A 72,089-nucleotide genomic window follows, 5' to 3' on the forward strand; every position below is an offset into this window, starting at 1 on the left:
TCGGATTCTGTTCAAAACAAAGTCCAAAAGTATCTAATTTAGGAAGGCCAGGTGATTTCGCTTGTATTGCTACTCCTTTCTTCTTTCCTAGAGTCATTCTAGGAAAGTGTCCTTGTTTTCGGAGTATACCATTAACTATCAGATTTGAATGGAGGTCATGGCAAAGAGAGGTCCTTTCATCTTCCTCGATTAAGGAGACCTCTCACTAGTGGAAAAATTGTCATTCGTAACGGGCTATTTGTGACGGGCAAAGCTATGCCCGTTACAATAAACATATTCGTAACGGTCAAAAGAATAATCCGTTACAAATGTATATTATTTGTAAAGGGCACTATATTACCCATTACGGAAACTATGTTATTTGTAACGGGCAACATAGTGCCCATTACAAATTACGAATACTATTTATTTGTAACGCACAAGATAATGCACATTACAAATGTTCAAATTTGGTCTAATTCTGAGAAAAGCCCATTCTTATAATTAGGATTTCATCTCTCCTCTAGTCCTTAGCCGTCCTACCCACCCCTCTTTCCTCTCTCCTCTCTCATTTGACTCAATCTCTCTCTTCTCCGCATTCACTCAATCTCTCTCTTCTAGTAACACCCTCGATTTACTAGCTAATAATAAACAATGAATAAAAGAAAAATAAACAACCTTTGAATAAAATTGCCGAAGCATACCCTTAAATCGGAGGTATCACCGCCACACTTAACAACTTGTCAAGTGCTAAGGCTTACAATATCCTAACAATACAACCAAATAAATCTAGGTGAGCTATTTATACAACTTTACAAACTCGTTATAGCATACTAATCGAAACACTTGAGCTCCTTTAGCTACGATCACTTTATCATCCTACTTAAACAACTTGACTGCTCACCATTAAGGAAAAATTCCATAATAGATCGTCGCTGGGCCACCATAATAAGAAAAAGACATGGCCGCAAACACAAGTAGCAAACACAAACAAACAAACACGTCAGCAAAAAGCTGAGTAATCACCACTTATCATAACGCAAAAAAAAAAACAACAGAATAATTAATATAATTAACTCACTTAAACAATGTAGTTCGAAACTACATTACACATTGTACTCTGGAAATAACCTCAAATATAATAATACGATAATCTGCTCAATTAACTTATCTAACCAATAAGTGTGCCATTCTCTTTGTTCTATACCTAGCCTTGGACATGAGTAATTCGAATAACAAACCAACAAGTATAAAAACTTGAATATTCCCAATAACCAAAAAACACCTTAAACCAAATCACATACGGGTCAATTCCCACTGTAGGGGACCATAGAAAAATAAATAAAGATCGTACCTGTTTGGGGGTAAAAATACCCCCTATTTGTGACCAATGCCACCTCAACACGTGTCCGCAAGCTCAGCGCTCAATGAGCCAATCAGAGCATGACATGTGTCACTCAATGATAGAAGGGTGAAAATGGGCTTTAAGCCCAGAACCCTAGAAACCGTATAACGGTGGGAAGCCAATCTACTTAGGTTAAATAACCTAAGAGGCACATATCCCAATGCTCAATAAATACTGATCATTACATCAGTTTCAGGGGATCCAATTCTCTCTCCAAGGGCAATGCCCTCCAAAATTACTCTCCCTTCTCTCTACTTTCTCTCTTTAAAATACATTATTTCGGTCATTGACTTGATCGTCGGAGGCGGACCTCCGGCCCCCCCGAGGTCCGTTGTTTTGCAGGTGATTGGGTCGTTCGAGTGTTGCATTGCGGATCTGTCTCCCGCGGGACGTACACACCCTCCACTCGGGTGCATACAAAAAACCCCCAAACATTTGGCGCCGTCTGTGGGGAGACACATCTGTAATGGCACAACGGCTGTGGATCATCACCGAATCAAGAGGGGAGCCTCCTTTAGAAGGCATCAGGCGTCATAAGGCCGGATTTCAAGTACAACAGGCGTCATGAGGCTGAATGTCGAGAGTTAGGCGGCAAAAAAGGCCTGTCAGACTAAGTCATGCATTTCTTAAGGTTAAAGGGCAATGCCGTTTAATCTAAGTTTTATTAGGGGAGAGACGACTAAATTGGCCAACTCCACTATTTCAATCTGACTCGTTTAATGAGTCGGCCGCATGCTCAGGTCACCCAGCCGGATCATACCGACATTTATGCTCAGTCAGGTGCCACATGCTATCTTTGATTGATAGTTTGATACTATCAACATCACACAAATTGTATTATTACATACGTAATATTACCCAAGAGTAAACTCTGGTAATTAGTGGATGTACATGCGGCAAGTGACATTCACTTCCATACTTCCAAGTTTTGCCGGCTAGCCTGTTCATTAATTCACTAAAGTTCACTAGCTCATTAACTAGTGGAAGGAGAGATTCCATCATTTTTAATTTTTTTAAATTAAGCGGCTGCCTTGCTTGCATTATGACAGCCAACATTTATCCATTTGAGGGAATTGGTGAGCTCCATGATTAGCAATAACTCAAGCGGCATGACAAATTTTTGGCAAACAAGTCAGCCGTAAGAGCAGCCTGGCTCTTAAATTAAGTCCGGCTGCAATGCTGAAATTTTGATTGTTTGATTAGTCAGACGGCATTTAGGAAGTGGATGCCTGATTGATACAAATTTAAAAAGTGCATGATATTCATGATTGATAGTGATTAGGGGATTTTGCTCCCACCAATCGGAATGCGCCACGTGGGCCAATCAGGTCCTGCCAAGTGTCCCCCAATAGGAACTGTCAGGGCTTGCCACGTGGCCCGCGCTCATTCGTCCACCTTGGACCTATTATGTCATGACACGTGGCATACTCCATGCCTAATGGAGAAACCAGGCCACCCAGGCCCAACTTCCGAGGGAAGCCCAATCAGCCCTAGGTTAACCTAAACCTAGGATTGGCACGTTTCCCAAGGTTATAAATACCTCCCTTAATCCTCATTAAGGGGGAACACACATTAACAACACGTTGATTACACACGAATAACAGGCTGATCACGCTAACAAAGCAGATTACCTACATTAAACACTCTCACCTAGAGAGACCCACTCACTTTAATTTCCGCATTAATTACTCCTTAATCAAGTACTAACTTGACCGTTGGAGGCGGAGCTCCCACCACCAGGAGTCTCCGTTGTTTTGCAGGTACAGGCGTCCGGTTCTAGTCTCGGAATTGTAACTCTCCCGCAGGACATCAGAAAACCCCGAAACATTTGGCGCCGTATGTGGGGAGAGTACTTCTGAGATGGCATCCAAGTCTGTACCGACTCCTGAAGAGAGGCGTCCCCTAGACGATCCTCAAGTTCAGTCGGACCACGATACTGAGAGTGAATTTGAAGTTGAAGCTCACACAGCTTCTGACGGGACCCTAAGGGCCCGACGTACCCGTCATACCGAAAGGAGGGAACGGGAACATCTTCAAACTGGAAGTGAGCCAGCAAGCGCACCGCCTGTTCGGCAGCAGCCGACTGATGGATCTGCTCCCATTACAAGGAACGAACTCATGACCTTCATGAGGGACTTCAAGGGAGAAATTCAAGAGTTGATCAAACAGAAGCCGCCTGCTCTGGACAAGGAGCAGTCGGCTAAGAAACCTTCCACTACACTGAAGAGGAAGCCAGTTCAAGGACGAGAGGCGACTCTTCATCCTAAATCTAGGAAGCGGGAGCCACCTGCCCTTGATTTCACAAAATACCGTTTTCCTACTCCAGGAAATAGGAAACCTGTTCGTCATATTCAGGCGGACGGTTCGAAGAAATCATACACAGACGCTCGGCTACTGCTAGAGCAGAAGAGGAGTGACCGATTGTCAGAGTCGGCCTCTACTTCAAACTTCCAAGACAGTCTGCGAAATACCTCAATGAGGCATACGCAGTCGTATCATGAGAGCCAGTCAGGCGGCACCTCCCGTCAGTCCGGCTTTCATAGCGACCAGGCGGTACCAAACTTACCGTTTGTGCCGCAACAACAATATTTTTTACAACCACCTCCGTTTGGTGGACATGCAGCAAAAAACGTCCAACCTGTGGACTGGCAGCTACGGTTGCTTAGACTTGGTGAACAGCCGTCGGCTTTCTCCAAGGAAATTACTGAAGCCGCTCAGCCGGCCAAAGTGAAAAATGTATTAGTAGGCGCCTATGACGACACTACTAACCCAGAAGACCATCTTATGGCCTTCACCAACCTGATGTACCTTCAAGGGTTGGATGATCCCACTTGGTGCAAGTGTTTCCCAGCGACTCTCAAAGGAATTTCACAACAATGGTTCGACAACCTGCCGACTGGTTGTGTAAATAACTTCAGGACGCTTGCTTACTTATTCACCTCCAACTTCGCCATGAACATCCCTGCGAAGAAGACGACCCTTGATTTAGGAACAATTCAGCAGGGCGAGAAGAAGGGTCTTCGTTCTTACATCAGGCGGTTTAACCTGATGAGAATACAGATTCAAGGGTTACCGGATGAAGTAGCCTATACTGACTTTTTCAGAGGTCTCAAGGACGGGTCGACCTTCAAATTTGATTTGGTCCGAAAGAGGGTGGCGACTCTTCAAGAGGCCTTGATTGAAGCGGAAGCCTATATACAGGCGACTGATCTTTGTACGGTAAAACAGTCGGACGGGAAAAGGTTCGACAAAAGAGAAGGACGACAGAAACAGTCGTCCAACAAAGACGAGAAGAAAAAAGAGGTCTGGGCGGCTGATTCCTCTAAACAGCCGGCCCAGAAAAAGAAAAAAGAATTCAAACCATACTCCCCTAAGTATGCGTTTAACAAGGATAACCAGTTTGTCCTAAAAGAAATCAAGGGACGGATCTCAATTGAGAAGCCGGTCCCCATGAAGGGTTCTGCAAACAACCGGAACCAAGATAAATTCTGTGCTTATCATGAAGATGTTGGTCATCACACCAATGATTGCATCAGTCTCATGCGGTATCTGGACCGCCTGGCTGAGCAAGGTGATCTTGTTATTTATGTCAAGAAATCTACGGGGAACACTTCCTCAAAAAAGCAGTCGGCCAAAAAGAATCAACAGGCCGACAGCTCTGATACAGATGATGCAGTCGTCTACACCATTGCAGGCGGCTTCTCAGGAGGCGGCCCTACTATTAGGGGCAACAAAGCCAATATCAGGCGTTTAGATGTAAATCCCGTTCACGAAGAACGACCCTCCAAATATTCATTTCCTGAGATTGTCATCACTGAAGAAGATCTAGGAGGGGTAAGAGGGCCGCATGACGACCCTATCGTTATTGAATGTAAAGTGGCCAACCAGAGAGTTGGCCGAATCCTCATAGATACCGGAAGCTCCTCAGATCTCATCAGTAGCAAATGTTTGTCGAAACTAAAATATCAGACTGATTGCATACATCCGGCCTCCCATCCTTTAGTAGGGTTTGGAGGAGGAGTCGTCCACCCACTGGGACGAGTGGATTTACCCATCCGCCTGGGCGAAAAAGGGGAAGGACGACACATGGTAGTCCGGTTCCTGGTAGTAGAAGAACTCTCGGCCTACAACATGATTCTGGGACGACCAACCCTGAATAATTCCAAGGCTGTTATAATCCCATCTCTTATGTTGCTCAAGTTTGAGAGGGATAATGGAACAGTCGGCTCCCTAAGGGGAGATCAGAGGATGGCCCGAGAGTGCTATCTCTCGGATGTCAAGCCCACTGTTATGGCCACTAGGTCGACTGGTGGGAAAACAGACCTTGACAAAGTCAAGGAGAGTGCGCCTGTTCAAGAAGCAGGCGGCAAGAAGAGAAAGGCATCCCAGACAGGTGCCGCAAGAAAAGACAAAAAATAGCAATCATTGGCAGAGGAGCGGTCGGATGAATTCCGCCCTCAGCCGGCTGGTGAGCATACGAACTTGATCTTAGACGACTCACGTCCTGAGCGAACAATCAAAGTTGGGACGACTGCTCTGAGAGACCTTGGTGACGACTTTCACAAACTATTGAAAGAATACAAGGACATCTTTGCATTCGAAGTCCATGAAATGCCAGGCATTAGTCCTGATCTGGCGGTACATAAACTTGCCGTGGATCCAAAAAAGAAGCCGGTACGGCAGAAGAAACGGAACCATGGCGAAGAAAGAAGACAGGCGGCAGCCGCGGAAGTTAAAAAACTACTTGATGCAGGGTTCATTCGGCAATGTTACTTCCCAGACTGGGTTGCAAATGTGGTGCTTGTTAAAAAGCCGAATGGCACCTGGCGAATGTGTGTAGACTACACAGACTTAAACAAGGCGTGCCCCAAAGACAGTTACCCTCTGCCTAAAATTGATAACCTTGTCGACTCAACAGCCGGCCATGCTTTGATGAGCTTTATGGACGCCTACTCTGGTTTCCATCAAATTTTTTTATGGAAGAAAGATCAGGAGAAGACGGCCTTCGTCACTGATCAGGGGTTATACTGTTACACGGTCATGCCGTTTGGTCTTAAGAATGCCCCGGCTACATTCCAGCGAATGATAAACACTGTGTTCTTTGATCAGATTGGGAGAAACGTCGAGGCATACATTGATGATATGATTGTCAAGACTAAACATCAGAAAGATCATCTGTCGGACCTCCGAGAAACTTTCGCCACACTCAGGCGGCACCATGTCATGCTCAATCCCAAGAAATGTGTCTTTGGAGTTGAGTCTGGGAAATTTCTCGGATTCCTTATCAATCAGAGAGGAATAGAGGCGAACCCTGAGAAGGTGCAGGCGGTCATTGACATGCAGTCGCCTCGTACCATTCGAGAGGTTCAAAAGTTAACAGGTTGTCTTGCGGCCTTGGGAAGATTTCTAAGCCGATCAGGCGACTAATGCCTATACTTTTTCAGGCAATTAAGAAAAAGGCAAGGTTTGAATGGGGGCCGGATGCTGAGGCGGCCTTCCAGAAATTGAAAGTTCACTTGCATTCCTTGCCGAGGCTGGTCAGCCCTTTGCCCAAAGAAGTACTCTACATGTACCTGGCCGTCTCTGATCATGCGTTAAGCGCTGTTCTCCTTGCTGAAAGAGACGACTGTCAGCTCCCGGTCTACTTTGTCAGTCATGTACTGAAAAATGCCGAGTTGAGTCGTCGTGTATACAGACCAACCTATCAAGCGGCCACTGACCATCATGGAGTCGTCAGGCCGAATGATCAAATGGGCCATAGAAATACAGAGCCTCGAAGTTACTTTCGAGCCTAGAAAAGCAGTGAAGGGGAAAGCCTTTGCTGACTTTATTGTTGAGATGACTCGTCCTCCTGACTCTCAAGTTCCAGACCAAGTCTGGAAGGTATATGTGGACGGAAGCTCTACTTCAAATGGTTGTGGAGCAGGCGTCATATGTCAGTCGCCAGAGGGCGACAGGTACGAGTATGCTTTACGCTTCAGTATTCAGGCCTCAAACAATGAAGCAGAATATGAAGCTTTACTAGCCGGAATCCGCATGTGCAAGGCGGCAGGGGCAAGAAAAATAGACGCCTGTTCCGATTCACAATTGATAGTGAGTCAGTACAATGGCGAATACGAAGCAACCCATCCGGCCATGATCAAGTATTTACAGGCGGTCCGACAAGCAGTCGGCTCCCTTGAGGATTTCCATCTGATCCAAGTGCCGAGATCAGAAAACAACCAGGCGGATGCAATGTCAAAATTAGCATCATCCGCCTCCTCTGATACTCCTCGAACTGTTTTTTGGGAAGTAATGGAGAAGAGAAGCATCGAGGAAGACCCTATTGGAATCCTAGACAGAAGCTCAACCTAGATGGATCCAATCAGGGCATATCTGACAAACGGGACACTGCCGGATGATCATCAACAGGCGGCAGCACTGAAAAAACGAGCCACCAGTTTTGAAATAATAAAGGGAGAACTTCACAAAAGGGGGTACCTTCAACCCTTCTTAAAGTGTGTTACTCTAGAAAAGGGACGAGAGATACTAGATGATCTTCACTCTGGTTACTGTGCTTCCCATATAGGCGGTAGGATGCTTGCTCAACGGGCAAGGCGGCAGGGCTACTTTTGGCCTACTTTAGAAGCAGATGCGATGGTGATGGTGAAAAAATGTGACAAGTGCCAAAGGTTTGGCAAACTAATTCACCGTCCCGCTACTGACCTCACTGCCATTCATAGCCCACTACCGTTTGCTAAGTGGGGCATGGATATTCTGGGTCCATATACGCTTGCTACAGGCGGAAGGAGGTACATACTTGTTGCCGTCGACTACTTCACTAAATGGGTAGAGGCAGAGGCTGTAAAGGGAATCAAGACGAAGGATGTAATTTCATTCATTTGGAAAAATGTCATCATTCGGTTCGGGGTTCCTATGTCTATGGTTTTTGATAATGGTCCCCAATTTGAGACGCCTGTTCTCAAAACTTGGTTGGGTGACCAAGGAATTGCACACTACTTTGCATCTGTCGGCCGTCCACAAGCAAACGACCAGGTAGAAGCCTTTAATAAAATCATCTCAGACGGTCTCAAGAAAAAGATTGAACGAGCAGGCGGCCTATGGGCGGATGAATTACCACATGTTCTCTGGGCCATTAGGACGACTGAAAAAGGGGCGACTGGAGAAACTCCATTCCTCCTAACTTATGGTGCGGAAGCTGTTCTTCCAATAGAACACTACGAGCCGACTCTTCGAGTAATGCTATATGACGAAGAGGCAAACTGGGAAGCCATGCGCCTGGCATTAGACTCACTTCCTGAAAGGAGAGGTAATGCTGTCTTGCGCCATGAAATTTACCGCCTGAGAATGACTAGATCATACAACAAAAAAGTACACAGGCGTCCACTCAAGGTGGGGGACTTTGTACTTAGAAAAATGGAAGCAGTTGGTAGGGCTAATGAGTCTGGCAAACTAACTCCCAACTGGGAAGGACCCTACCGAATCTGCGAAGAGGTCAGGGACGGTACCTACCGGCTGGAAACACCAGACGGACAACCGTTGCCTCGAACTTGGAATGTAGATAATCTTAAGAAATATTTCTTTTGAATGATGTAAATAATCAAGGGCTACTTAATAAAAGAGTGCACTTAATATTCAATTTTGTACTAAGAGGGGCATGCCGTCTGTACCTTTACAGTCGGCTACTCTCCATTGAGAATTTCACTCTATCTTCAGAGGGGCATGCCGTCTGTACCTTTACAGTCGGCTACTCTCCATTGAGTATTTTACTCTATCTTCAGAGGGGCATGCCGTCTGTACCTTTACAGTCGGCTACTCTCCATTGAGTATTTTACTCTATCTTCAGAGGGGCATGCCGTCTGTACCTTTACAGTCGGCTACTCTCCATTGAGTATTTTACTCTTATCACCATAGGGGCATGCCGTCTGGACATATAGTCGGCTACTCTCCATAGAAGAGGGCCGACTGGTTCCAAACACACAGCCACCCCCCTTATACTTAGCTAAAAAGATTAGGGCCTGGCCGACCCTGTGCCTAATAGGCGTCTACCCTCCTTTTACTTAGCACCTACGTTCACCAAGAACTAACCAAGGCCACATGCCGAATGATCAGACCAGGCACCGAGCCAACTGATCCAATCTTTAAACTAATACGACCTGTCCCAACATCATAGCTGGCGTCCGGCGGCATCCTTCCGGATGAAATTCGTCGCAGAAAGTAGCTCCCTTTTGGGTGGAACATTGCTCTATAAACTAATTACACGACACCTATACGACTGTCCCCAAGGGCAACCACGTAGCCGTTTTTGAGACAAGGATAACTCTATCACTAACCAAACCAGTGGTAGCAGTTGACATCTGAGTCAGATGACCGCCTGTATTACTTGGGATAAATGCAGGGGGTACCTCTTGAGTTAATAGCCAACAAACATTGGCGAATCAAGGGGTCTAGCCGGCCTCCGCCGCCTGGTACCTCTACTTCTCAAGCAAGAGTGACGGCGACTGAGTAACACCAACGTTAACTCATAGTCACTCCCTCAAACTTGGTATGGAACCTAAAAGGTTTGAGTAGATCGCCTGTTTTTTGGCAAACAGGGGCACTCAGACCCCTATTCCTACTAAGTAACCTCTTGAGTTAATAGCCAACAAACATTGGCGAATCAAAAGGATCAGCCGACCTCCGCCGCCTAGTACCTTTACTACTCAAGCAAGAGTGACGGCGACTGAGTAACACCAACGTTAACTCATAGTCACTCCCTCAAACTTGGTATGGAACCTAAAAGGTTTGAGTAGATCGCCTGTTTTTTGGCAAACAGGGGCACTCAAACCCCTATTCCTACTAGGTAACCTCTTGAGTTAATAGCCAACAAACATTGGCGAATCAAAAGGATCAGCCGGCCTCCGCCGCCTGGTACCTTTATTACTCAAGCAAGATTGACGGCGACTGAGTAACACCAACGTTAACTCATAGTCACTCCCTCAAACTTGGTATGGAACCTAAAAGGTTTGAGTAGATCGCCTGTTTTTTGGCAAACATGGGCACTCAAACCCCTATTCCTACTAGGTAACCTCTTGAGTTAATAGCCAACAAACATTGGCGAATCAAAAGGATCAGCCGGCCTCCGCCGCCTGGTACCTTTACTACTCAAGCAGGAGTGACGGCGACTGAGTAACTCCAAAGTTAACTCATAGTCACTCTCTCAAACTTAATATGGAGCCTAAAAGGTATGAGTCGTCCGCCTGTTTTTAGCAAACAGGGGCTCTCAACCACTACTTCTGCTAGGTTAACAACTTATAGTTAAAAGCCAACAAACATTGGCGAATAAAGGGGAACAACCGGTACCCATCGCTTGATACCTCTACTACTCAGTTACTTGGCAACTAGGTAACAATCATGTTTACTTGGTCAGACCACTTTCCTACTTGGTTAATTTTACAAATGACAGGACCGCCTGCCTAAAGGGGATCCAGTCTTTAAAATGGTTCGAATACCGATTGGATAAATGGCCGACTGATCGTCTAGCCTGGAAACAGACAACCAATCGTCCAGGGGCATAGGTGGCGTGACTAACTATCCGTACCTGTCTGCAACTATCGGCCATACAAAACAGTCGGTATAGTGAACAATTGGATATCAGAATATTCAATACTTAGACAAATTTGAAGCAAAACAAAAAATTCATTAAAAAGAAGCCGGTCATTAAAGACCGGCAAAGTATTCAGAGCCCCGGCCCCCTGGTCGGGTAAATACAAAACAAACGGCACGCAGGCCGTGGAAAGAATACATAAAGCTTAAGAAGGGGGCAGATCTTCAATATTAGCAGCTGCCGCCTGGTCAGCACTCTTCTTGCTGGACTCGGCTTCAGCTGCATTCTTCTTTGATGCATTACCCCCAAGCGGCACAAGCGCCACTACCGGCTCCTCCTCCTCCAACGCTTCCTCCAACGCCTCTTCCTCTGCAGCCGCCAGGATCTCTTGATTATATGTATCAGAACACTGGCGGTACGTTTTTTCCCATGAGGCAAAGTCGGCATTGGGGAAGAGGCGGCCCCAAGTCATGCGCTGGATTTGAGCAGAGTCTTCCATCATCTCCCGGACCAGCTCTTTCTTTTCTTGCTCGGCCTTTTCCGAGAGCTCCTGAGTAAGACTCTTCTCCTGGGTCGCCAGGCGTTCCTTTACGTTGGCCAAGGATTTCTCCAAGGCTTCGTATGAGTACATCTTTAGGCGAAGAGGTTTCAGCTCGGCCTTGAGATTGGTGATGGTCGCCTCCAGCTCGCCATTCCTCTTCTGGGCCGCCTCTAACTGAGCCCGAATAGCGGCGGTAGCCTGCGCCTGATAATAAATAATATCAATGGTCAGAACTTCATTTTGGGCAATTTGAAACATTGCCTTATCACAGTCAGAGGCGGCCATAGCTTTCGCAGCCTTTACCTCTTTGTTCTTCCGGTTAAGCGGCTTGCGAAGGCCTTTCACTCGGAGCAGGGCCTAAGTAAAAAGGAACAGGCGTCAGTTTCCAAACAAAAAGAAAACAGGCGACCTGGAATTCAAATACTCAAAAATATGCTAAGTATACCTCAGCAAGGACCCCTGCAATCCCGTCTAGGTCAAGGGTGCTGACACCCCCGACCGCCTCCCTTTCAGCTGGAGGAACGACCCTGATCATAGACTTGGCCACCTCTACCAAGTCAGGCTCCTGAGGGCCGGCTGCATCAAGCATAAACAAACGGATTAGACCTAGTAAAAAGGGAGCAAGTCTAAAATTTACGAGGACAACTTCATACTTCTAGGCGGCCCAGCTGGAGTTTTAGAAGAAGTGGCCGGCTGTTTCTCAGCCTCCACATGTTTCCTGGCAGAACCAGGAGAGCTCGCAACAGTCGTCCTCCGGGCCTTGGGGTCCGGCTGTTGGGAAGAAGAAGCTCTTGGAGCACCCGTCTAAAACAGAAGAAAAAAGTCAGTATATGCATAAACACAACTCCAAAAAGAGGGTGAGAGGTTCGGAGCTCACCAAGGGTGCCCCCTTCTTGGGGGAGTCGGTTGAAGCTTGTTGCATGATGGAGGCCCGCAACATGGCCGCCGCAGTCTTGGAGGCGGTAATTTTGCTCATAGCGTCCGCTGCAAAAGCAAACAGCAAAGTTAATAGAAGTTATAACAAAAATGCACGGAACAGCAGAGTATTCGACAGGCCGACTACCTCTTGAGCACCGACTGCTGAGGCCACAGGCGGCCAAAAAGTACTCGTCGTAGAGCCATTTGAAGCTCGGGACGCAGTGCAGGGGTACTTTCTCTCGTACCCCTGAAGTAGAGTCGACCCTCGACTCTACTTTAAAGAGTCCTTTATCTAGGATCTCTTTCTTAGCCTTGGGGGGAACAGGCGGCATGCTGCGGCCACCTGCAAGAAGGGGCGGATTCCTGTTCCACCTATTGAAGCGCTTGTTCAGCTCTGTGTCTGAACTCTCAATGATGAGGAAGGTGCTCCGCCAGTCCTTCCATTTGTTTGCTTTACCTCTCGTCATGAGGTAGCCCCTGTAGCTCGTCAATTGATACCAGCCGGTACCGCCTGCCTTAGGGGTACGGCTGAGGTAGTTCATGTGGGCGAAAGCCTCGAAGTTCGGCTCCACCCCGTGCAGTTCGCACCCGGCCACATAGCCGAGTACATTGACCCAGGAGTTCGGGGCTAACTGCCATAACCCCAACTCATACCCATCCAAGATCCGCTGAACAGCCGGATGTAATGGGAAGCGCAGCCCAGCCTTGATGGCCGCCTCGTAGCAGCCAAAGCAGGCGCTATCATAACTGGTACCAGCCGGCCAGACGATTGTGTCTTCTGGATCCGGCACAAACACTAAAAAGTCGGGGCCCATTGTGTGGTTTGCGATAAAGCTCTCCACTTTCTCTTGCATGGCTGTGATCCGGCCCCGAGGTACCGTGCAGTAGTAGGGGGTATTTTGCTCTCGGTAAGAGGCGGATGGCTCCGCCCAATTGCCCCCCTTCTCAACTGCGTGAGAAAGCCTCGCCTCTTGCAGGCGACTGTTTTTCTCTTCTGTGTCCAGAGAAGCACGGCCAGAAGAGCTAGACTCAGAATCGTCCTCTGACGAGTCCGTAGAGGACGACTCCTCCCCTCTCCCGGAGGGGCCCTCCTCCTCTCCTTGAAAAGGAGCAGAATTGTTAACTGTAAAATGGGAAGGGGTCACTATGAATCCTCCCTCAGAATTGCCGGCTTTCAAGCCGCCTTGTTTAACTTCCACATCTGGCGCCTGGTCAGATGTTTCACTAATCGGCACCCTGTGGGAGGAGCCGTCTGAATTTGAGATCCTAGCAGTCTTTTTTGTTCTGGCCATCCTGCTCTGCATAGACACAGATACAGTCGGACTTTTTATAAAGGGCAAAGATGGGTCCGGAAAAGGGCAGGCGGCACTCCTAGTCCTAGATTCAGCCGTCCCCGGTGACCGGCTGATCACTAACCTAGGTCGTGTCGTGTGCTTCCGTGGTGCCATTTCAAAAAAGAATAAAAAGAAAATTAAGAGTAAGAGAACCGACAGTTACCTGAACGAGTGACGGTTGAGGAAGTTCTGAAAATCCTTTGCAGTCGGCTTGTCAGAACAGGCGGTAGGCAGAAAGGGTCCAAAATGTCAGAGCAAGTTCAGGGGTCCGAATGTTCTCAAAAAGTTCTCAAGTGTGAAAATGACCGAATTCAACACTCCCTTATATAGGCGAAGTGAGAAGGCAAAGGGTCACTTTCAGAATTCAAAATTTGGGCGGGAAAATCTCTCGGCCTTTCGCCGACTTACACCTGTAGCAGGCCGTCGCCTGTTACAGTGCGACACCTGTCACAGGTAACACGTGACCGGTCACGTGCCACCTGTGAGGGGCAAATGATTAGGGGATTTTGCTCCCACCAATCGGAATGCGCCACGTGGGCCAATCAGGTCCTGCCAAGTGTCCCCCAGTTGGAACTGTCAGGGCTTGCCACGTGGCCCGCGCTCATTCGTCCACCTTGGACCTATTATGTCATGACACGTGGCATACTCCATGCCTAATGGAGAAACCAGGCCACCCAGGCCCAACTTCCGAGGGAAGCCCAATCAGCCCTAGGTTAACCTAAACCTAGGATTGGCACGTTTCCCAAGGTTATAAATACCTCCCTTAATCCTCATTAAGGGGGAACACACATTAACAACACGTTGATTACACACGAATAACAGGCTGATCACGCTAACAAAGCAGATTACCTACATTAAACACTCTCACCTAGAGAGACCCACTCACTTTAATTTCCGCATTAATTACTCCTTAATCAAGTACTAACTTGACCGTTGGAGGCGGAGCTCCCACCACCAGGAGTCTCCGTTGTTTTGCAGGTACAGGCGTCCGGTTCCAGTCTCGGAATTGTAACTCTCCCGCAGGACATAAGAAAACCCCGAAACAGATAGTTTGATACTATCAACATCATATATATTAACAAATATATATATGTACATGAATATTAACAATTGTTTTATTATATACATAATATTTTACAATTGATTTCAATAGTAAACTATTGTAATTAGTGGGATACATGCATGCGGCAAGTATATTCATACATTTCCACACTCCCAAGTTTTTGACAACTAGCAAGTTTGATTTATTAGATTTCATAAGCTACACTTGAGTCGTTATGCATTAAAATAGCATAGGCGGCAACGTTCTATTATACACTTTCATGAGCAGCTTGTATATTCATCACGTTAAAAGTAAGCTCCATGGTCATACATCATTTAAATTCGCCTATGAGTGTCATGCGGCACATTCATTCAACATTGCTCAATACACCCAGTGCTACATGCTATTAATGCATACGACAAGTCGGCAACTAGGAGACAAATGGCCTCTAGGACCAGCTGTTGAGCTACCTAGACGGCCTAGCTTATTTCTTGTGTTAGCATACACAAGCGGTTCTATAGTCGACTCAGACGGTATTTAATACTATATTACATTGAAGCTCACATGGAAATACTCATATATATAGATATATGAAAAGCCGTATGTAGTATATGAGCATTTATGTGAGATCAAAAGCCAGTCTTTCATCAAAGTGGAGCATCACTATCCCAACCGGCAATAATTCAAGAGAATTCTTGGGGGTACAATCGTACAATGATCAGACGGTATCCATGCCCAGCAGTACACAAGCGGCTCTAATGCCGAGCCGAATGGGTTCATGTGTGGAAGCTGCTATGTGTGTTATTGTTACCAATAGGGTCAGACGGCACTTGATGGCCGGATGATCATGAAGTTGGCGAGTGTCGCATGTGTGGGTAAGTGCAAAAAATGCAAGCGACTCTATAGCCGACTCAAACGGTATTAACTACCGGCACCTAGACCGATCGATCAAGCGACACCATTGAGCTACTCCGCTGTTATTATAATGAGGTTGTCTTTAGTTATTCTTATGAGTAACAATAATATACATACGGGTGGTGTTTTACACAAGTACTACAACCGGCCTGGCAGCCTATGTAATCAACAAGCTGGCATTGAGCTACAAGTGCGTACAGCCGGTCATGCAAGCTTGCAACCCCGCATCTACAAGCGGCCGAGCTATTTTCTTGTGTTAACATACACAAGCGGCCGAATTATTTTCATGTGTTAACATACACAAGCAGCCAAGCCTTTTTCTTGTGTTAGCATACACAAGCGGCACGCACCCGTAGTCAGTCCAACTCAACTGTTATGCAGGCGGCATGGGGCAGCTTTGCCCCAATGTTGTCAGCAGGTGATCACTATCCATGGTGGCAGTAGGGGCATCTCTGCTCACCAATTATTTAGGCAGCTTTGCTCGTCAAATAAGCCGGCTGTAGGGCCAGCTTTGCTCGACAATTAATCCCGGCTGTAGGGGCATCCTTGCTCATCAATTAAGTCCGGCTGCAATGCTACTATATTCATCATTATTATGATATAAAAAAAAGAAATTTTGATCGTTTGATTAGTAAGGCGGGCCATATGATTAAGCTTGATTGTTATACCCAAACGACATAAAGGCAAAGTATTAGCCAGCCGACCTTATCACCGTCTGACATTAAAGCAAAAGGCTTGTCATAAGACAAAGCTCCTTTTGAGAGCATTAGGTGGCAATCTTCTATTATAACAAGCTTTACATATTCATGCATGAGAATAATACCACATGCATTTTGGAAGCTTGCTTGAGCTTTCATGAGACAATTCTACCAGTTTGTATGTTTATATAACTTCGGTGGAAAAAAGGAAGAGCTACTCCGTTATTACCATCATCAAATGTATCAGCCGGGCAGCCGGTCAGCATTATCAATATTGTTAGCCCGCCTGCATTCGATTTTAGGTGGGTAAACGACAAATGGCTGTGAGTATCAATAGGGTCAAGCGAGTAAAATCATCAATGTTGTTAACCCGGCCGCGGCATTGGCTCATTGAGGATGAGCTGACTCCAAACCGGCTGCCACGGATACTTTGTTCATTAATCAAAGCCGGCTCTAGGGGCTGCTGCATTCAGCCTCGAGAACGGCTGCAATGGCCGCTTGGTTCATTCTCGAAGTTGGCCATAAGTGGCTGCAATATTCATCAATTATTCACCAATTAAACTGGCTGCCATGGATGTCTTGTTTGACCTCAAAGCCGGCTTGCTTGATTGTTTTATTAACATAAGCGGCAGCCGTCACCTGATCATGATGGCTCATCATTTGAGAATGAGCACAAGCGGCATAAAAATTATTAGTTGTTGATGTCAGCCGGAACTTGATGATTGTTGTAACATGATGATTATATCATAACATGGTGATTATCAAGGGGCAACCGGTATTTGGTGCCCGGATGACCATGTGATGAAGAATTAACGGGTGTATCACCCCTTAAGCAGCTTTTGTGCGTGAAGCTATTTGGGCTACCATGCAGTGGCGGACCCAGGAATTTCCGACTGGTGAGTCACAATCGATAACCAAATATGTAAAAAAAATTTTTACCAAACAACCAAATTTTTGGGAATGAAAATTTATCCAACAATGCCTCTTACAACTAAGTTGATGAACAAATTTAGCATTATAAATCGAATCCACATTAAAAGAGGCAGTAAAATACCTTGATAGTAAGTAACAGAATAATAGCAAGAATAAGAGATGGTTAGATGGAGAAGAGTACCTGCTAAATGGGGAGGAAATGAAACACATTGGTACTTCCCGGAAGTTCATATGAGTAGGAGTCACAGACCTTGACGGTTACAGTTTCACCGGTGACCAACACTTGGAACTTGTAAAATATGACTTCGATGGTAAAAACAGCAGTCCGGGAATATATTGGTGTCCAACCAGCAAAGCACAAAATATTGTGGCCCAAATGAAGCATTGCATCGAAATTAAAAGTTTCGGCATTCATATTAACATTGTCCTTAAAGCACGAATCCCACCAGACTTTCAACCATATTTTCTTGGTTATATGAAAAGCACAAAGAAGAGATGGAACTTTATGGCAGTGAAAATATATGACCCCATTAACAACAGCAGCAGCATGAGCCCAAAGATGGAAATCAGAGGTGAGACATTCCCATGTCCCAATAGCATCAGCACAAGGATCGGGAGTGAAAGCATAGAGGGAAGGCGACGAAAGGGGACCACCATAGAGGCGCATAAGAATGCGTTTGTTGGAAGGGTCGGGAAGTACAGGAACAGACACACTACAACCAGCAAGGCTTTGAGGGATAGGGAGAGAGCGAATTGACTTACAGTGGCCAAGGGCACCACATTCAAGAACCTGGGGCGCAAGGCAAACAGATCCAAAGTTGTAAATATTGCCAAGAAAGCTAACATAGTTGGGAGAAGTGTTATCCTCAAAGAAGACAGGAGCTGGACACCACACTGGAGCCTCATCAGACATGTCAAGACATGAACCGCCGGAGTAGAATGTGTGGTTGGAAGAGGAAGACTCATTAGATGATTGGACGACAGATAATCGCGCTCCTCCCACTCCCACTAAGTAGATAAATTTATTCAAAGATGACACCATGGCAGATGAAAAGAACTTAGCCATGATAATTGAAGGAAAGCAAGAACGAGTTAATATATTGTGCTTCAGATCCACCGAGTGAAATTCTGCACGAGTGTGATATAATTGAGTACCACCTTGTAGTCTTTCCGAAGGCAAGCGTTCATCGCTCCATGCCAGCATCACAATTCTTTTTTCCTCTCTTTCGGCTTCGGATGTGCTACTCTGCTCTCTCTCTATCCCCATATCCCTACACACAAAAGCGGCTAATCAAACAAACTAGGAACTTCTAATACCATGGATAGAGATTGTTTTCCTCCAATAAATAACTAGGATTTACCCGTAGAAAATCCGATTAAACACCCGGGTGTATATCTCAAGATATAGTAATGTAAAAATAACAAACATGAATGGAATTTGTGTTTATCAGTTGTCTACATTAGCAAAAGTAATTCCAGCGACATGATAATGGTCAGAGCCTAGAATGTTGAAAAAAAAAAGTATAGATTTTCTTATAAACCGCAATAAACTAGAATAAGATTAACATTATAAAAAGCCATTATACCAATCATCATCAACTATTAGACTGCAAAGATAAGATTAAGAATCTGCCATATGTCAAATTAGATCCGTGTGATCATTAATTAGAAAAACAAATGTTAAAGCTTGGAAAATAATTACATCATAAAAGATAGTGTTCGACTACCCCTCAATTTCCCCCATTAAGAAAATTGAGAACCAATTAGCCCAAAGAATAGCTGAATAGATAAATCTATAATTACTCACCCAATCATATATACACAAGGAGAAAATTAAATAAAAACCTAGAAACTTACAAAAGAATCACAGCAAGTGCTATTCAGCAACCCAGCGAAGAGGAAGATGAAGCGAAGAGGAACTGAGGAAGATGCGATTATGCGAAGAGGAAGATGAAGCGAAGAGGAACTGAGGAAGAGGCGAACTGGCGAAGTGGGCTAGGGCTAACTCAGAAGTTAGAAATTTTATTTTTATTTTTTTTTTAAAAAAAAAAACTTAAAATTTTTTTTGGGCCCTGGTGAGTCATTTGACCCACCAGGCACAAGGCCCAGTCCGCCACTGCTACCATGCAAAATTGCAGATCATTATTATGATTTAAAAAAAAAAAACCTGATCATTTAGGTGGAAAAGGCCGCCTAACTACATGATCATTTTGGAGGAAGAAAAAAAAAGAATGCAGCACTTAGTATATAATATACATGTGTATCATATTTAAAGATTACAAGCCACATACGGCACTTTGACAACAATCTGCTGTCATGTGTAGCACTTGTTGTTATATGATGAGAATAAATACAGCTCACTCAATAGATTGCTTGGAGTTTTCTTGAAGCGGACAAACGACATTGAAGCCGGCTGTGCCTAAACGGCTGTGGGGCTGCATTATGCCTCAAAAAGGACCAGCTGCAGTGATTGCTTTGTTCATCAATTAATTCCGGTTGAATAATGGAGGTAACAATATGATTTGATTTGATTCCCTCCAATGATATTAATGCATTAAGATAGTAATAATAGTCTTCATTATTATTGTTATTATTGATTCATTATTTGAATTTCAATATAATCTGACGGACCGTCCAAACTCCAATATTAAACTAAGTTTGAAACTTAGTAGATAAACTAACGTCCAAGTGGCGTGAGGCCAATGGCCAGATAATAAACTAAGTTTGAAACTTAGTAGCTAAACTAACGTCCAAGTGACGTGAGGCCAATGGCCGGATAATAAACTAAGTTTGAAACTTAGTAGCAAATTCAACGTCTAAGTAACATGCGGCCAATGGCCAGATAACTAAACTAGGCACAAAACCGCTTAGTGGCTATACAGCCGGTCTCAACCTAGACCAGAGGCCAATGGACGGATGGTTGCTTTTTTCATAAAATCGCCTGTCCCAACATGGACAATGGCGTCCGGCAACGCTCCTCCGGGTGCGATCGACGCAGAGAGCAGCCTACCTGCTTGCTCTACGTACCTATGCAAACGACAAAGATTGAACGACCAAATTGGTCAACTCATAACCGTCTGACCAGAACAGTCTAAAGAACGACTAAGTTTTTGGAACACCGGATGTCCTAAGACATCAGTCAGTGACCTACCGAAGTACTTACTTAGGCTTTTCATTCCAAAATTGCACAGACTCTCCCATTGGAGAAAAAAGAGTTGTGCAATGGCTATAAAACCGTCTTGAAAAAAACATGAGGCTAATGGCCGGATGGTTATACATTTTTGTAAATTCGTCTGCTCCAATGTGAAATATGGCGTATGGAGACACCCCTCTGGCTGCAATCATCGCAGAAAGCACTCTATCGTTTGCTTTACGTACGCATGTAGGCAGCAAAAATTGAACGACCTCATTGGTCAACTCATAGCCGCCTGACCTGGGTAATCTAAAGAATGACCAAGTCTTCGGGAATCGGATGTCCAAAAGACATCAGCCGGTGACCGACTGAAGTTCTAACCTAGATTACCTTCCGAAACTATACAAGTCCTCCCAATGGGGTAGAAGGACATTGAAAGTATAATTGGATTAAAAACACCCTATGCGGCCATTTTCCTCCAGACCCAGGCGACCATTTGCCTCATGTCCTGAAGAGCCAGGTGGCCATTTGCCTCCTGCCCCCAGGCGGCCATTTGCCTCCTGCCCCCAGGCGGCCATTTGCCTTCTGTCCTATGAAGAGCCAGGCGGCCATTTGCCTCCTGTCCTATGAAGAGTCAGGCGGCCATTTGTCTCCTATCCTATGAAGAGCCAGGCGACCATTTGCCTCCATCCCCCCAGGCGGCCATTTGCCTCCTGCCCCCAGGCGGCCATTTGCATCCTGCCCTATGAAGAGCCAGGCGGCCATTTGCCTCCATTTTCCTCCTGTCCTGAAGAGCTAGGCGGAAATTTGCCTACTGCCCCTAAGCGGCCATTTGCCTCCTGCCCTATGAAGAGTTAGGTGGCCATTTGCCTCCTGGCCTAAAGAGCCAGGCGACCATTTGCCTCCTGTCCTATGAAGAGCTAGGCGGCCATTTGCCTCCTGCCCCAGGCGGCCATTTGCCTCCTATCTTGAAGAGCCAGGCGACCATTTGCCTTTTGCCCCCAGGCGACCATTTGCCTCCTACCCCTAGGCGGCCATTTGCCTCCTACCCCTAGGTGGCCATTTGCCTCCTTCCCTATGAAGAGTCAGGCGACCATTTGCCTCGTGCCCCCAGGCGGCAATTTGCCTCCTGTCCTATGAAGAGTTAGGCGGCCATTTGCCACCTGCCCCTAGGCGGCCATTCGCCACCTGCTTTATAGGATGTCAAACTTCTCAAAAATATTCTAAGTCACCCAAAGGTCATATGACCACCATAGTAGGGCTAAAAGAAATAAAAGTCGTCATCTGTCTAGTTCAGGCGGCAATCATTATTATGATTGATTAACTTAGAAATATCATACCATTTAAGGTATCAAATTTTCCAAGTTAATCAAATCTCTCTTTTATTGAACTAGACATATGCCGCCCATAGAGCTTTTGAAAAAGTGAAAAATAAAGCCTTGATTTCGAAAGGAGTAATTCCTCTTGAAAGAGAAATCACCCCTTCCGAGGGGCTAATGTTTGGGGGTAAAAATACCCCCTATATGTGACCAATGCCACCTCAACACGTGTCCGCAAGCTCAGAGCTCAATGAGCCAATCAGAGCATGACATGTGTCACTCAATGATAAAAGGGTGAACATGAGCTTTAAGCCCACAACCCTAGAAACCGTATAACGGTGGGAAGCCAATCTACTTAGGTTAAATAACCTAAGAGGCACATATCCCAATGCTCAATAAATACTGATCATTACATCAGTTTCAGGGGATCCAATTCTCTCTCCAAGGGCAATGCCCTCCAAAATTACTCTCCCTGCTCTCTACTTTCTCTCTCTAAAATACATTATTTCGGTCACTGACTTGATCGTCGGAGGCGGACCTTCGGCCCCCCGGGGTCCGTTGTTTTGCAGGTGATCGGGCCGTTTGAGTGTTGCATTGCGGATCTATCTCCCGCGGGATGTACACGCCCTCCACTCGGGTACGTACAAATAAACCCCAAAATAGTACCTCATTCGTAACTCATGATCATTATCTCATTACCTACATGCCAAGGACTAAGGTATATAACGCCGAGCCTCAAACCAAGAACAAAATAATAATCTCAACCTTTTGATCTCATACTTGATCAAATAATAATTCACAATTTAATAGTAATAACTCCACAATGGCACAAGTTCCCAAATAATACAATAATTCGATTCAAAAACATCTCAACTCTTAAGGAAAATAATACTAGCACCCAAAAATAATTAACTCACAACCCAAAAATAATACTCTGCATTAACAACCCTAAAACCTCGATAAAACAATACTCCCTATAACTACAACATTAGAACCCAAGAATAAAACATAATCAATAATAAACAAGAAAAGTAATACGGTACTCATATCTAATCAAATCAGTGGCGTACCTAGAAAAATTTGGAAGGGGTGGCCGACCTAATCGATAACCTAAAAAACATACCTCAACAAGTCATAAATGCATATGTAATTGGGTAAAAGAAGTCAACACAAACCATTAAAATAAGAAGGTTTATAAAAATTTGAAGTATTAAAAAAATACTAATCACTTAACACGAGCTCTCCTAGGTTTCATAGAATAAAAGTCATCTATAGCTGACTTTATTTCAAATTTTACAGCAATCTCCTTCTCAATATACACTAGCAAGTAATAAGAAAGAAAGTCATCTTCCATCTTATTTCGAAGGCTAGTTTTCACAATTTTCATTGCCGAGAAAGCTCTTTCTGTTGTTGGTGTGCTAGCCGGAAGGGTCAAAATAAGCCTAATCAATCTATCAACTAATGGATAAGTAACTGATTTCCTACTCTCCACCAAACTTCTACACAAATTAGTAATGGTACTCAAGTCTTTCACGTACGGGTGCTTAGGAACATCACTATAAAATCGTTGAAGTTGATACTTCAAATGTGATTTTTAATACTCTGAAAAATCCCCGGGGTAGTATTTCTCTGCAAGGAGACAAATATTTTCCTTATTAAAGTGTTTATATCCATCAATAGGACTTAAAGATGCACTTAAAGTCAGTAGCTCTGTTATTCGTTCACTAAAGCGACTATTTAGCTCTTGCAATTGTTGATCTACAGCTGTATTAAACACATCCACCCGATAATGATGCTCCACTGTTATGGTGTCTTTGTTGCGTCGAGATCGAATTATATCAGAATAAGGAACCTACATATCCAGTGTTTGAGTATCATGTTTAAGGCAGAATGATTGTACTTTTTGTAAAAGGGATTCCCAACTATTATCTAAAATTTTGAATCAAGGATTTTATACCAACAACTAAATACATAGCATTTAAAATGTCTTGTGATTTATGATGGAAAGCTCGACAAAGACCATCTATATATCCCATAAGATCTTCTATAAGGTGTAAAATAAATACAAAATCAAATGATACCAAAAGCAGAATTAGCATCCCCACGTTGAGAATATGATACCTGACGATCAATGGCTATTTTTTCAAGGACTAAGCGAGTAGAATTGTACAATTTTAATAGACTATAAATCGACTTATAATGAGAGCTCCATCTAGTATCCCCAGGACATTGCAACGTGCTAATTTGATTCAATCCTTTCCTTATTTCAACCTCCTCAATCTCAATTAAATTCTCCAATTCAGCTATTTGGCTAGCTTGTAACTCATTATAACGCTTAGAAGAAGAGCTAACAGTGTTAACAATAAAAATTGAATCTTTGAAAAAATCATGAACCTCGGCTACTTCCCTTGCTGCAGCAATAAGAGCTAATTGTAATTGATGTGCTAGACAATGTACATAATAAGCATAGTGACATTATTCCATGAACAAAGCCTTTAAACAATTCCATCCTCCTCTCATATTACTAGCACCATCATAGGCTTGCCCTCTAAGATTTTGAATGCTCAACTCATGGTTAGATAAAACCACAGAAATTTCTTCTTTAAGAGTCTTGGAGGTTGTATCTTTGACATGTACTAGCTCAAAAAACCGCTCTCGTAAATGACCATATCTATCAAAAAACCTTAAAACAATAGCCATTTTTTTCTCTTTTAGATATGTCTCGAGATTCGTCAACAATAATATAAACTTTTGAATCACCAATTTCTTCACGGATTTATTTTTGCACTTTGTTTGCAAATACCTGTAGAATCACTTTCTGAATTGCAGGAGACGTATATTTAGCATTTTGTGGGGCATTGTCCATCACAACATTACATACATCTTTATTATATGATGCTAAAAGTTTTAACATCTCAAGAAAGTTACCTTGATTTTTCGACTTTGCACTTTCATCATGTCCTCTAAATGCACAATTTTGAAATGTAAGCCATCACACTACTTTAATTGAAGTTTTTATTCTTAAACGATTATCTTTAATTAATTGTGGATTAGGCTTTTTGAATGCTTGATTAATGTGACCTTCAGTTTTCTTCAAATTTTACCAACATATTGCTGAATATCCATGAGCTGAATTGGTATCTTTCCCCATATGAGATAACAAAGAAAAATCATTACCCCCAACCTTTTTCCAATTTCTGAATCCTTTTACCGTGAAAACATTTGATTCGGATTTTCCTAATGGGTCCTTTGGAAAAAGGAAACATGGAAAACAATAAGCTGCATCCGTTGTAGGAGAATACTCTAGCCGAGGAAATTTCTTAAACCAATTAGTTTGGAATCGACGTGGGTGATCTGAAGGGTATTGATCTAAGTGAAATTGATAAGGCCCGTAATGTATATATGCATTGACAATATCTTCCTGCTCCTTTGAAAGGTAACTATTAATTGACTTATGCAGAGCCGGATCACGCATCAAAACTGTATTTCCAATATTAAATGTAGGTTGAGCTGCAAATGCATTTGTTGATTGTTCATTATGGGTAAAATTCTCGGGTTTTACATCAACATTCGTTTCAACAGTCACATTAGGGGATGGGTCTTCAATGTTCCATTCGGAAGGAGATTTTGCTTTTGAAAAATAAGAGTCAATTGTTTTTTTTTTTTCATATTTCAACCTAGAAAAAAATAATATTATTTTGATCAATTACACGCTAAATAATTCACAATATCGTTGAGTTACAATAGTAATTTATGATAAAATTATGCGATTATATTCAGCTAATTAAATTACATTATACAAAGTAATACAATTTATAATCTAATTTAACTCACTTAATATGATTATATAACCCAAATACATATTTTAAAAAATAATGAAATTACAACAAAGAAAAAAAAAGTCAGAAAAGACGAACCTGAAATAGGCCACTGGTTGAAGCTTGAAGGTACTCCGTACAATTGTTAATTTAATTTGGTAAAAAGGTAAAAATAAAAAAAATATACTTTAGAAATTTTTAGACTAACCCCTATAAAGCCTATATATATATAGAAGCACAAGTACTTTTAGTTTCCTATATTTTATAGGAAAAAGAATTCAAAGATTCTTTCATATTTCTGTCAGCCGCCTAACTGCATGCATGAGCTTTTTTTCTTCTTTCTTTTTATTTTTTTATTAATTTTATAATTTGGGCTTCAGTACTACTTTTTTGGGCCAAGGGGTTGGCCATGGCCCACCCAGGCCTCCCCCTTATTCCGCCCCTGAATCAAATCATATAATACCAATAATCAATCATATACATATACGAACTTGATCACACGAATTACAATTATAAAATTTACACACTATAATAATATAGAGTGCAAATAATAAATCATATCACACATAATAATATGAAATATCAAACATGTCCAAAGTTTCGTGTGATTACCTTGTAGATCAAACTACTTGATCGCACAACCAAACTTCGTGAACTAAATTAACAGTATTAGGAAATTAACGGTATGTTTGGATAGAAGGAAATGGAGGGAAAGGAAGGGAAGAGAAATGGAGAGATGTAGTATCTTTCATTTGGATAGCAAATGAGGAAGAAAGAGAATTGGAGGGGAGAGAAATGGAAGGATTAAATTGTAGAAAATTAATCCCTCCAACAATGGAGAGATTTGGAAGGAAAACTCACCATTTTTCCCTCCCCTCCCTTTCCTTCCCCTCCTCTTCTCCTCCCTCCCCTTCTTTTCCTTCCCATTTCTTTATCCAAACAAACTGTAAGTGTTTGGAAGAATATGGGAAAATAAAAGGAATCAAAAAGCATAATTGTAAGTCATACATGAATAAGGCTAAAGATTTGGGTTTCATATATGAACTTGTAGACACCTAAAAATGTCTCCCCAAAACCAAACCCGATGATAAATAGCCTTTCACCACCACTATTGGCCGGGTTTAGTATTTAATCCCGAGAGTGCTTAAAAAATTGTATTTTATTAAATTCTTATTTTTGAAAGGTCTATGGATCAGTCTTGGTGTTTGGTAAAAGCATAGTTTTAATTTTAGCCCAAACTTGTTAATTAATTTTAAGCCCAAACCTTTTTATTTTATTATTTATTATTTTTGGCCCAAATATTTTATTTATTTTTATTTTATTATTTTCTTATTTTAGCCCGAATAATAAAAGTCAGAAAAAAGCCCGAAATTATCAATCGGCACTTAAAAAGCCGAAAGAAATTAGGGTTAAAAATGAATTTAGACGGAAATATGGTCTGGAGCTGACCGTGTCACGGTACAGCCTGACCGTGTCACGGGAACCCTTCCCGTCTGACGGTGGGACTTCCCGTGTCACGGGAGGTCTGCCGTGACACGGGACGTTCCGTGTCCTTTCCGCGTAAACCCTTAACGCGTTTTTCATTCCGTTTTCAGAAAATTTCCCGCGTCACTCCAAAACTGACCTTGTCACGGGAAAGTGTACCGTCTAACGGTACAGTCAGACCGTGTCACGGTACAGTCTGACCGTATCACGGGATATTTTCTTAGGGTTTTTATCATTTTAGGGTTTCGTGTGCTCCCTTAGCACATTTCCCTATAAATACCCCCTCATTTCTGATGTACGGGGCAACGAGAATTCGATTATTCTTATTTTTCTCTCTTCTATGCTATTAACCTAAACACTAGCCTACCCTTTTCACTTCAAAATTCCTTCTTCAAGCACTCAAAGGAGTCCATATTTTATTCGAGGTTCTGTCCTTAAGCCAAGGCGTGAAAGGTAGAATCGTTTGAGGGTTTGGCCCCAAAATCAACCTTATTTTATTTAATTTAATTTAATTATTGTTTTATCATTTCCTTGAAGTTACTAACTCGTTTATTATTTTTAGTTGCAAACAAACAGATTCAAAGTAAGGATCATGCTCTTTTTATTATTATTATTATTTTTCTAACGATTTTATATTGTTGGAATTATGATTAGATTGGTTTTTATATTAATATTGATTCTATTATTTTTTATTGATCACCATATTGCATGTTAAAGGAAATATGTAATTGAAAATCACGCCTAATAAGATAATTTGGACAACCGGTTTAGGATCCTTTTTAGTTAAATAATAGTTTGGAGCGAATTGAATTATTGTTTATATGCCTTTGAGATCACATGAATGCTTTTCACTATAAGAATCGAGTAGAGGCCAATACGGGCGAATGTGACTCCATGACTCACTTCGTACCATCATCCCCGATCCTCCTTTCGTGGTTCCGAACCATATGGAGTTAGTAATCTCATGGATTATGAATGGGGTGTAACCTTCACGGGTCAATCGTTGTTGCCTTCGTTGTCCCTTTATCGTGGTTGCCTTTTTATGATCCGTGAACGGTTTACAAGTTCCTTAAAAACTTGTTGGCGGCTCCCTACTTTATTTGTCCCTAATCGTAATGTCAATTCCCACTTCCTATGAGTGCCAAGCATATTCACAACATGCTTTTAACGTAGGCGCACTTCGAACGACGCCTACAATTTGGCGACTCCACTGGGGAGGATTCTTAATTATTTATCGATTTGAGTGATCGGTATTTAATTAAGATCGGTATTTTTTGCGCGCAAAAGCAAATAGGACACCATTCAGATTTTCTGACTGCCGTGTCACGGCAGAGTCTGCCGTGTCACGGCAGAGTCTGCCGTGTCACGGCAGAGTATACTGTCTGACGGTACCCTGTACCGTGACACGGGAATTTCTGCTGTGTCACGACAGTCCTAAAGTCTGTCCGGTGGCCTATTTTCTTTTCTCACAGTCGACTTCCTTCGATTTTTCTGAAAAAACGTATGTGTTCTACATGCGTCTTAGCCCCGGGGGATTTAAGCTCTATAAACCCAAAAACGCTCATGGCAATAAGGGTTCATCCGAGTCATTAAATCCACCCAAGCCATGGAGTCGAGTTCGATTTCATCACAAACTCGCGGAGCCGCCCGTTGGCATACACCCTCAAGGGAGGCTGCCTTGCAAACGCGTCCAAACTCTTAACCATGGTACCCTTTTGACACCCAAAGCTTGACCAATAGTTGAACATAGATCTTGACTTTAGGTTGCGAACTTTTTTTACATCGTCGGGCCTAAATGCTATGTGTTTGTTCGGTGCTAACCCTAATGTGTTTGCTCTTTTTGTTTGACCCATGACCGGGGGTTTTTATTCTCACATAGTAATTAGTACGGACTTAAAATCGATTAAAATCTGAAAAAAATCACAAAACTGACCTGGAACTGCGCACCGTGTCACGACATTTTCTGCCGTGTCACGGTGAACAGTTCCGTGACACGGTAAAGGCTACCGTCTGACTGTAGGCTGAACCGTGTCACGCCAGTCTGCACCGTGACACGGTGCCCAGGAAAGTGTCCCGTCTGTCTTTTTTCTCGAATTTTGTGTCTAGTATTGAGTCGTGTCTAGCTATACGGTCAAAACACGTGTCTGTAACCTCACCTAATCACTCACATGTTATGTCCACACTTTTTTTTAGTCATGCACAACTTTTGACCGTATTTTAGGGAAGTTTCGTTTTTTGTGTCGTTTTTTTTCGGAGTAAGTCGGATGGTATCCTCCCATGTTTTTTTTATTAAGTAGAGCTTCAATAAAAAACAAAAAAAAAATTTCTTTTTTTTTAATCCGGATAGGTTAAGGTCAAGTGTGGTCATTAAAGGTGTGTTTGTTTCGGTGTCACAGCGCTTGGGCAAGAAGCAAGGGTAGATTGTTATGGTTCGAGTCCATACCTCAACAACCCCTTGTATCAAAGAGGTGTACAAGGAAACCACCTCAGTCATCTCCACAAGACCCGTCTCCAGTCTACTTTCAACCAATGGCCACTAAGGAAGACATCGAGAACCTCAACAGGACAATCGAAAGATTGTCTGACATGATGCAGATACTCACTACTAGAGTCAGCACTGTAGAGCAAGACAAGCAAAACAGTGTCACTACTGCTGCGATGGATAAGATCAAGGAACAGATGAGCAAGATTTCCGAAGAGTTCACTTATGTGGAACAACCTATCACCTCCTCGTCGATAAGAGAGAAGCTTCCTGAGAAGTTTTCCACTGATGATATTCCCAAGTTCAAGCCTACTGATAATCCACTTTTCCATTTGAAGGCTTTTTCTGCAACTATGGCTCTTAAGGGAGTAGATGTGACACTCTTCCCTACGGTGTTTCCTCTTTCCTTAGCACATGCCTGTCAACAGTGGTTCTATTCTCTGGAATCCAAGCATGTCGCGATCTGGGAGGATGTTATTGAAAGTTTTATGAATCGGTACAAGTGTAACATCCAGGCCAAGACTTCTGAACGTGAACTCTCCATTCTCAAACAGAAAGAGAATGAAGGCTTCACCACTTACCTAAGCAGGTGGAGAGAAACAGCTGCGCTCTTGGTGGATCCTCCTAAGGAGAAGGAAATGGTCCGCTTGTTCATTGCCAACCTGACTCATAAGTACAAGCAACACCTGAAGTTTCTACCCCTAAGTACCTTTGATGCTGTATACGATATTGGAATCAATATCGAAGACGAACTGATGAAGTCTGTTGGTAGCAACAATAACAACAACACTTGGAAAAACAAGAAGAACGACACTCCTTCTTCTTCGTCTTCTAAGCCCAATAATGCTACCAACAATATTAACATCAATGATGTGCTGGCCCTTAATGCTCCTCCTCAAAGATTCCAAAGGCAAAGGAGGGTTTATACGCCTTTGGGAATGACTTATGATGCTGCTTATGACCGTCTTCATGGTCAGGGACTGATTATGCCAATTGGACCATTTCCAGAACCTCAACCTGAGAATAGGACCGCCAACTATGAACCCAATGCTTATTGCAAGTATCATCAAGGCAAGGGTCATAACACTGAGAAGTGTTGGAGGCTGAAAGACGCAATCCAAGACCTGATAGATGCTAACCAACTTCCCGTCCCTCCAGGGGGCAAGAAGCCTAACATTCAAACAGGTCCTCTTTCTGATGCTTTGGCTATCATGGGAGATGAAGTCTCCTTTGATCCGTCAATACTCATTCAACCTGTGAATGAACCTCTGCCGGAAGTTATATTTATCTCAAGCACTGAAGAAGTGAATGGGATTTGGGATAGTGATGATGAAGATGTCTATCTCAAAGATATAGCCTGTTCATCTCTCGGCACCAGTAACGATGTTTGGGGGGACATTGAGGTCATTGTTCTCACTAGAAGTGGACGGTTGCAACAACCTAACCCACCTCCACCTCCACCACAATCAAATCCGATAGTTGATCCCATCAACCCTGTGAATAGCGATGTGGTCAAACAGCTGCAAAAGACCAAGGTGGAGATGAATGTGTGGAAGCTTTTGGCCACTTCCCACGAGCATCAAAAGGCTGTAATGAATGCTCTGGTGAAGATAGGAGTCGATGACGACATGACTCCCCAAGGACTGGTCAACTTTCTCACTACTGAGCTGCCGAGTACCAGCAATCTGATTTCCTTTTTTGATAAGGATCTACCCCCGGAAGGGGACCAACATAATAAGGCCTTACACCTCACTGTGGTGTGTAGGCAGATGAATGTTCCTATGAGCTTGGTTGATAATGGCTCTGCAATCAATGTGTGCCCACTCCGTACTGCAAAGAAGTTGGGTATAAATAATGAAGAGTTAACTCCCTCCACTCAAGGGATTCGAGCTTACGATAATACTCGCCATCAAGCCGTGGGTACTATCATATTGAATATAACTACTGGGGCCGTTGAGCGTCGCACCGAATTTCAGGTGGTGGACATTAAGGCCTCTTTCAATCTGTTTTTAGGACGCCCTTGGCTTCATGAGCTAAAGGCGATTTCGTCGTCGCTTCATCAGAAAGTGAAAGCCATAGTTGGAGGGGTTCCGATTACCATCGATGCTTCTCCTATGCGCATTCAAGTTATTGATACTCCCATCGTCCATGTTGAACACGACGAGAAAGATGAAGATCTTTGGGGGTTTTCACTAGATGATGTTCTTGCAATCGAAGAAGAGGAAAAGTGTCATCTCGACTTCGATCCTTATTCAAACACCAGTATCAACGCCATTCTGAAGAAGCAAGGTCACTTTCCTGGAATGACCCTTGGGCTCAAGAAGGAAATGGCTAAATCTTAGGGCTATCCTGGTGCAGTCAAGAAGGACATTTTCGGCTTAGGATTCGAGCCGACAAAGGAAGATCTGAAACAGGCTGCATTGAAAATGAAGGCTCGCAACAGTGCTCGAATCACGAAGACAGAAATGGCCATGGATCCATATCCATTCACTCTCAACGGCTAGTACATCAAAGAAGGGGAAGACTTCCCATGCTATGAATTCCCCGAGCCATTTGTCCATGATGGGATCCGTGAACCAGGATTCGAGGTGTTCCTCGATTGTGACTTCATCGATGAAGAACTCTCTACAGTCGAGAAGTCAGCCAGCCTGAACTCTGATGATCTGGGAATTAATCTTCTTTTTGGAATGGAGAAAAATGACTCCAAGTCGGTCTGCAATGATAACTCTGAGCTCATTCAAGCGGTCATAGCGAACAAGGAGTTTGATCCCTCCAAGCTGACAACATTTCAAGGGGATGGCGCAAGACATTAAGGATCACTACGCCGAGTGGAGAGAAGTTGGAAATAACCGCTGGCGAGGGTCCTATGTTTGATGAGTCTGAATCGTCTGGGTCCGAGTCCGAGTCTGAGTCTAAGTCTGTAGATGAGTCCGTAGAGTCTGAGGCTGACCTTCTTTCTGCTATAGAGTTCAACCCTGAGTCTCTTGTTTAGTCCTATCCTTCTAGTCCTAATAAATCTGGTGAGGTTGCAGCCGACCTTGCCTCTCTTGATGTATTAGCCAATAAATTCAATGAAATGAATGCCTTTGATTACGATGCGTGCCATTCCCCTAGCCCTGATCAATACTGCTTTGCTAACGATAAAAATGACAAAGAAATAATAAAAGCAATGGAAGAACACGAAAATAAAACAGCAGTTATTGAAGATACAGAAACAGTTAATATTTCCAATGATACGACTGTTAAAGAAGTAAAAACATTGGTCGAGGCAGCCTCATATGCCAAGCTGACGGCAAAACATGTAGCTCAATTTATTGAGAAAAATATTATATGCCGCTATGGGGTACCACATGAGATGATCAGTGACAATGGAACACATTTCCAAGCCGAATGCGCGGAATTGTTGCAGAAATATCATATCAAACATCATCGATCATCACCTTACAGACCACAAACGAACGGAGCAGTCGAATCGGCCAACAAAAATGTGAAGACCATCACCGAAAAGATGACGGAAGATTATAAGGATTGGCCAAGTAAGCTACATTTCGCCCTTTGGGGTTATCGAACCTCTGTTCGTACATCGACAGGGGCTACCCCTTTTTCTTTAGTTTATGGCGTCGAAGCTGTACAACCAATCGAGCTCGAGATACCTTCTCTCCGAATCGCATTGGAAAGCCAACTAGATGAAGTCGACTGGATTAGAGCAAGATACGACGAACTGGTCTTACTTGATGAAAAACGCTTGGCAGCTTTGCATCATGTCCAAACCTACCAACAGTGTATGGCACGACATTTTAATAAAAAAGTCAAGACCAAGAATATCAAAGAGGGTGACCTAGTGCTTAAGGCACTTCGTAAAAATGTGTTAGATCCAAGAGGAAAGTTCAGACCAAACTAGTCAGGCCCGTATATTGTTAAAGCCATCCTGTCTGGCGGAGCGGCACAATTAGTAGACATGGACGGTAACGGCTTCCATAATTTAACCAACTTGGATCAACTCAAGAAATTCTACGCCTAGTCGCATGGGTTCATGACCCAATAGAGCTACGTCTGGCCTGATTCCTTTTTAAGATACGTAGGCAACCCCTCAAGGGGGCCCGACCACTTTAAAATAAAAAAAATCCTCCCTCTATTGATTTAATATGTGCCCGGTTCAACATTGCGTCACGAAAAAAAATTAAAAAAAAAGGGTAAATATGCCGCGACACGGGAAATATTCCCGTCTAACGGGAGAAAATCCCGTGTCACGGCAAACTCTGAGCGGCAAAAAAGGACAGAGTGCCTCCCGTGACACGGGATTTGTTCCCGTCTGACGAGAAAACTGTTCCGTGCCACGTCATCCTGTCTGTCAAAAAAAAAAAAAAAATTTGTCGTTACGCGGGAATTTGAACCGTGACACGGCAGATTTTCAGTTTCCTGTTTTATTTATTGGCGCATTCGTTGCGAATTTCCTGTTCGAGTTTTGTTTTCGTTCTTCCATTGCGTCTGACTCCTTGACTCGGATAATAAATAAAAGTCATTGTAATTTTTATTTAAGAAATAAATGCGCTATTATTATTAAAATAAATGCGACTACAATATTGGCATCATATGCCTTATTTTAAATAAAAATTATAAATTATAAAATGCAAAGCACTATTGATCTAATCCCTCTTCTCTTTAGGAACATCCTTTCCTTGCTCAATTAGGTCGGCCTTCACCATTAGTGTGTCTTTTGTAGCCCGAACCGTCACACCCCTAGTCGAACTTTCACCCCTTTCACCTTTCTTGAACTTTTTCGGTTGCTTCTCCCTATACACCATCTTTTCTTTACCCTTTCCTTTCACATAAGTCTTCTTTCTTGGCATCTTAGGAGTCTTAAACTAAATTCCTTGTGTTCTCGGACCTAGGCGATCTTTAAGAGGAGCTTTCTTATCTCCAAGACGTTTCTTTACATCAGACTTGCGTGATCTGAATCGTTCACTCCTACTTCTAGGATTCAACCACGCCTTGTATGCACTAGATAATGGAGGAGGAGCTTGGTCACTTGCAGAAACGGTCCACAAAGGTCTTCCAATCCAATAAGCCTCGTACTTGTGAACGTTACTTTCATGCAACGATACTTCACGAGGACTATCGTTATAGCGTGGAATTACTTGTTCCAGTCCATACTACCGCATTAGTCGAGAGGGACAGTAAAAAGTCAGTTTGGAGATACTAGGAACATGGCAATATGGAGTTTCATTCGTGCCAACCATCCTAGTAAGCCTCCACCAAGGCACCACCCAACGAATGGAAAATTCCCTCTTTGCAAAGAAATTTTTCCAATCTTCATACGACATATTCGCAGAGTAATTCTTCTTTCTACGGACTAAGTCGTTGGGGCCATATTTTTCAATATCATCAGGGGCTTCAAATAATTCCAAACGCTCCATCAACCAAATCTGCAAAACAAGAAAAAAAAAAGAATATTAATTAAAAAAAAAACTGCAGATTCCCGTGACACGGCAGTCTTAACCGTGTAACGGCAGACCCCAACCGTGACACGGCGACTGTTTTGTGTCACGGGGGCTATTCGGAGCGTATTTTTACCTGTAGTAGTACCAGAGAGCCCTTCCTGATGGCTTTCCGGTCAACATTTGCCTCGTCAAGACCACAAAATGTTTCTCCAAGGCACGTCGGCATAGGAGATCTTACGGATTCTACATGCTCAAGTACAGACGCTAGACAAGCATGTCCTACCCTACCGTTTGCAAATAGTAGCTTGCTAAACATGCAAAAAATATATGCCCTTCTACGATATACATGATAAGATTCAGAGATAGGGCGATTAAAATATAAGTTAGCAAGTTTTTCTAAGTCTACTTCATTACCACAAACAATTCTATTTAAATCTGCATCTGTTAGATTCAGATGGCGTTCAAAGTCTTGGTAATAATATTCACGTAAGGTAGGCATGGCAATAAGATTTCTAGCAGGAAATCTAAAGATTGCACCAAATTCCTCCGGTAGAGGACAAATTTCATCATAATCAAATTTGAAACAGTGTGTTTCTGGACTCCAATAATCTAATGCTGCTCTAAGAAAATCATGTTCAATGGCTACATGTCGCAGGGCTAGCAAACCCCTGACATGAAATAATTCTAACTCTCTTTTTTAAGCATTGGTCAAAGAATAAGACCAGTCGCGCAACGTATTAAAAAAATTCTGAGACATGATTATTGAAATATGAAATTCTAAATTATTTTGTGTTTCGTAATTATGCATATCATGAATAATCTGGTCTTTTTTTATAGCAAAAGCGCTCGAAACTGCCCAGAATTTATCTTTTCACACGCGTAAAATAAACCGCGGAATAATACGCGTCCCGTGACACGGGAAATTCCACCGTGTCACAGGAATCTTTGCCGTGACACGTCAGGTTTTGCCGTGACACGGTGAACATTGCCGTGACACGTCACCTTGCGCGCTATATTTTTTTCATCTTTTCCGTATCTATCCGGATTTTTTGTATTTTCTTATCTTTAACGTTTATTTTTCAGTCTTTTCTGAGAGTTTTATTTCTAATAAAATTCTCACCTTTTTTTATTTTTATCTTTCTTTTATTTTAAGATTTTATTTCTTTTGTTTTTTTATTTTATTTTTCTTTTGGGGAAGATATTTTTATTATTCATCATTTTATTTTTATTTCTTTTCTTTTCTTTTCTTTTGGGGAAAGTAATTTTATTTTGAGTGTTTTTTATTTCTTTTCTTTTGGGGAAGGTCGGTCCCCTCAATTACTCCACTTATGTTTTTTCGTCGTGTCATTAATAAGTACACAATCACACACAAAGAGTCTCAAACACACACTAACACACACAATAGTAGATATATAAACTGTAAATAATGTACAAAGAGTCGTAATACATAAATGTGTCAAGTGTCATCACAGTATGCACAAAAACCCTCGGTAAAAAATCTCTAGAATCAGAATCAGTCTCATCTTGACCCTGTGCATGTGGACCTCCCTGTGTGTATGGGAATGGCGAACCGAAGAGTCCCTCGACCATCTGAGTACGGGGAGTAGCGTCCCTACTAGTCCCCGTAGGCCCAGTAGTAGCCAAGCTCAAAACAGGACTCGTCCAGCCGTAGAATGGAGTAGACTGGCCCAAAGATACTGGAATCGTCGGCGAAGGCATCGTCCCATACAGCGGAACCGAGATCAAGCCCGACAGTGGTGGAGGAATCCCGGATAATGGGGCCGAGAATGAACCAGGATCCAAAGGAGACCCAAACTCAGGAACTGGAGGCTGTGAAAATGACGGACGCTGAGAAGACTGACCCTGCTGCCACTGAGCCTCTTGGAACGGCTGAGTAGTCTGCGGCTCTCGCTGAGAACGCCGGTGATCCTCAGGAGATCGTCTACCACGACCAAGCTCCTCCTCGTCCGAGCCTCTGGGCCTCGTGCGCGAGCGGGACCTCTGTCGCTCCTGAAAAACACAAAATCAAAAGGTGTCAACGATGCAAAATAAAACAAACGGTAGAAATAAAAAAATAATAAGTGATACCTCAAGGACGTCGCTAGAGCTCCGACAACTCGCACCACGTCGAAGCTTGATGATGAAATACTTCAGCGCGTTCACCAGCTTCATAATTCTCATCACCTCCGGGCGGTTAGGTTGAGGATAAAACAAAGAAAAATCAGAAATAAGCAGCATTAAAAGAGTGGATAATGCGTCGAAGAAAACTCACTGGTTCAAAAACCTCGGGCACTGACTCCTGCGCCTGTCTATAACCCTCCGGCGCGTCAGCAATATGGTCCTCCGTGATACCGATCGGCCCAGGGTAGCGGACAGACTGAGGAGGAATCTGAATCCTCCCCACAGGGTGGATGGTCGTCTGAAAATATGATCGAATAATCAAGTTATTTGACTATTTAAAACAGAGACTAGAAAAGAATATTCTCGAAAGAAATCATACCTCGGGAAGACGGGGTGGAGGAGCCAGAGAGGGAAGCAAATCCCACACATAGGGTCGCTCTCCATGTGAACGAGCTCCTGCCACGGAAGAGTGTAGCGCTCTCCGCTGTTGATCAACCTTCTGATCAAGCAGGAGTCCAGCATCGACTCTGGCGGGGATGAAGGCACCACGAAACGATCGCCGCTATGCTGACGGACGACTCGCTCCCCCAAATACCAGACGAAGCGCCCAGTACCAACCGAAATGGTACGGTACACTGAAAGACGTAGGGCCTCGGGTAGATTAGTCATCCCGACCCAAGGACGATACTGGACATCGATGGGAACCTGGAAACCATAAAAAGTTAGGCGTGAAACGACAGAAACAACATCAGAAGGAAAAAACGCAACAAAGCTAATCCTTACGCCAACGGAAGAGGTGCCTCGGCGTAGTAGCCCACGAAGCGCCGGAACAGACTCCACCCGTGACTCTCCTCGGTCACGCCAGCTGGCTCCGACGGGGAATTCATGGACCACTCCCCGACGCCGGCGAGGAGCCAAGCCTGGGAAGTACTCGTAGAACCATAACTGCAACAAAAATAACATTCAGCACAAGAATTGAACAAGCCGAAATGAAACAAGAAGGGAAAAGATCATCACCTCTACGACTCTCCACATGCCGTAAACGGTGATAGGGGACTCGTCATTCAGCTGACGGCAGCCATGACGTAGAGATAGATGAAGATCCGCGTACCCAAGATTGGCCCAGCTGTAGGATCCTATCTTGGGAATCCTGGCCAAAGAGGGGAGGTAGCAGAGGAGGACGCGTGAACTCCTGTCGGGAGAGAGGGTCATATAAATCAGGATCAAGATGAAGATCCGTACCCGCTGCTCGGCCGTCGTATCCTCCATATCGAAGCCGCAAGAAAGAACTGAAGCCGACTCCGATCGTCCACTCCTAGGACCACCTCGAGACACCGGTCGGGTCCTGATGTGCTGAACGACTGGACCCAACAAATCAGCTACCTCAGCCGATGTCCAAGATAGATCAGACATCTGGCCTACTGCCCGGTCAGTAAAGCGCAGCCCGCTAATCATGCTGAAGTCCAGGGGGTCACCGTCATCTCCCCCCAAGCAAAGTGAAACGTGTTGGTAGTATCCCAGACATACTCCAACAATGCGCGAACGACCGTCGCGCCGCAACCCCGGGGGTTGCGAAACCCTACAACCGCCGCGTAGAAATCAACCAAGACGGACGACTCCCATAGGGCGCTCGTAGCAGGATCCCCCGTAATGACCTGGTAAAGTCGAGGGATCAAATCACCGGCCCCGGAACCATGCTGGCGAAGTGTGCCATCAACTATGTCGGAGAGTGCGCGGTGAGAGATGTGGTTTTCACAGCAGAAAACCAACTGGTCTAGGGTCCACGGAGGTGGAACCCACCTACCCCTACTCGTAGAAGTCCGAGGCTCGGACTCCAAGACGTCGTCGTCCACGCCCTCAGGGACAGCGGGAGTGTCCTCCCGAAAAGCCCGACGCCGGCCGCGGGTAGAAAGGTCGCAATCTCGTCGTCTAGGCATGCTATTATAAAAATCTAAATGTTTAGCATCATTTCCTAAATATTTTTTAAGGTGCATATTTATAATAAAAAAAAAAATATCTAAATACTTAGCATCCTTTCCTAAGCTATTTAGTTGTTTATTGAAATATATGCTAAATTTTATTTAAATGTTTAGCATCATTTCCTAAACATTTAATTCAAGTTGCATATTTAAATGTTTAGCATCATTTCCTAAACAATTAATTCAAGTCGCATATTTACAATAACAATCTGAATACTTAGCATCATTTCCTAAGTTATTTAGTTGTTTATTGAATTATATGCTAAATTTTTACCTCAAGGCTAAAAATTGGCAAAATTATGGTATTTAGTTTCTCCACGACAAACTAATACTACAGTTCTCCTAGCCGCATGATACTATGTTCTCCATGACAATATAGTACATATGCAAAATATGAATCAACACATCATTTCACAAGATTCACCACCATTTTTTCACCATTTCAAAGCATGAACATTATTTCACAAAGTAGCACCCAAAAATGGTGATTTGCTCAATTCTCCATCAAATCATGCAATTTTTGTCTCAAATTTCTCACAAACACACATGTACACATATACAAGTAAAATCATGGCAAGAATTTCAACACAAAGCTTCAAAATCAAAAACCCCCAAAATTGATTTTTTAGGGTTCGTCATGAAATTGTTTATGTGAAGCAAATTCAAAGCAAAAATCAAAGCAAACTTACATGAATGTTTGTATAGGGTCGAAAATTAGGAGAAGATCGAGAAATTACAGCAAAAAGGGTGAAATTCGAACTGCAAAACTCGAAAAAAAATTTCGGCCACCAGCGCAGCTGCCGCGACATGGTCAAGACTAACCGTGACACGGAGAAGCAGTACCGTGTCATGGCGACCTTCAAGGCTGACGGAGCTCCGGCGAACTAGGCGGCAGCTCCGGGACAGAAGCAGAAGCAGCAACGACAGACAGCAGCAGCGCAGAACAGTAGCAGGAAAACCGCAACAAAACAGAAAAAAAGAGAAAAGATTTGCGGACTAACCGTGTCACGGTCGCCGTTACCGTGTCACGGCGAGCTTTGAACGGCCGACGGTTAACCTCAAGCGTGGCGCGGCAGTTTTTGGTAAGAAAGGAGCAAAAATGGTGAAGTTTGAAAGCAAGTATGAAGAAGAAATGTGAAATGTAAAATGTGAAATGGTGAAAGCAAGCATGTAGATTTAAAGACAGAAAAGGACAAAAAATAGAAAAGTGACCGTTGTTGACTAATTCAAACAGCGAAAAGAAAAAAAAAAGAAAAAAAAAATAGGGATCCCGTGACACGGGATACTTGTCCCGTCTGACGGGAAACCTTGACCGTGTCACGGGAACCTGCTGACGTGGCACGTCAAAACTGCATTTGGTCAGGAAAATTCTTGGTTTTTTGACCAGTTTGATTGATTTTCCGAGCTTATTGGGCGATTATTTTTCGCTACAGTTACGCGGAAAATTCCAACTGATGTTTAAGGGGGACTTAAATTACCATTTTACCCCTGGCAAGTGTCAAAGCCTATTTTTCGGCATTTTAAGCATTTAATATGGTCGGATAATCGACTTAAAATTGTGAATCATCTGCGACCCACGTTCGGGGATAATCGAACCACCATACACTTATCAATTTTCAGCAATCGTCGGCTTTCCTCAGGCTTGGAAAGCGTTATCGGTGGATTTTTCTTCAAGTATAGAAAACCGCCAAGCCGGCTTTCCTCAGGTCTGGAAAGCGTTATCGGTGGATTTTTCTTCAAGTATAGAAAACCGCCAAGTCGGCTTTCCTCAGGCTTGGAAAGCGTTATCGGTGGATTTTTCTTCAAGTATAGAAAACCGCCAAGTCGGCTTTCCTCAGGCTTGGAAACCGTTATCTGTGGATTTTTCTTCAAGTATAGAAAACCACAAAATTCCTTTGTCGGCTTTCCTCAAGTATGGAAGACATTAGCGGTGGATTTCTTCAAGTATAGAATGACACCAAATTCGTTCTTCGACTTTTCTCAGGCATGGAAAGTATTATCCGGTAGCTTTCTTCAGGCTTAGAAAGGTACCAAACTCTTCAGTCGGCTTTCCTCAAGCATGGGAAGCGTTTCAACCAATGTCACTCGGTGGATTCCTTCAATCTTAGGAAGCTGCCAAACTCGTTTGTCACCGACACACTGGTGCCAGATACGTATTCTATCCCTTTACTCTTTTATCTGTAGAACTAACATTTTTCTACAGGTATCGGCGTATGTAGAGTGATTTAGGATCGCAGAACGTCTTAAATCATTCTCCGTCCCTATCGACTACTTTGACTATCGTTTTCGAAACTAATGTTTCTACAAACTCAGTCAAAGTAGGGGCTTCTGTAGACACCTAAAAATGTCTCCCCAAAACCAAACCCGATGATAAATAACCTTTCACCGCCACTATTGGTCGGGTTTAGTATTTAATCCCGAGAGTGCTTAAAAAATTGTATTTTATTAAATTCTTATTTTTGAAAGGTCTATGGATCAGTCTTGGTGTTTGGTAAAAGCATAGTTTTAATTTTAGCCCAAACTTGTTAATTAATTTTAAGCCCAAACCTTTTTATTTTATTATTTTATTATTTATTATTTTTGGCCCAAATATTTTATTTATTTTTATTTTATTATTTTCTTATTTTAGCCTGGATAATAAAAGTCAGAAAAAAGCCCGAAATTATCAATCGGCACTTAAAAAGCCGAAAGAAATTAGGGTTAAAAATGAATTTAGACGGAAAAATGGACTGGAGTTGACCGTGTCACGGTACATCCTGACCGTGTCATAGGAACCCTTTCCGTCGGACGCTGGGACTTCCCGTGTCACGGAAGGTCTGCCGTGACACGGGACGTTCCGTGTCCTTTCCGCGTAAACCCTTAACGCGTTTTTCATTTCGTTTTCAGAAAATTTCCCACGTCACTCCAAAACTGACCGTGTCTTGGGAAAGTGTACCGTCTAACGGTACAGTCTGACCGTGTCACGGTACAGTCTGACCGTGTCACGGGATATTTTTTTAGGGTTTTTATCATTTTAGGGTTCCGTGTGCTCCCTCAGCACATTTCCCTATAAATACCCCCTCATTTCTGATGTACGGGGCAACGAGAATTCGATTATTCTTATTTTTCTCTCTTCTATGCTATTAACCTAAACACTAGCCTACCCTTTTCACTTCAAAATTCCTTCTTCAAGCACTCAAAGGAGTCCATATTTTACTCGAGGTTCTGTCCTTAAGCCAAGGCGTGAAAGGTAGAATCGTTTGAGGGTTTGGCCCCAAAATCAACCTTATTTAATTTAATTTAATTTAATTATTGTTTTATCATTTCCTTGAAGTTACTAACTCGTTTATTATTTTTTAGTTGCAAACAAACAGATTCAAAGTAAGGATCATGCTCTTTTTATTATTATTATTATTATTATTTTTCTAACGATTTTATATTGTTGGAATTATGATTAGATTGGTTTTTATATTAATATTGATTCTATTATTTTTTATTGATCACCATATTGCATGTTAAAGGAAATATGTAATTGAAAATCACGCCTAATAAGATAATTTGGACAACCGGTTTAGGATCCTTTTTAATCTTATTGTTTAATCAAGTGATCACCAATTTTTAGAATTATGTGTGCATTAATCTTAAACCAATTTAGTTAAATAATAGTTTGGAGCAAATTGAATTATTGTTTGTATGCCTTTGAGATCACAAGAATGCTTTTCACTATAAGAATCGAGTAGAGGCCAATACGGGCGAATGTGACTCCATGACTCACTTCGTACCATCATCCCCGATCCTCCTTTCGTGGTTCCGAACCATATGGAGTTAGTAATCTCATGGATTATGAATGGGGTGTAACCTTCACGGGTCAATCGTTGTTGCCTTCGTTGTCCCTTTATCGTGGTTGCCTTTTTATGATCCGTGAACGGTTTACAAGTTCCTTAAAAACTTGTTGGCGGCTCCCTACTTTATTTGTCCCTAATCGTAATGTCAATTCCCACTTCCTAGGAGTGCCAAGCATATTCACAACATGCTTTTAACGTAGGCGCACTTCGAACGACGCCTACAGAACTTCACGCTCAGTAAAACGGAACGACAACTTTCTTTCTTTTTTTTAATAAAATAATAATGTAGGGTTAAAGGATATAAACACTATCAAATAAGATAAGAAAATAAAATTTAAAGTATACAACTCTAATTTTATAATTTGTAAAATCATAAAATATACGGGTATTACAATATACCCTCCTTAAAACAAGTTTCGTCCCGAAACTTAAAATAGAAAAAATGTAGAGTATTACACTTCTCCTCACTCAATCTACTCCATTTTTATATTTATACGAACAACCGGAACATCAAAAGCTGGCGATCATCCGTCGGATCTCTGCAAAGCGGTGGATTTTGGGGCATTTCCAAATTTTTCCAGAAATTCAACTCAATTTCTCAATCGCTAGGTAATTACTCCTTGTTTCATTGACTTTAATTGCTTAATTTTTTCGATTATTTTCTTTTTTTTGGGTAAAATTTTCAATTGAGAAAATTTGCAAAGCTGAATTGGTTTATGGTGTAATTTGGAAGAGAAGCGGATGAAATTTTGAGAAATTGATGGCTGAATGTTGCTATTTCAAGATAGGTTATCGTTAATCCTTTCTGAGTTGTTTGTGATTCTTTTTGTTGGTGTTTGATTATATTGTTGGGGAATTGAACTGGGTATTTGTTTAATTATTCTTGTGTTCGTTTGATTTTTTTGTTGGGGGGTTGAATTGGGTTAATCATTCAATTTGATCACAAATTTTCAATTAATTATGCCAAGCCCTAAGAAGAATATGGAAAATAAGGGATTTTTCTGTTCTATGACTTCTTACTTTTCCATGTTCAGTAACGCCATGCATAGATCTGTCAATGAGTATTTCCTCTTTTTCGTTTCTTTTTCAAGCATGTTTTTTTATTTCTATGCTTTTGAATGTTGTTATATATGCGTAATTTTACTCACTTTCTTTATCCTACAGTACCATCCATTTTGATTCATTGGCGCTCGTCAAGTTTTGCATTAATGGTAGTATAATTTGATTTTGATATGCGTTGGTGTAGACATCCAAATGTGTCTCCCCAAAACCAAACCCGGTGATGAGTATCTTTCACGTCGAATCATAATCGAATGAAGTGAAAGTGTGGAAAGTCTAGTGTTGCGGAAAGTTTTAATTCTTTTCTCTTCTCTCTGTTTTTTGAAAACTTATTTTAAGAAAACAGCCAATCCAGTTTGGTTGGTCCATAATATGGGTCTAATAGAGGTGTAGTTGGATGGGGCTTGCAGAGACCTTTCCAACGATATATTATAAGCCCAATTCCAATGAATATTGAGGAAGTTATGGCCAATTTACTAAAATGGGCCCGGTTTGAGCTTTATATACGGCCCAATGATCTAGGGGAGGGCCTAATATGATTTATCATTCCTAATTCAATTAGGAATGGTTTTAGTCTTCTAGAATCTTCTAGAAGAATCTTTTCATTCCTAATTCAATTAGCGTTGGTAAACTGACTTTTGACTTTTCAGAGTTTTAATTAAAATCAAATAGCATTTTCGAGGAAATTATATGATTTTATCCTCCAGTACGGTAAATTTATCTGATTTTTGAAAACGCGTTAAAATCTGGTTTGGCGTCTAACCCCAGGCCTTGGCGACTCTTTTGCTCTATCTTCTTCCCTTTTGGACGCCACCGTACTTTAGTGTATGATCACAGTGGGGTTCAAGCTAGTGAGATTAAAGCTTGAAATATATTCCCTACAGTTTTTGGCGACTCCACTGGGGAGGATTTCTATTTTAATTCCTGAATTTGTTTCGGCAATGATTTAGAATGAGTGGATGAGACTCGAAAAGTTCTAAGTATTTCATGTGCGTAATTTTACTAACATTATTGTCATATGCATAAAAAAGATCTCATTGGAAAGACCATCCGTAATGAGTTAAAAACATAGGATTTTACACGTAGGAAATTTGAGAAATATCTTTCACAACTAGGACTGAAATAACACCGCGCGAAACTGGAAAATTTTATCAAGCACAGAAAGCTGGTGAGGCATGTGGGAAGTAGCGTCAGGGGCCAGAGCTTGGCGCCAATATTTTAGTTGTAGTGCCAGACACCAGTATTGGCGCCAGGCGCTACAGTTAAAATCTGGCGCCAGTCTCTGATTGCTGGCGCTAATTTCCCCCAATACCGAGCCAGAAATATGCGTTCTAATTTTGACCGGTTTTTCGTATTGTTTGCTCGATCCTACTTCCCGATTGAATTTTTTCTCACTTTTCTGAAACCCATATGTGTTCTACATATGGACATAACCCTCTGGGAATTCATGCTCCATCTACCCGATTGAACGCTCCGTGCAACAAAGGGTACATCCGAGATGTTGAATTCACCAAACCGTGGAAGCGAGTTTTTTCTAAAACTCGTGGTGTCCTATCCACTCGCGCCAACCCTTCAAGGTTAGGCTTCCGCGCGGTGCATCTGGAAAATTAACCATGGACCCTCTTTGACTAAACCATATCCCGAACATTAGAGAACTAGAGCCATGGTTAGGTTGCGAACGCATTGCCTACTTGACTAATTGTGCATTATTTGTTGTGCATATATATTCTATGTTTCTCTTAACCGTTTGCTGACTTGTGTTGAGACTAAATAAATTAATGACTTAATGAACTTTGTCTATTTAATTGAATAATTAATTAATTTGAGTCATTAAAGTCTAATATTTCAATCGGAATTGACCTAGTACGACTTTAGGCATACCCCGATTAACTAATAACACCGAAAACAGTCCCAGACCGAAGCTCCAATATTGGCGCCAAGGTCTGAGCTGTAGCGCCACATTATGGAGTGTAGCGCCTGACGACAGTTCTGTCGCTTGGCGCCAAGCTCCACATTGCGACGCCAGTCCTGTTGCTTGGCCGACAGTTCGGATTATTGGTCGAGTCATCACCTAGGGTCTAATTAATCATTCTTCTGTTTAATTCGGTTAATTTTGCTGTCAATAGTATTTAATTGAGTCAATGATCGAGTTTAGGCACTAAGTCCCATGGTCTTACACAAGAGTCCAAGCATGCCACTTACACTCAACGCACACACCAATACACATACTTTGACCATGATTAAGAGAGTCTTGTGTGCGCGTTTTTTTTCGTTATTTTTTTTGGGGGGTAAATAATAATACTTAGTTCCCTAAAAATATGTACATTATTTTTGCCAAAAATATGCACCCTTTTCTCTTTTTTCCTTAAAATAAACCGTAAAGTCAAGATGATTCGAGTCAAGTAATTAAAACGAAAAATGGTTTAATTTACAGTGTGTGGTCAAGAAAGGAAGGACGGTTAATCAAAGATAACCTCTTCGTACAAGTCCAACTTTTCGACAAACGCATAGCTCGCAAGAGAAAAGCTAAGACTATAATGGCAACACAAGAAGAAGTCAATGATCTTAAGAACCAACTAGCTACCGTGACTTAGACACTGAAACTTCTCGCACTTAAGATTGATGATCTCGTGAAACAGCAACAAATGGACCTCATGCAAGAGAGTTTAAGCAAGTTGTCTAGCGACTACAAGTTTCAAGAGCTTACATCACAAGGGGTCTCGGTGGACAAAGAGCTTCTTCCGCAGATGTTCAGCGCCAACGACATCCCAAAATTCAGAGCAATTGACAACCCTTACTTTCATTTAAGAGCATTTGAAACAATAATGAGTATCAAGGGTATCGATAAGAAGGTCTTCCCTTCTCTGTTCTCACTATCTCTCGAGACCGTTTGCCAACAATGGTTCTTTTCTCTCGATAAAGAAAAGACCTCTACCTGGGAGTCTATAGCAAACGCTTTCGTTGATAGGTACAAGTGCAACATTCAAGTCGAGACTGACCATAGAGAACTTGAAATCCTCAAACAGAAAGAGAACGAAGGTTTCACCTCTTTCTTTAACAAATGGAGAGAAACATTGGCTAAAATGATTGAGGTGCCAAGTGAAAAAGAGTCTGTGAGACTGTTCATCAAAAATCTTCAAGAAAAATATTCCAAGCATCTCAAGTATCAAAATAATCTCCATACCTTCAAGGCCGTTTATGACATTGGGATCAATATTGAAGATGACTTGGCTAAGTCAAAAACTGCCAACAATAACTCCAACAGTGGATGGAAAGGAAAGAAGAACGACAATCCTTCTTCTTCCAAAACCGCCCACTCAAATAATGTTAGCACCTTTAATTTAGGAGAAGTTCTTGCCATGAACAACCAAGGACAAAAGAAACCATTTAGGAGGAACTTCACTCCTATTGGCATGAGTTATGACACCGCATTTGATCGATTAAATGCAAAAGGTCTTATAACTCCTATTGGACCATTTGGGAACCCACCAGTTGAGAAGAGGTCGGTTAACTGGAACCCCAATGCACACTGCAAGTATCACCAAGGTAGGGGCCATCTCACTGAAAGTTGTTGGAAGCTTAAGGAAGCTATCCAAGACCTAATCGACAATAACAAACCGTCGTTGCCCCCTGCCAGTAAGAAGCCGAGTATTGACAATGAACCTCTCGCTCATACCCTAGCTATCTCCGATGAAGAAAACGAGGTTGACCCCTCATCTCTCATTAAACCTGTCAAAGAAATCTGTGTCAACGAAAAAGAAGAGGAAATCTTTTTCGATGTCAAGGATAGCCTTCCAGAACTGGCAAATAAGGAAGATATACAATTGCTCACCCTGTTTATGAGTGAGGTATCACAACTACTACACGTAGCTCTCAAATCTATGAACGAACTCCATAAGAAATATGATGAGCTTCCACTTCCGAAAGAAGAACCTAAAAGAGAATTCACACCAGTGAGAACGACTTATGAGGCAAAGCGCTTTCCCTTACAGGTAACTACAAAACCCAAGAAGAGCAATAGAATCTACACTCCAATTGGGATCCCATATGCGCAAATGTTTGAAATGCTCTCTGAGAGTGGCGAGGTCAAACCTCTCAAACCGAGACCATTCGAGTCATTAAAAAGGACGGATAGATATTACTGTCAGTATCATCAATCAGGGGGGCACACTATAGAAAACTGTTTCAAATTCAAGGATTTGGTACAGAAAATGATTGATGAAAAGAAACTGGTCCAAGTTCAACAAGAAGAGGATACAACCATTAATGGAGTCTTGGAAAGTGTTGAAGAAGATGTTTATCTAAAAGACATAGTAGGACCTTCACCTTCTGTGTCATACACCACAGATGACATTTGGGTTGAAGAAGATTCATCGACAGATGTCCTCACAAGATCTGGGAGAATGCAACCTCCCGTTTCAACACAACCTATGCCAACCATAAAGTTCCCATACCTATCATTGAAGACAATGACATTGTTAAACAGTTTAAGAAGACAAAAATTGAGATGAATGTGTGGAAACTTCTGGCAACATCTTGAGAACATAGGTTGGCTGTAATGAATGCCTTGGATAAAATCGGGATAGATTCTGACACTACTCCTGAGGGACTAGCCAACTTCCTCACAAGTGTAGTCCGATTAACTTGATCACCTTTTCTGACAAAGATTTACCCCTAGAAGGTGACAAACATTACAAGGCATTAAACCTCACGGTAGTTTGCAAAAAGATGAATGTTCCTATGACTCTTGTGGACAATGGATCGGCCATCAATGTCTGTCCACTTAGAACTGCGAGGATGCTCGGCATAAGGGACGAATATTTAACTCCGTCCACACAAGGAATAAGAGCCTACGATAATACTCGTCGTCAAGCTCTTGGAAAAATTACCCTAAATGTAACGGCAAGAGCAATAGAACATGCTACTACTTTCCAAGTAGTGGACATCAAAGCTTCATTCAACTTATTGTTGGGACGCCCTTAGCTTCATGATCTAAAGGCCGTCCCTTCATCTCTCCACCAACAAGTAAAAGCTATAGTTGGGGGAATTCCAATCACTATAGATGGTTCGCCCATGAGAATCAAATCCATAGAAAATCCAATCATTAATGTAGAGCACGACGAAGATGATGAAGATTTATGGGGCTTTAACGAAGAAGTCTCCTTAATCCAGGAGGATGAAAGGACCCCTCTTTGCCATGACCCCCATCCCAACATGATTGTCAACGCCATGCTGAAGAAACAAGGACACTTTCCTGGGATGACTTTAGGAAAGAAGAAAGGAATGGCAAAACCGCTGGAGTCACCTGGCCTTCCTAAGTTAGATACTTTCGGACTTGGTTTTGAACCGACTCGGAAGGATCTCAAGCGAGCCCAGGAAAAGTTGAAAGCACGTAGGGACGCTCGCATTCAAAAGAAAGCAATTCCAATGGATCAGTACCCTCTTACGCTTAATGGTCAGTTCATAAACGAAGGAGAGGACTATCCATGCCATGAATTTCCCGAGACATTTGTTGTAAACGGCTTAAGATAACCGAGATTCGAGATTTTCTTGGATTGCTACTTCACTAATGAAATCCCAACTCCCGTCCATAAGGAGAAAGCACCCCCATGCTTTGACTTTAACGTCATGGGATTACTGTTTGGGCGAGAAAAGAATGAGCCAACTTATGAAGAAGATAACTCCTCGCTTATTCAAACTGTCCTAAAAAGTGAAAGCTTCGACCCCTCGAAGCTAATTACTCCAGCTGAAGTATCACTACAAGGGTGGCGCAAGACTATCAAAGTGACTACTCCAAGCGGAAGGAAAATATCAATCACGACAGGACAGGGACTGATGTTTGAGGAGTCGTCTGAGTCAGAGTCTGAGTCGGAGTCTTTCCCTCTAGAGTTTTCTAAGTCTTTAGTAGTAACACCTCCCCTTCTTATTTCTGATCCTAGGATAGTTAGTGATCCAGTCCCTGAGGACATGACACTCTTTGATGTAATGATCTCAGAGTCCAATAATATTTCTCATTCTCCTTACTTCTCGTGTTCCTCCCTAACCAAGATGACGAGCATTGCTTAGCTAACGATGAAAAAGACAAAGAAATTATTAAAGCAATGGAAACACTTGAAAAGAAAACACCGGTAATTGAAGAAGCTGAAACAGCTGACATCTCGAATGATTCAACTCATAAAAGAGAAGTTAAAATCGGATTAACATTGAATAAACAAGAAAGAACCGATTTAATTAACTTACTTAAAGAATTTATCGATGTATTTGCTTGGTCATATGAAGATATGCCAGGCATTAATAGAGGAAATAGCTCAACACACTATACCACTAATTCCAGGAATGAAACCTGTAAAATAAAAGTTGCGTCGAATGAAACCCGACGTAGCACTTAAAATAAAAGAAGAAGTCCAAAAACAAATAACGGCAGGTTTCATCAAGGTATCCAAATACCCCGAATGGGTCGCCAATGTCGTCCCAGTTCCGAAGAAAAACCGAAGGGTAAGGATGTGTGTCGACTATCGAGATCTAAATAAGGCAAGTCCAAAGGACGACTTCCCTTTGCCACACATCGATATTCTGGTAGATAACACGGCAAATCATGAGCTTCTCTCGTTCATGGATGGGTACGCAGGTTACAACCAGATTCTTATGGCAGAAGAAGACATGGAGAAAACAACTTTTATAACACCATGGGGTACTTACTGCTACACGGTAATGCCATTCGGGTTGAAAAACGCGGGTGCTACTTGCCAACGTGTAGCAACTGCCTTACTCCATGACATGATGCATAAAGAAGTCGAGGTATATGTCGACGACATGATTGTAAAATCAAAATACCATCCAGGACATTAACTAGCCTTAAGGAAATTTTTCGAAAGGTTAAGAAAATATAACATGAGGTTGAATCCATCTAAGTGTGCTTTTGGAGTCACCTCAGGCAAGCTCTTGGGATACGTCATAAGCTCTAGAGGAATAGAGGTAGACCCAACCAAGATTAAAGCAATCATGTCAATGCCACTGCCCAAGACTGAGAAACAGATTCGAGGATTTATTAGCCGGTTGTAATACATAAGTAGGTTCATATCAAAACTGACGACGATATGTGAACCAATCTTCAAAAAACTCAAGAAGATTGTACCAGTAATATGGGATGACGAGTGTCAAAAAGCCTTTGAAAAGATCAAAGCCTATCTCGCAAATCCTCGCGTATTAGCACCAGCACTTCCCGGAATACCTCTTAGGTTATATTTGATGGTTACCAAAGAGACAATGGGAGCCATGCTAGCACAAGAAGTAGAAGACAAAGAGAACGCAATCTATTACCTAAGTAAAAAGATGCTCGAATACGAAACACGCTATACACCGCTCGAGAAATTGTGCCTCGCCTTGGTGTGGGCCACAACTAAGTTAAGACATTACATGTTGGTACATACCGTTTTCGTAGTCTCCCGATTAGATCCACTCCAGTATCTGTTTGAGAAATCTACGCACAATGGACGCATATCAAGATGGATAGTCAATCTAGCCCAGTTCAATGTAAGTTTTATGCCACAAAAAGCTATTAAAGGATCCGTGGTGTCAGACTTTCTAGCAGATTTTCCAATAGAAGACTCGACACCAATGCAAGACAATGAATTTCCAGATGAAGACCTAATGGTTACTGAAGACGATACTTGGACCTTGTATTTCGACGGAGCCTCAAACCAAAAGGGATGTGGCGTTGGAGTACTACTAGTATCACCTAAAGAGGAGCATGTTCCAATCTCCATAAAGCTCGATTTCGACGTTACCAACAATGCTGCTGAATATGAAGCATGCGTGGTAGGCCTTGAAACAACTTTGGCATTGGGAGTAAAGAAGTTAAGGATATTCGGAGACTCTTCTTTGATCATCAATCAGATATCTAAGAGGTGGAAAGTAAGGAGCGAAAGCCTAGCACCTTACCAAACCTATCTGGAAACTCTTACCGGTCAGTTAGAGAAGGTAGAATACACATATCTACCTAGAGAAGAAAACCAATTTGCTGATGCCTTGGCAAGATTAGCCTCAATGGTTAGGATTCCCACGGAAATCGAGCAAATGCCTCTAACTATCAAAAAAAGGCACAAACCAGCATACATTCAGACCATAGAAGACGACGAAGTAGTCCAAGGCGAAGAATAAGAAGAAGAACCATGGTACACGGACATACTCAATTATGTCACCAATGGAGAATACCTTCCTCATGCTGACAAAAGAGAAAAGCGAGCATTAAGACTTTTGGCTTCTCAATATGTACTCATAGACAACGAGCTACATAAAAGGGTACCTAAAGGTCGAGCTCTCCTATGCGTAGGAAAAAAGGATGCACAAAGAGCAATGCGAATAGTCCACGAAGGAATCTGTGAGACACATATAAATGGCAAAATGTTAGTTCAGAAAATATTGCGAGAAGGATAATATTGGACTACAGTGAATAGGGATTGCCATCAATACGTAAAAAGATTCTCTAAGTGCCAAATTTATGCCAATTTACAACATGTCCCTCCATCTTTGCCCTACACATACACATCTCCATGGCCATTCTCTACATAGGGAATTGACATCAATTGCAAAATCACTCCCCCAGGAACAGGAGGCCACGAATTTATCCTAGTAGCAATCGATTACTTTACAAAGTGGGTTGAAGCGCAATCGTACGCTAAACTCACTGCAAAACATGTAGCACTCTTTATCGAAAGAAATATTATCTACCGATACGGAGTCCCACATGAAATGATAAGTGACAATGGAACTCATTTTCAAGCCGAATGTGAAGAATCGCTACAAAAATACGGCAGTCAACATCATCATTCTTCCCCTTATAGACCTCAAGCAAACGGAGCAGTCGAGGCAGCTAATAAAAATTTAAAGACGATCATCGAGAAAATGACGGAGAATTATAAAGATTGGCCTGACAAACTTCACTTCGCATTGTGGGGTTACCGCACGTCAATCCGTACATCAATAGGAAATACGCCATTTTCTTTGGTATATGGAATGGATGCCGTACAACCTGTCGAACTAGAAATACCATCTCTACGCATCGCGTTAGAGAGTAAACTCGATGAAGTTGAATGGACTAGGGCAAGATATGACGAATTGATTCTACTCGATGAAAAACGACTAGAAGCTCTACATCACACTCAGTGTTACCAGACTCGTATGGCTAGGCATTTTAATAAGAAGGTCAAGACAAGAAATATCAAAGTAGGAGACTTAGTGTTAAAAACACTAAGGAAAAATGTTTTAGATCCAAGGGGTAAATTTAGACCTAATTGGTCTGGACCCTACATTGTCAAAACAATCCTGTCAGGAGGTGCAGCAAAATTAACTGATATGGATGGCGATGAATTCTCAAACATGACAAATCTTGACCAACTTAAGAAATAATACCCATAATTACTTGAGTAGGATACTCAAGAGAGCTACGTTCGGCCTGATTCCTTAAGAAAGGATACGTAGGCAACCCTTTACGGGTGCGGCCACTTTATTTTTCGACATCTCCGCGTTCCAGAAATAATTAAAAATTCAACAGAAAATCGGTGAATTATTGGCGTCGCAGAAAAGAACCTGGCGCCAGCCATGCAGAAATCATTAGCGCCAGCCGATGAAAGTGGCGCCTGGCGCTAGAATTCAATGGCAGGCGCCAAATGCCAGTAACTGGCGCCAATCTGGAAATAAACTCAGGGTGAATTTCGGTGTTTTTGGGAAAATCTTCGACTTCCGTACTCGAAGAATTTCTGGAAAATTAATTTTTTTCGGTTTTCATTGTTTTAATAAAATAAATTTAAAGTAAACAATTTAATTTTCATTAATAAAATAAAATTACATTATTGATGGAATTTAAATAAAGCTGAAATAAATTAACTTTAAATAAAAATATAATCTAAGTCTAATAAATTTAAAGCTAAGCAATGCTCTTAATCTTTCTTTTCCTTTCTAGCTCTTTTCCAATTTTTGTCTGCTTCCTCCTCCTCATCCATAACTTTAGCTAGTAGGCATCCTTTAGAGGACCTACATTCAATTTTGGAGTAGATGGTCTCCCCTTCAGCTAACACTCCGTGCTTTTTTTCCACCCAAGCCTTTTTATTTGTGGTGTTAGCTTTCCTTTTCCCTTTATCTTTGGTAGCACCTTTCTTCCTAGGCATTGCACGTGTTTTAAACTCAATTCTTGCACCTAAGCGTTCCTTGGCGGGAATCACCCTGTCACCTAGACGATTCTTCACATCGGTTCTACCCTGATCAATCAAAGATTTCTTCAACAACCACTTCTTTACATCATTGGGCAAAGAAGGAGGAACCTTTTGGGTAATCACTTCCCATAAAGGTCTAGCGCTCCAGTAAGCATCGAATCTATCTACTTCTTGAGATACAGGGTACTCATAGGGAGGATGAAGATCCCCGGAAGGAATATTTTGAAGCAAGCGGTATTGTCTTTTTACCCTGCAGGGATAATAATAAGTTACACAAGACAATCTTGGAAGACGGCAGAAAGGTTGCTTGTTAACACCAACCATCCTTTCTATTTTCCACCATGGGACGACCCACTTGATAGCAAAATCACGTGATTCGAAGACTTTTCTCCACCCACGGCGCCCAATTTTAGGAATGTGCTTCTTCCTTCTCACGAAGCAATTGGGAGTATACTTCTCAATATCGTCCGGAGGGCTAATTAATCCTAGCCTCTCCATTAGCCACATCTGTGAAAAATTGCAATGCAAATAAATTATTATTACAATACAAATTTTTTTTTTTTTTATTTCTGTAATGAAAAATATTATTTTTCTACCTGTAATAAAATTGGAGAGCCGCGAAAAGGCGCTTTTGGGTCCCTTTTCAATTCATCCAAACTAATCATAGTCTCTCCAACTATCAATGGCATTGGATTTCTCCCTGATTTAATTTGTTCTAAAACAGTGGTTATAATTGATTGGCCCTCATTATTTTTACCATTACTAAGAAAAAATTGATTAAGCATGCAAAACAGGAACGCCCTTCTTCTATATATATGAAAAGATTCAGAAAGAGGTTTATCAAAATAATGGCGTGCAAATTCTTTTAAATTAACTATGTTGCCATCTACTATTTTTGATAAATCCCTTTCTTTCAAATTAAAGAAGCGCTCAAAATCCTTATAATAATATGCATCTACTCTAGGGATTGCTATAAGATCTATTGCAGGGAAGCCTAAGATAGCACCAAATTCCTCCGGCAAAGGGCTAATCTCATCATACCCTATTCTGAAGCAATGAGTGTTAATACTCCAAAATTCTAGAGCGGTATGTATGAAATCTAAGTCAAGATCTACCCCTTTGATGCCATAAATTCCCCCCAAGTGAAATAAATCTAATTCTTTTCTCTCCCTTGCATTAAGAGATCGACACCATTCATGAGTATATTGGGTGAAGGTTTTGGTGACTAAAGACATGATTATTGTTTTTTCTATATAAGAGAATTATTTTATTCGCTGGAATTATGAGAAGAATCGGCTGGGCAGGGGGCTATTTATGCACAAATTGCGAGAAGTTTTAACCAGAATGAAATACGGAATCAGCGTCAATTGGCGTCAAAACCCCGTGATTGGCGCCAACCGCCAGCGTTTGGCGCCACACGCTAAGTGTAGCGCTTGGCGCCACGCGCCATAGTGTGGCGCCAGCTGACGCCAAGTTTCCAGATCAGCCGCGCATGCTCAACTTGCGTTTTTAATATTAAACTCGAGTCGGTTAATTACTTTATGGCTCCGATTAATTTTCCTAAACATCCTTTTTATCATTTTTCTTAATTAATTAAATATAGCTATTGTTGTCACACTTGTGCAAAATTGTTGTCACACTTCTCTTGCACACACAAGCATACACATAACAATAAATAAATTCATAATAGCATAAATATACAAAATGTGTCTATAAATAATGCTTCTAAGGCAAAGTTCTATAAAAAAGTCAAAATAAAATATACACAGGAACAAACTACGGCGCTGGAGGACGTAGGCCCATCATATCATAAAATTGCGCCGTACGAGGAGTCACCTCTCCACCATCTCCAGCTCCAGCCTCCGTAGGAGGAGGAAGACTCAATATAGGACCACTCCAGCCAAGATCAACCTGAGGCTGAGGCTGCGGAGGCTGCTGCGATGATGAGCCTACCTCGTACATCCCACCACCTCTAAAAGCCGAGGTAGCCTCTCCTACCGGTGCAGCATGAGCACCCTCAGAAGAAGATCCCGAGCCCTCTGCAACGTCAGCTCGAGCAACCTCGGAGCGACCGCCTCTATCCCCTGACGAAGTGCGACGACGTCTCGAGCTGGACCTCGCTGGATCCCTCCGCTCCTCAGGTCTCGCGCGGGTGTGAGAAGCGATAGGCTGGCCCAGCAAAAAGAATTAAATCGGAAACAAGGCAAAATTGAAACAGTAATGCAAGGAAATATATAAAGACTACCTCTCGGGTGACGTCATCCCGACGGCAAGTGGCCACGTTCCTCATCCGGACGAGCTGGCTCCGGAAGGCATCTATACATCGTGCCATCGCCGGAACCACCTCACGTAAAATTGTCAGAAAAATAAGTCAGTAAACATGTGTGATATATGGACAAAAACAAAAATTGTGGGTAATTAGGCTTACCCGAGTCTGGTGGCGAGGAATTGACCGCTCTACGAAGCGCTCACCCTCGGGAGCTGGAGAAATCATCTCCTCAATCGGCCCGTACATCCCCTGATAGTGGATGGACATACGGGGTGGCACGAACTCAGTAGCACCGTCCTGATAAGGCAAAAAGGCCAGTAAAACATTACTTGGGGGCTACTTCGTGGGAAGTAAAGAACTGAAAATCTTACCCTCACATCCTCAGCCGGTACGGGGGCTGGAGCTAACAAAGGTAGTAGCTCCTCAGCATAGCACCGCCCGAGGATCACATAGGGTCGCCAAGGGGTACCAGCTCCCTCAGACATGCTCGACAACCGCGCCTCGTCGAACATATGACGTGGTGGAGCAGCAGGAACGACGAAGGCATCAGAAGAATGCTGTCTAGCGACACTCTCTCCTAAGTACGCGACCGCTCCGTAAGCCCCAAAAAATAGCGACGCTCAGCAGAATACTGTGCGGCTAACCCAAGGACTGTCCAACCGCCCCACGGCCGGTACACCACCTCAGGACCCTACACCGAACATCAATCAGGCAAAGGTATACTTAAAGCATCGCGAAAAAAAAGTAAAATAAATAACAAAAGTCGTACCGGGATGATCCGATTCCAGACATGTGTAGTGGACATGTCCACATGGTGGCTGCCCCAAGAGGCGCTCACTGGAAATCCCCGTGGCGATGGTCTCGCCGGCGCAACAGAAGGAAAATACTTGTAGAACCAAATCTACAAAGAGCTAAAAGTGTGAGTAAATGCTAACTAATATGCAGAGCTAAACCTTATAGTGAGTTATGTTTACCTCTACGACCTTCCAAAAGGCAGACAAAGCAACGTTCGTCCCAAGGGACCGGTGTCGACACGAGTCCCTCAGCGCACGAACAAAGTCAGCATAGGCCAAGATGGCCCAATCATAAGTCCCGATCCGATGGAGATCACGGACAGTAGGGAGGTAGTAAAGCAATTCCCTACTACCCTTGTCAGGGGAGAATATCCCTGACAATAACATCAGCACAAAGATGCGCACCCGCTGCTCTCGGGTGGTCGCATCGTCATCAAGAGCCGCTGCCAGCGTCGAGCGTCGAATTCCTCTAGCACTAAACTGAGTCGTCTCGACCTCAGCTCGGGCCCGAATAGAGATCGCCCCCAACAGCTCCTTGACCTCCGAAGAAAAGACGTCGATTCTGCTGTCAAACGGCAGTGGCACAGAGGTGAACTCCAGTCCTGTGATGAGACTGAAGTCCGTAGGGGTTACCATTATCTCGCCTTAGGGGAAATGGAAGGTGTTGGTGGTGTCCCAGAAGAACTCCACCAAAGCGCGCTCTACATGATCACCCCCGCTGGAGGCGACCATAGCCTCAGAGGTCTCAAACAGAGTAGCTAGCCCGCAAGACTCCCATAGGAGTCTCGTCTCAAAATCCCTGGCGATGTACATCCTGTACAAATCGCCCTAACCATCACAACCAGAGCCGTGATGCTGTGTCCTCCCGAGCACGATACCCTGTCTCACCCTCTCAAAAATGTGGTGGACAGGAGCGAAGAACAGGGTCCGCTCATCCCACTCCGGAAGTCGACCAAGCAAAGTGGAAGGCGTGATGTCATCCTCTATGGGCTCATGCTCCCGTCTAGTGTTTCGGGACCGTGAACCCGAGCCTCGCTGTCTAGCCATGATACATTGTGCAAAATTATCATAAGTTAAGGTTCTATAGTATCTAAGGTTCGCCTAGCCGCATGATACTATGTTCGCAAAAACAGAGTACGTAGTACTAAAACAGAGCATGAATTCAAATTGAGCATAACGGCATTTTTTCAACCAACCAAACAATTTCTTGCAACACTATAGTGATTTTTGTGACAAATTGAACAAGAATTGCTAGCAAAAATATCAAGAACGAGTCACATTGTTCTTCACGACCTTAAGAGGTCCAACAATGGCAAATTGCACATTTCTTCACCAAATTGAGTCAAACAAGTCTCAAATTAATCCCAAGGCAATATACAAACATAATCAAGAAATTTCATGGCATAAAACTTGACAAACAAAGCAAATTGAGCATTATAAGTTTCGAATTTTCATGAAATTCGTGAATGAACATGCCAAGAATTCATAAAAATCGATGTGAGTTTGAAGAAAACTTACATAGATCAGGAAAATAGATGAAAAGAGCTTTGATTTGCAACAAATTTGAGCAAATTCGGTTGAAAAACGAGCAAGAACCGAGCAATTGAAGTTTTCGGACTTTTTTCGAGCAAAATCGCGACGAGCAGCCAGCAAATGAAGAGGAAAGGGGTATTTGAGGAAATCCCCGTGCTGGCGCCAAGCCCTATGCATTGGCGTCACAAATTTGGCTTGGCGTCTGGCGCCAAGATCAGCGCCTGGCGCTAAGGCTAAATAAGTGGCGCTGATGGCTTTTCAGCCGCGCCAGATCACCCAGCCACCTGATGAGGTTGTGCTAGCCTTCTGCAACATATTTTTGGGTTCCTTGGTACACCAGTTAGCCCCTCTAAGCAATTTGACATGATTTAGTAATCGGCTTGATTACCTAAAGTGATCGATCTGATGAAAGATCGTCTCACTTAGCTTAAAGCGCCTAAGCATTTGCTCATTAGCAAAAAGCACCGACATAATGGTTCAAAAGCAAAAGGGCACCGACATACAGGTTCAAAGCAACAGAAGCGCCGACGTACGGCATAGCGGGAGCAAAGTTCAGGCGAACTTTTAAAGATCGACAGGCGTGGATCTTCGGTAATTTCCTTTGGAAAATTATCGCATCAAATGAGGATGACTTCAAGAGAAGATATCTTCGACAACATTCCCTAGCTTGCGGAGAGTTGTCACAAACAACTGGAGGTAATTTCGGGCGAAGTTGTCTTCGATCATATTCCCTCAAGCATGGAAGATGGTCATAATGCGGATAAGGATTATTTCAAGAGAAATAATCTTTGATAATATTCCCTTGGATGTGGAATATTATCAATGCGGATGAGGATTGTTTCAAGTGAAATAATCTTCGATAGTATTCCCTTGGACGTGGAATATTATCATTGCAGGGAAGGATCGTTTCAGGCGAAGCAATCTTCCAAATTTGGAAGCAGTTACGGGCGTAGCGGTTTTCAAGCGGGATGGCATTCTCTAGCTTGCAGGAGGTCATCAAAACAAATCGGTTACTTTCAAAGACGTGTGCTCGACGGTGCAAGATACGCGTTTCTTAACTCTTTTATCTGTTTAACTAATGTTAGTTTTGCAGGTATCGGCGTTACTAGAATCATTTAGAATCGCAGAACGTTCTGGGTCATTCTCCGTCCCTATCGATACTTTGGCTTTTGTTTTCGAAACTCGAGTTTCTCCAAACTTAGTCAAAGTGGGGGCTTATGTAGACACCCAAATGTGTCTCCCCAAAACCAAACCCGGTGATGAGTACCTTTCACGTCAAATCATAATCGAATGAAGTGAAAGTGTGGAAAGTCTAGTGTTGCGGAAAGTTTTAATTCTTTTCTCTTCTCTCTGTTTTTGAAAACTTATTTTAAGAAAACAGCCAATCCATTTTGGTTGGTCCATGATATGGGTCCAATAGTGGTGTAGTTGGATGGGGCTTGCAGAGACCTTTCCAACGATATATTATAAGCCCAATTCCGATGAATATTGAGGAAGTTATGGCCAATTTACTAAACTGGGCCTGGTTTGAGCTTTATATACAGCCCAATGATCTAGGGGATGGCCTAATATGATTTATCATTCCTAATGCAATTAGGAATGGTTTTATTCTTCTATAATCTTCTAGAAGGTTCTTTTAATTCCTAATTCAATTAGCATTGGTAAATTGACTTTTGACTTTTCAGAGTTTTAATTAAAATTAAATAGCATTTTCGAGGAAATTATATGATTTTATCCTCCAGTACGGTAAATTTATCTGATTTTCGAAAATGCGTTAAAATCAGGTTTGGCATCTAACCCCAGGCTTTGGCGCCTGGAACCAGGCCTGGCGCTAGCCATTGGCGCCTGGAACCAGGCCTGGCGCCTGGCGCTAGTGTTGGTGCCTGGCGCCAGTTAGCCAAGGGTGGCGCCAGCTCTGTTTTCTGTGCATTAGACTCTGTTTTGTTTATTTTATCTTTTTGGCTGATTTTCTCTATAAATATCGTATTAAAAACTCCGTTTTCATTCATCATCTACATCCATCATTGACCTACAATCAGTTTTCATTCGCAATCATCAATTCTTATATCATTCACCAATTCTCATCAAGTTTTCTTGGTTATTTCATCTCTTTCTTTCTTTCTTTAAACTTGTTTTTTCATACAAAATTCCGCATTCACAAGATCTAGAAACACCTAGCCATATTCGAAGTTGCCTTCGCTCTAGACGTGAAAGGTTTAATTTCTGAGGGTTTGGTCCCAAATCTCTCTTTCAATTATTTAATTTAATTGTTTGTTTATTATTTTCCTTGAAATTACTAACGTGTGTATTTTGTTATTAGAAAGAGGTACGAAGCATCAAAGTAAGTATTTTAATGATTTTTATTGATATTATGATGTAGAAATCATGTTTTTATTGTTATTATGATATTCCTAGTATCATGTCTAGGGTAATTTTAATATTAAATATGATTGTTACGATGCTTCCTATGTTCTTTCTAATATTTATTGATGTTAATATCATGTTAGGGCTAAAGATTTGATTTTTATTGCTTAGTGACATGCTAGGGTTTGTTATTAATCTTGTTAGTATCATGCTTAGAATCTTGTTATTTCTATTATGCTTTAACATGATTTGTGATTATTTTATAATTGTTTTGATTATGATCATAATTTTATTATTGCTATAATTATGATGATTAATATGATTATTATTATTATTATTATTCATGATATTGATTTATTATTTATTATGTTGCTTGATGATTTATTGTTATTGCTTGATCACACCTGTATGCATGTTTAAAGGGAATTTAATACTTGTACTCATGCTTAATAAGATAATTAATAATCTTGTTAGGGTTAATATGATTATAAATTCAAGTGATCGCCAATAATAGATTTATTTGTGCATTATATTCAACCCACATAGATAAACAGGTTTAGGGTTAATCCTAATGATTGCATGTTAATTAAAAAGAGCACATGAATACGATCAGAATAAAGTAGAGGCCTATTATTAGGGCAGGTTCAATCTTTTTTAGGTTGGATTTGTACCTTCATCCCCGAACACTTATTTGGTTCTAGACCTTATGGAGTTGACGATCTCTTGGATCGTTAAGGGGTGTAACCTTCACCTCGTGAACGTTTTACAAGTTCCTAAAAAACTTGTTGGCGACTCTTTTGCTCTATCTTATTCCCACTAGGGTTCAAGCTAGTGGGATTAAAGCTTAAAATATATTCCCTACAGTTGGTTTTATTGATCTTGGATGTTTGTTATAGGTGTTTCTCGTGATTCTATGCACAAGAGACGTGCCACTGGTGCTAAGAAGAAGGCTTGAAGGTAGAAGCAAAAGTAAATTTCTACTTTTTTTCTCGATTTTTTTTCCATTTTATATATTGGGTCTTGATATGAACTTGGAAATTTTCAAGTTTGAAATTCTGGGCTAAAATATTTTTCTGTGCAATTGATTCTTTTAGATTGTTTGGATTGGTTGATATTTATTGTGAGATATGTTGATGAAATGAAAATTAAGTTGCTGAATTACTTAGGTAGTAGTTAAAACTTGTTTTGATTAATATTAAAGCTTATTTAGTTCCAGGGAACTTATCTGATATAAGCTAGTATAACTGTATAAAGGGGGTTTTTTCCTATAAAGTTGGTATTCTTGCTGTATGTATGATCTTATATGATAGTAATTGGTGGTTCAATTATGCTTGCATTTGTATAATAGATCATCTTCTCATAATATTGAATGCAGCCTAATTTTGTGCATTTAGTTGTTCTGTAACATGTATTCGTACGCCAATTTTTTTAAAAAAATCGTCAGTATATAAAAAGTAAGGGTATTTTAGGTGGATAAAAAATTGGTCAAGAGTTAGTTAGCTGATAGAAAAAAGTTTGAATTTTAGTATTCTGTTAACCTTATTTACAAGTCAGTGTATTAATTCTAGTTATGGTGCTAATTTGTACTGTAGCAATTTCAGTTACATGTCAGTGGAATTCTAGTTGTGAGCATGTAAAAGATATTAATGTGCAATTTTATCTCATAAGAAGGAATAGCAATGACTAATACAATTATATTTATTGTAAATGTCTTCATTTCTTATTGTTATTCATACTTTAAAACAACCTTCGTTTAGTAATTGTCAAAAGTTGATGCTAAAGTTTACAAATGAAATATTTTTGTATGACGTTATAGTCTTTATATATGTTTCTTTTATATTTATGTGGTTATAATATACTATTAAAGACTATGAAATTATTTACTAATTGTAAGGAATATTTCAAGCATTACCCCAAACTTGAACCCCACTGTAATCATACACTTGAGCATGGTGGTGTCCAAAGGGAAGGAAGCTAGAGCAAAAGAGTCGCTAACAAGTTTTAGGAACTTGTAATCCGTTCACAGGGTGAAGGTTACACCCCTTCACGATCCAGGAGATCGTTAACTCCAATAGGTCTGGAACCATGACTGGTGTTCGGGGATGAAGGTACAAATCCAATCTAAAAGAGAAAGGACCTGCCCTAATAATAGGCCTCTACTTTATTCTTCTTGTATTCATGTGCGCTTTCTGACTAACATGCAATCAACAGGTTTACCATAAACCTGTTTATCTATGTTGGTTGAATATTAATGTACAAATAAAACGAACACGTCAAATTATAATCATACTAGCTCTAAACAAGATTATTAATTATCTTATTAAGCGTGATTACAAGTACCAATTCCCTTTAAACATGCATAAAAGGCGTGATCAAGCAATAAAAATATAATATCAAGCAACATAATAATAACAATAAATCATAGTCATGAATAATAACAACAATTATAATCATCAAAATAATAATCATATTAAAGTATAATATTAATTGCAAGATCACGCGTGGAAAATTATTCCCTTTAATATTAAAAATCATATTAAAGCATAATATTAAAATAAGAAAACGCGTGGAAAATTATTCCCTTTAATATTAAAAATCATATTAAAGCATAATATTAAAATAAGAAAACGCATGGAAAATTATTTCCTTTAAACATGCATAACAGGCGCGTGTTTGGCACTGCAGTCGTGTTTTAATAATCATTGGCGATCAGTTGAATTATAATCATTTTAACCTAAATAAGATTATTAATTATCTTATTAAGCATGATTACAAGTACCAAATTCCCTTTAAACATGCATAAAAGGTGTGATCAAGCAATAACTATACTAAGCATCAAGCAACATAATCATAAATTATAATCATAATCAAAATAACAATCATAATTAAAATAATCATGTTAAAAATAAAGCATAATATTAATAGCAAGATACTAAGCATGATACTAAAAAGATTAATAATAAACCCTAGCATGTCACTAAACATAAAAGATCAAAGCTTTAGCCCTAACATGATACTAACATGATATTAGAAAAGACAATAAAAGGCATCATAGAAATCATAATAAGCATATTTGATATTATAATCTTTACCCTAGACATGATACTAGGAATAATTGTTGTTATTCAAAACATCAAACATCCTAACATGATACTAGGAATCAAAATAGGAACCTAGACATGATTTCTATATAATTTCAATGAAACAATTAAAGTACTTACTTGGATGTCTTGTATCTCTTTCTAATAACAAAATATACACGTTAGTAACTTCAAGGAAAATAATAATCAAAACAATTAAATTAAATAATTGAAATAGAGATTTATGACCAAACCCTCAGAAATTAAAACCTTTCACGTCTAGGGCGAAGACAATTTCGAACAATGCTAGGTGTGTCTAGATCTTGTGAATGCGGAATTGTGTTTGTAAAAAGCTAGTTTAGAAAATAGAGACAGAGAATATCAAGAATTACTTGATGAGAGTTGGCAGAGAAGAATTCCTAAGAATTGATGAGAATTGATGATTCAAAACGGAGGTTTTAGGAGGCTATTTATAGAGAAAATCAGCCGGATATGATAAAAAACAAATCAGAGTTTCGAAAAGAATAAAACACGACTGCAGCGCCAAACACGCGCCTGTCGCCAGGCGACAGAGCTGTCGTATGACACTAGAAATAATTTTCCACACGTTTTCTTATTTTAATAAAATTTAAGCTATGAGAGGGCAAAACTATATTTTCCTTAAAAACACTTCTTTTATTCTAATTAAAACTTATAAAAAGTCAATTAAAGTCAATTTATCAATGCTAATTAAATTAAGATTCTAGAATTTTATAATCAATCCTAATTGCATTAGGAATGATAAATCAATAATAGGCCCTCCTCTAGATCATTGGGCCACATATAAATATCAAACCGGACCCAGTTTAGTAATTTGGTCATAACTTCCTCATTATTCATCGGAATTGGGCTTATAATATATCGTTGGAAAGCTCTTTTCGAACCTCATCCAACTACACCATTATTGGACCCTTTCCATGGACCAAAACAAACTGAATTGGCTGTTTTCTTAAAATAGGTTTTCAAAAACAGAGAGAAAGAGAAGAAATAAAAACTAACCGAAACACTAGACTTTCCACACTTTCACTTCATTCGATTATGATTCGACGCGAAAGCTAAATATATCAAATGGAGAAAAGTAGCCTAGGGCGCTCACAATACTAGGATAAAATCAAATGGAATTCTAGGATAAATTAGAATGAGGGGAAAATTTGAAATGTCAATATGATAATGGAATGCTAGCCATAGCTACACTAGCCTTCGGAGCTGTTAGGTACACTAGTCTCCCTTGGACAAAAAGAAATGAGGTAAGAATTTGTTGTGTAATATAATACATTAGTAACTTGAAGCAACTAGAAGCGTGCAATCTAATGTGATAATTGAGTAAATTGAATGATTTTAAGTGGACTTATTCTTGCGATGTACTGTTCTTCTAAATAAAATGGGGATGTCATGGACGTTCTTTGTCTCCTGCTTCTAAATAAATATATGTTTTTTTAGTGTAAACATTTCTTAGCTGGATCATCGTTGAGTTTTGTTGCTATGTTTTGTAAAGTGCCCCTTGGTTGTCCATTTCTTCCTATAAGCTGCTTGATCTTGCTGTTATACCTACAACAATCTCACCCTTTTATTTTCTCATATCTTGGACGTTGGCTTCAAAATCCTTGCATCCATACATTCTGTCACGTGATTTTTCTAAAAGACTACGTAGTTCCTGCAACTGTTAAAAGTAAACTGTTGGTCTGCATATTCTAATGAAGAATATACTTGAAAAGTTAGATATATAGTAGAGCCAAAGATACCTGTTCTAACAAGGACTCTCTTTCTTTTTTGATGCCTTCTAGCTGAACTTTTAGATTATGAATTGAATATGTTTTAGAGTCTTGCATAAGAGTACATGTTTGGGGATATATAGTCAGCCATGTAAAAAAGTAATATTATTATCACTTTCATGCTAATATAAGCTTTATAATGATGGCTTATCTAAAGCCAATGAAGCCAGTTATCGTAGGAAGCTTTCTCACTCATTTGTGGAGTTACGGGAGTATATAATATATAGGTACAAATCTATATAATCTTCTTGCAACTACAATAAAAAAAAACCACAGATGTTATCACATATAATGTTATTAAATTAGTATTAATACATAATATCATCTTTTTGTTATTTTTACTTAATATTACTTATGTATATTTTTATGTATTAGTGGTCAACCTTAATCTTATGGTTGGAATGTGTGAGGTTAATTGATCTTTATATTTTGGTTTTGTTTATATTAGTATGTTTGTTGAGGTTCTTGTTTCAGATCCTTTTAGATTATATAATGTGATCCATTGTTTGGCAAGTGGTCTAGTTAGTCCTTGGTGTTTACTTGATCTTAACATTTCTACTCGTGTATGGCAGGTTGCCGAATATTACTACAGGCCTGACTTGAAGCAAGCTGCCCTCGGAAGGTTGAGCATTGTGAACAGAAGCCTTCAAGTTGCCAAGTTTGGTGTTAAGAAGAGGAACAAGCAGCCACCTAAGCTCTGTGGCAGGAAGTGAATTAGGTGTTAAAATTTTGTCATACTTTTGAGTAGTAGTTTCGCACGACTCTTGGACTCAAATCTCCTATTTTGAGAAATAGACTTGGTTTCAAAAAAAAATTGTTGTTTCTTGGTTTTTTTTTTTTTTTTTTTTTTTTTTTAATATTCTTATGTTCAAATGTACTTGTTAAAAATTGTGAAATAAATAAAAATTTACATTGAATAATGAAGTACAAAATGGTGACAGCCTGGCAAATTATGTTCGGATTTTTTTTATAATTTGGGCTAAATGTATTTGTAACGGGCAGTTGAAATGCCTGTGACAAATAACCAAGTTATTGGTAACGGGCGTCTGACATTTCAGTGACAAATAATGGGTTTTTTGTAACGGGCAATTGATATGTCCGTTACAAATAACCCGTTATTTGTAACGCGCATTTTACCTTCCTGTTACAAATAACAGGTTATTTATGAAGGGCATTTCACCTACCCGTTACAAAAAAGTACTTATTTGTAACGGGAAGTGCTCGTTACAAATAATATTGTCCATTCGTAACGGTCGCTGCCCGTTACGGATGGGCTGTTTTTGCTCGTTACGGATAGCTATTATTTTTCCACTAGTGTCTTCTGCGTTAAAGCCCCATAAGTCTTCATCGTTATCATCGTGCTCTACGTTTATGAGAGGTTTATCAATTGCCATGATTCTTAATTAGGAGGCATCAATTGTAACGATGATAGTCTTCACTTGTTGGTGAAGTGATGAAGGGACGGCCTTAAGAACATGAAGCCAAGGGCGTCCCAACAATAAGTTGAAAGAAGCCTTGATATCAACCACTTGAAAGGTTGTAGCGTGTTCTATCACTCCTGCTGTGACATTCATAATAATAGTCCTAAGAGCTTGGCGACGAGTATTGTCATAAGCTCTTATTCCTTGTGTGGATGCAGACAGGTCTTCATCCCTTATCCCCAACATCTTCGCAGTTCGTAGTCGGCAAACATTAATTGCTGACCCATTATCTATAAGAGTCATTGGGACATTCATTCTTTTGCAGACTACTGTGAGGTTTAAGGCCTTATTGTGTCTTTCACCTTCTAGAGGTAAGTCCTTGTCAGAAAAGGTGATTAGATTAATGGGACTTGGAAGATCACTCGTGAGAAAATTAATTATTCCCTCAGGAGTGGTTTCTAAATCTATCCCTACTGTAGCCAAAGCATCCATTACTGTGATTCTGTGTTAACGAGATGTGGCTAGTAGTTTCCATACGTTCATTTTAACCTTATTCTTTTTTAGTTGTTTGACAACATTGTTGTCTTCTATGATTGGTATGGAAACTTGTTGAGTAGTAGGAATAGGCTGTGTAGTGATGGGAGGTTTGCACTCTCCCTGATCTTGTAAGAACATCTATGGGTGAATCTCCTTCATCCCAAATTTCATCTACTGGGTATATTGTGGAAAGTGGGGTTTCCTCCATATATTTGAGTTAGACATCCTCATCATCACTCTCCCAGACTCTGTTGATGCTAACATTTCTTTCTGGTGGGATTTGGACCAACTTCTTACGGTCAATCAATCTTTGGATTAAATCTTTGAATTTAAAACATTGTTCTATGGTATATGACAATAGAATTCATATTCCTTTTCAATGATTCAAATGGTCTTGGTCCGTGAGGTTTGATCTTCCCACTCTCAAAGAGTATTTTAAACATGTTTGCATAAGAAGTCCTAATTAGAGTGTAAGACTTGTCACTCCTTTTGGGTGCTTTGACTACTTGGAGAGAAAATGGTTTTCTCTTAGTAGCCTGTGTAGGTGTGAGGATCCATACTTCCTCTTTTATGGAAAGTCGTTGACTTTTAGGAAGATCCACTACTACAAAAATGGGCAAAGAAACCCATTGAAATATGCTTGAGAGATCACTTTTGGAAGGGTCTCTATCTCAAGAGTCTCTTTGATTAAAAAACCCTTTTTTTATGAGGGGTATGTTTGTGTGGACAAAGAGACCCGTTATCAGTGACAATGGGTCTATCATTTACGCGATAAGATTAATAGTTTCGAAGAGAAAGAGACCCGTTGTTTGATATAAGGGGTATGTTTAGGTGTATAAAATAGACCTGTCAGGTCAAATAACGGGTCTATTTGTTCTTTATATTTTGAAATTTTTTTTTTTTTTTTTTTTTTTTTTTTTTGCGTTTTGCATTTTAATTAATTTTGTTTTTATGTTCTATACAAATTGGCAGAATTGAGGAGCTAAATTATAAATTGGTATTAGTAATTTGTACACTTAATTTGTATGTAACATGCAAGTTACACTTCAAATTGATGAGAGGAAAAAAATAAAATTCAACGAACATAAAATCCCGTGAAAAAAATTGTTTGAATTTATTGAAATTTACAATTACAATTATAATTACATTAATTAGACTTGTGTACTCCATTTGCTACCTTCTTTGTTTGAAGGTAACAACATCAAACAGATCTGAAAAAACAAAATTAATATAATGAATTTTATAATTGAGAATTCCATATAAACAAATTAGAAATAAAAATGACAGACAAAACTAGGCTTACGTCAATAGATCTTCGGTGAGCAAATTGGATTGCTTGAATGCCCTTTCCTTATAAATGAGCAGATCTGTAGAATACCCTGTTCAAGTAGAAAAAGAAATGAAATACTCGTGAATAATGTAACTAAAATCCCAAAAAACAATTATAATAGAATAACCCCAAATTTTACATTTTAATAAATCAAAAAATATTTCAATATTTTAATTTGATAGGGAATATTCATAATGTTTTCATAATCTAAAGGTTTGAACATATCAATACCACCTTTGACATCAATTGTGTTGTCTAATAACCTCACAAAACGTTCAATTTCCACACTTTGTATATCATTAGTGTAGTAAGGTTCTACTGATACCGAAAATACTTCAATCATACAACCCGTTTACATAATTAACAAAAGCAAATTAAGCAAGAAACCAAGAAGAAAAAAAAGTTGAGCAAATTAACTAGAAAAAATTGTTTTCAATTACTCAATTTACTCAGCTACTAAATCAGCCACAACTTCATAATCAAAGCACATAACCTTACATAAAATCAACAGCAAACTAAAACCCTAGAAAATTCAAAATTCCACACAAACAGAAAAATTAATTGAAACTCGTAGAATTATAAACTCGTAAAATTCCATACAAAGCTTCGAAAGTCGACATGGTTGGGCGCTGCTGCGGTTCCGAAGGAGAAGTGTGAAGCGTGGTGCGATTATTTAAGCTTTAATTGGTGGTGATGAAATAAACAAGGAGGCGTTGAGGAGGAGATGGAAGCAGCATTTTTTGCTCCAAGAGAAAAAAAATATATGAGAGGAGAGTGAATGAGAATAGGAAAGCGACGTGAAGGAGGTAAATTGAAATGGGGAATATGAAGAGAAAGAAGTAGGGTTTTGTTATCAATCCTTTAAGTGATGGGCCCTTACACATATATGAGACCTGTTAAGTCAATTACAGGTCTCTTATTTTTTTTCCTCCATTTTTTTATGGGCCCTATGATACATAAGAGACCCATTATCTCTAATATCAGATTTATTATATTAAAGAGAGCCGTTGAATTAATCAACGGCTCTTTTATTATAGGTTCCTTTGCCATTATTGTAGTAGTGATCACTCATGGCATCGAAAATAGTTTCCTCCTCTTCCTCGATAACACGAGCTTCTTTGACTGGTTTAATGAGGGATGATGGGTCAATATCACTTTCCTCATCGAAAATAGCCAAAGAATCTGAAAGTGGGGCGCTATTGATACTTGGCTTCTTGCTTGCGGGAGGCAATGAGAGTTTGTTGCTATCAATAAGATCTTGAATTGCTTCCTTTAGCTTCCAACAGTTTTCAGTAAGATGACACCTACCTTGATGGTATTTATAATGTGCATTGGGGTTCCAAATAGCCATCCTCCTTTCGACTGGTAGATCTCCAAATGGTCCAATGGGAGTTATAAGACCTTTCGCATGAAGGCGATCAATGCGGTGTCATAACTCATGCCAATAGGAGTTAAATTCTTCCTAAATGGCTTTTTTTGTCCTTGATTATTCATAGCAAGGACTTCATTCAGATTAAAGGTACTAACATTGTTTAAGTGGGTGGTTTTGGAAGAAGAAGGATTGTTGTTCTTCTTTCCTTTCCAGCCACTATTAGAGTTGTTAGCAGCTTTTAGCTTTGTAAGGTCGTCCTTGATGTTGATTCCTATGTCATAAAAGGCCTTGAAAGTATTCAGATTGCTTTAATATTTGGGATGCTTAGAATATTTTTTTTTGAGGTTCTTAATGAACATCCTTACAGATTCTTTTTCATTAGGTAGCTCAAGCATTTTAGCAGAAGTTTCCCTCCACTTGTTAAAGAAGGAGGTGAACCCTTCGTTCTCTTTTTGTTTTAACATTTCAAGTTCTCTATGGTCAGTTTCAACTTGAATGTTACATTTATATCTATCAATGAAAGCGTTTACTATCCCAAATAAAGTAGCTCTTTTCTTTGTCAAGGGAAAAGAGTGTTGGCAAACGGTTTCAAGAGATAAAGAGAACAAAGAGTGAAAGACTTTCCTATCCCCTTAATAATCATTATGGTTTCAAAAGTTCTTAAGTGGAAGTAAGGATTGTCAGTAGGTTTGAACCTAGGGATGTCATTGGCATTGAACTTCTGGGGAAGAAGCTCCTTGTCCATTAAGACCCCTTGTGAGCTAATGCCTTGGAACTTGTAGTCATTGGAGAGATTGTTCAAGCTTTCCTCCATTCATTGCATCTGTTGCTGTCTTGCAGGGTCATTGACTTGAAGAGCTATAGTCTTCATCATTTCATTTACATTAGCCAAGTCTTGCCCAAGTTCATTGATTTCTTCTTCAGTTGCCCTTATCCTCTTAGCTTTTCTCTTTTGACGGATCGGTTTATCAAAAAGGGAGATTTGGACAAAAGCATTGTCCTTGATTAGCTGACCTTCTCTTCTTGACCAAGTACTATAAATTAAACCATTTGTTTTAATGAATTGACTCCAATTGACTTTGATTTTATTGATTTTTTTTTTCTAAAAAAAAGGCAAAAATAGGGTGCATATATTTGGGAATCAAGTATAAGGTTTAAACAAGTATGGTTTAATTGGAGGATTAATATCCGTCTTCCCCCCCCCCCCCCTAAAAAAATGACTGAAAACACGCGCACATTAGACTCTCTAGACATAGTCAAGGTGAAACATACATAGAGTGTGTGCTTTTAATAGTGAGTGAAAGTGGCATGCTTTGACACTTGTGTGAGACCATGGGACTATGTGCTTAGACTCA

The 72,089-nt window shown here is 41.1% G+C and overlaps 2 protein-coding genes and 1 long non-coding RNA gene across 5 annotated transcripts; all 3 read right to left on the reverse strand.

Annotated features, from left to right (window-relative positions):
* Positions 1–658: 658 nt before the first annotated feature.
* On the reverse strand, positions 659–19,408 carry LOC110712662. 3 transcript variants are annotated; one of them, XM_021891133.1, is made up of 2 exons: positions 17,533–18,873; positions 659–914 (listed from the first exon to the last, which is right to left on the reverse strand). In XM_021891133.1, exon 1 carries the CDS (start codon positions 18,616–18,618, stop codon positions 17,536–17,538), a length of 1,083 nt encoding a protein of 360 aa, XP_021746825.1. In that variant the 5' UTR covers positions 18,619–18,873; the 3' UTR covers positions 659–914; positions 17,533–17,535. The 3 variants fall into 3 exon arrangements, with proteins under 3 accessions (XP_021746825.1, XP_021746826.1, XP_021746824.1); XM_021891134.1 differs by lacking the exon at positions 659–914 and adding an exon at positions 17,292–17,311; XM_021891132.1 differs by lacking the exon at positions 659–914 and adding an exon at positions 19,209–19,408 and having other exon boundaries at positions 17,340–18,622.
* Positions 19,409–23,028: 3,620 nt separating this feature from the next.
* Positions 23,029–24,503, reverse strand: LOC110712723. The gene is made up of 4 exons (XM_021891177.1): positions 24,329–24,503; positions 23,925–24,247; positions 23,405–23,655; positions 23,029–23,302 (listed from the first exon to the last, which is right to left on the reverse strand). The coding sequence occupies exons 1-4, from the start codon at positions 24,501–24,503 to the stop codon at positions 23,029–23,031; spliced, it is 1,023 nt and encodes a 340-aa protein (XP_021746869.1).
* Positions 24,504–68,923: 44,420 nt separating this feature from the next.
* LOC110712667 lies at positions 68,924–70,334 on the reverse strand. The gene is made up of 3 exons (XR_002509648.1): positions 69,963–70,334; positions 69,336–69,411; positions 68,924–69,243 (listed from the first exon to the last, which is right to left on the reverse strand). It is a non-coding gene; the product is annotated as an uncharacterized LOC110712667 (long non-coding RNA).
* Positions 70,335–72,089: the final 1,755 nt, after the last annotated feature.

This window comes from Chenopodium quinoa, unplaced genomic scaffold (assembly GCF_001683475.1).
Source record: "Chenopodium quinoa cultivar QQ74 unplaced genomic scaffold, ASM168347v1, whole genome shotgun sequence".
Classification (NCBI taxonomy): domain Eukaryota; kingdom Viridiplantae; phylum Streptophyta; class Magnoliopsida; order Caryophyllales; family Amaranthaceae; genus Chenopodium; species Chenopodium quinoa.

Bases quoted from the DNA above. Each gene is read 5' to 3' on its own strand.
- LOC110712662 (XM_021891133.1), bottom strand. From the start codon at position 18,618: ATGGGGATAGAGAGAGAGCAGAGTAGCACATCCGAAGCCGAAAGAGAG.
- LOC110712723 (XM_021891177.1), bottom strand. From the start codon at position 24,503: ATGGCTATTGTTTTAAGGTTTTTTGATAGATATGGTCATTTACGAGAG. The intron at 23,656-23,924 runs GTATCATATTCT...CTGGATATGTAG, and splicing joins AAATAGCCATTGATCGTCAG to GTTCCTTATTCTGATATAAT. The intron at 23,303-23,404 runs GTATTAAAAATC...TAATTTGTGTAG, and splicing joins TACCCCGGGGATTTTTCAGA to AAGTTTGGTGGAGAGTAGGA.